Source organism: Uloborus diversus, chromosome 2, assembly GCF_026930045.1.
Source record: "Uloborus diversus isolate 005 chromosome 2, Udiv.v.3.1, whole genome shotgun sequence".
NCBI classification, from domain to species: Eukaryota; Metazoa; Arthropoda; class Arachnida; order Araneae; family Uloboridae; genus Uloborus; species Uloborus diversus.
Window position 1 is genome coordinate 127,292,242 of NC_072732.1, and position 72,089 is coordinate 127,364,330.

At 32.3% G+C, this 72,089-nt stretch overlaps 2 protein-coding genes across 3 annotated transcripts; one reads left to right on the forward strand and one right to left on the reverse strand.

Annotated features, from left to right (window-relative positions):
* The first annotated feature begins 9,404 nt into the window (after positions 1–9,404).
* On the forward strand, positions 9,405–33,138 carry LOC129216031 (uncharacterized). Its single transcript, XM_054850174.1, has 2 exons — positions 9,405–9,951; positions 28,760–33,138. Exons 1-2 carry the CDS (start codon positions 9,511–9,513, stop codon positions 28,904–28,906), a joined length of 588 nt encoding a protein of 195 aa, XP_054706149.1. The 5' UTR covers positions 9,405–9,510; the 3' UTR covers positions 28,907–33,138.
* Positions 33,139–35,618: 2,480 nt separating this feature from the next.
* LOC129217325 (uncharacterized) lies at positions 35,619–46,068 on the reverse strand. 2 transcript variants are annotated; one of them, XM_054851605.1, is made up of 2 exons: positions 45,938–46,068; positions 35,619–36,790 (listed from the first exon to the last, which is right to left on the reverse strand). In XM_054851605.1, exon 2 carries the CDS (start codon positions 36,699–36,701, stop codon positions 36,006–36,008), a length of 696 nt encoding a protein of 231 aa, XP_054707580.1. In that variant the 5' UTR covers positions 36,702–36,790; positions 45,938–46,068; the 3' UTR covers positions 35,619–36,005. The 2 variants fall into 2 exon arrangements, with proteins under 2 accessions (XP_054707580.1, XP_054707581.1); XM_054851606.1 differs by lacking the exon at positions 45,938–46,068 and adding an exon at positions 43,899–44,019.
* Between the last annotated feature and the right edge of the window lie 26,021 nt (positions 46,069–72,089).

Here is a 72,089-nt window from a genome sequence, read left to right on the forward strand (position 1 = left end):
GTGCATGTTTTATTCTGTATCTCACATAAATAGTGTAAAGTAGAAAAAAAAGTTATCTTCTGCATTAAAATAGCCTTATTTCATCTAAATAAAAGTGAATAGCTTTCAAACATTTTGATTTGTGTTTTAAATAGTTTCTTTATTTTTAGAAAATTCATAGCCACGAATTATTATCTTAAACTTTTATTATGAGCTAAAATATGCTTTGTTAAGGTTAACTTTGGCTAAGGAATCTGCTATTTAGGTTTTATATACATATATATACACTCCAAGAGCCAAAACATTATGACCACCCCTACATTTTGCAATGAACTCGCCTGGATGACGTGAAAGGCACGTGATCAGGTGGAAGTGGTATTTAAATACTGCTGGAGAATCTGAAGAATCATTCTTCCACTTACTTCTGTGTGTGATAGGAAAGGCTGTGGATCTAAGCGACTTTGATAGAAGGCAGATTGTAATGGCTCGAAGGCTCGGAACAAGTATTTCAGAAACTGCACGACTCGTGGGTTGTTCGCGACCTACAGTTGTTAATACTTAAGCAAAATGGATAAATGACAGTGAAACCAGCAGTAGACGACATGGTATTGGACGTCGACACGCTATCAAAGAAAAAGGTCGTCGGAGACTGTCTCGCATGGTGAAGCAAAACCGAAGTCGGACAGTGGCTCAGCTGACAGCCCAATACAATGCAGGGCCAAGTAGAATAGTAACGAAGCACACTGTTCAGCGGACACTGTTGGATATGGGGCTATGCAGCAAACGTCCCACTCGTGTGCCTTTGCTGACCAAGCAACACCGCCAACTGCACCTACGCTGGGCCCGGGAACATCGCGAATGGTCCATGGATCAGTGGGAGAGAGTTGCCTGGTCAGATGAATCACGTTTTGCCATGCATCACGGCGATGACCGTGTCAGGATACGCCGTCTTCCGGGCGAACAGTTGCTCCCTCAATGTACAGTAGGTCATACACAGGCCGGTGGTGGCTGTTTTATGCTTTGGGGGACGTTCTTTTGGGCGTCTCTGGGACCCATGGTTGTGATACAGCAGACCTTGAATGCCACAGGGTATCTGAACATCATTGCGGACCAGTATCACCCTTACATGGCCTCTGTTTTTCCAGCTGGAAATGGAATGTTCCAACAGGACAACGCCCCCTATCACGAGGCTAAAATTGTATTGGAGTGGTTCAAGGAACATGATGCTGAATTCCAATTAATGTCCTGGCCGCCTCACTCACCGGATCTCAATCCGATAGAACACATTTGGAATGTCATGAGATGGCAGCTCAGAGTTCAAAGACCACCAATTCGCAATATCTCGGAATAGCGTAACAATTGCTTAAACATCTAGTACAATCTGTCTCCGGCCATCTACCAAGGACTTGTGGCATCCATGCCAAGGCGGGTTGAAGCTGTGTTGCGCGCCAAAGGTGGGCCAACTCGTTATTGACAGGTGGTCATAATGTTTTGGCTCTTGAGTGTATATATATATATATAATATAAATGTATAAAACTTATTTATTTATGTTTTAAAATCCACTGTTGCATTGCTTAATTAGTATTCTAGCTTGTCCACACTAGTCCCGTGACGGGGCCAGTGTGGACAAAAATAACCTTTTTTGAAAAAAAAAAAAATTATTAAATAACTGCTCTGCCAAATGTTTTAATATATCAATTAAAATAAGTGCAAAAGTGCAAATTGTTGTAAAAAAATATCAGGTGTACTAAAAACAGTATTTAGTTTTTTTTTTTTTTTTTTTTTCAAAAATGCAAAATTTGTCCACACTAGCCCCCTTTTCTCCTATAATGAAAAATATTATTTTTAAAATAAATATATTTCATAGCCAACACTTACTTTTTTTTAGACGCTAAAAATACTTTCAGTTGTTTAATCATTTATTGCGGTTGCGTTAGTACGGTTATCAAAGTAATGAGTTTGAGAAATGAAAACGATTTTCTTTTTTCTTTTCCTTTCTTGCGTTTTTCTTTTTGAAGAACTACAGACTACAGATCCTCACACGAAATGAAACAACAAATACAAATAAATTTTGTATGGAGAATAAGTACTTTATCCGAATCAAAGAGAAATAAAACCACGTGTATAAGAAGAAAAAAAATATTTCCTGAGATTTATCTGGGATATATTTTCTGTGCAAAACTTTAAACAGCTTTTCGAAGCGAAACAAAGCAAGAGATAAGAGAGACTTTTTGTAAAACATAAATAGGATTATGAGGTTATCAGCTAAGTAAGTAAATAATCCTGTTCGAGATAAATATTTACTTAGATGATGGTTAGACGGAGATAATTTTTTAATTTAGTATGGATTTTGTTTTGCTTTACAAGTTGTTATTGCAGTTTTTTCCAAAAAGTTTGTCAAAATTACAATTATTGTTATTTTTGACAAAAAAAAGTTTGTCAAAATTATGTTTTGAAAATATCACGAGAAAGTATAATAATAACTATCGTGGTTGTTAGTCGTTGTTTTGGTGGAAATAGATAACCATGAAAAAAAAAATGAAATTGTCTCGATAGACTGAACTTGAATGCCACCACAATATCTACTTAGACATGATTGGTAAATAATGTTTTGTAATTCAAAATAAAATTTCATTTTTCCTTTCAAGTTTATTTTCACAGCTGTTTTCAATAAAATTTTCAAAGTCCTGTTCTGAAAATGTCATTAGAAATCAGTAGAACTATATTGTTTTTTGTCTTATGGTTGATAAGTGTGGAAAGAAAGCAGCATTTGCCTCGAGAGATTGGACTTCTTTTAATGCCATCGCCATGGGACCTTGCGATTAAAAAGCATTTAAAAAAATTTTAAAAAAATAGTCAGCCGTTAACCTAAGAGCAATTAAGATGTATGATACAGTTTTGAGCTGGTTAAATTGGCAAAAAGAATTAATGATATTTTACACAATGATGCATTCCACTTATCATTAAAAAAAAATCTACATCAGTACTTTCTATAAAATTAAGTCATGATTATTTAATATCCTAGCCTGTGGTTACTCATCTTATTATTATATTGGTTAAAATCGGCATTAGTAATTATTATTTTTTTTTTTTTCGGTGATGGAAAGGGGGATATTTCTTTCATCCTGCAGAAGTGCAGAAGTTTTTCCAGCGGATTTACCTGTTCACAGGAAAATAAAATTATTTTTAAAATTTTATTTATATTATTGCGTACAATGCATTTGCCAAGGGTATACGTTTTTGGAGGGACTGTATGAAAAAAGTGTATAAATGAAAAAACGTATAATAGGTATACGTTAATATATAAAAAACTCTGCAGTAGGGTGGTTCAAAAATACATATAAAGAAAATTTTCTCCTAGATACGGGGACACCCCTCAATATTTTTAGACTTGTGGATAGCAATATCCTGGAAGAATTTTAGTTTCCTATTTCAACTGAAAGAGGGTGCTCAACCCCCTCCCCAAACTTCAATAGTATGTGGAGGGGGGTTAAAAAAATACTTTGAACTGGAAAACCAATGCTACATATTATAATATACACTAGAAATATACATGTACATTGCAATAAAACATTTTTTTACAAAAAAAAAAAAAAAAAAAGCAGCTTGGGAAATTAAATATTTCTCAATTTGTGGCATTTTCTTTGATATGGCTGATGTTAAATTAAGGGGTCATTAAGCACCGTCTTAAAATTTGAGTAAGAAGCTAAGCCTTTTACAGCATAGTACTATTAGTAAGTGCTAAAAAAACAGGGGGTGTCCTGGACTTTAGTTAACAAAAAAAAAGGTTTTTTTGAACCACCCTACTCTGCAGGGACAAATTTAAGAAACGTATAATTGCTAAAAACGTGTAAAACAGAAACGTATAAACGGTGCTTCACTATTCATTAAATTGTGCTTGAATAATGTTTCAATACAGTAAGATTTTTTTAAAGAAAAAGTAGCATTTTGGAGTGTTAAAACATGTAATTTACTCGTAACACTTGTTTGTGAGAATGTTCTGCAGAATTCCTTTCCATTAGATCTTTTGTGCTAGGAAAAAAATAATTAAAAAACATAATTTTAAGTTTAAAAAGTTTTTCTTGCGCGTTTCATAAGAGGAAATTAAGTTTCTGGTTTCGTAATTTTACGCTTATTTTTTATCTGCGTTGTTGATAAAATACTTTCTTTCTCGTTCAGTGGAAGTGGTTACACTTCTTATGGCTTTAAACTGCAATTTTTAGTGTTATCAGATCGATTGTTAAGAAACAGAATAAGGAAGTATATCTTCTGATTTTTGTTTTAAAAAGAGAGAGATAAGCATAACTAATTTTAAACGCAATCAAAAGTGTTGTAAATAGTTTTGAAGTAGCAAACTATCTTTCTGGTTTCAGTCAGTAGTATGAATAAACGTCCTACAACCGGATTGCGAGCTTAAAAGCTGAAAGAAAGAATTAGCTGTTTTGTGAACTATATTTTGTTTAAATCAGAAAATGAAAGAAGAAAAATTATTTTGGAAAATCTACATTGAAAAAATTAAATTATAAAAGAAACGAAAACATGATTTCTTTGCACCACCATTATTGCAAAAGTGAGAAGAAAAAAAAAATTTTTGTCAAAATATGTGGTGTGAAAATATTGAAACAAATCAAAGCAAATAGAGATTGTTCTTAATTGTTAAGCAGAAAGCATCATTGGTGTAAGCCATTAGTATATATAAATGCAAGCAGAAGAATCTAAAGCAGTTCTTGCTTAGAAAAAAAAGAGGAGAGAGAGAGAAAGAGAAAGAAACAAATCAGAGAAATAATTATGAAGTAATAAATCTTTACTAATAATTAAGCTGAAAGTCTCTCTGTGATCTCTCTCTGTCTGTCAGGATCGCTGTGACGCGCATAGCGCCTAGACCATTCTGCCGATTTTCATGAAATTTCGCGCAAAGTTAGTTTGTAGCATGGGACTGCGCACCTCGAAGCGATTTTTCGAAAATTTTATGTGGTTCTTTTTCTATTCCAATTTTAAGAACATTTTCCCGAGCAAAATTATCATAAGATGGACGAGTAAATTACGAAATTATCATAACGTGGAACCGTAACATGGACACAAACCAATTGGCGAGAAAATTCACCATACATTATTTGTAAATATACAGGCGAACCAAAAGACCTTTTAATTTTCTGTTACGGGCAACGCCATGCGGATACCACTAGTAACAGGGCCGGATTTAGCTTTTGAACCACTCCGTGCAAAAGGGAAAAATTGCGCCCCTTTTGAACTGCATGTATAAAGAGCCCCCCCCCCCCCCCCCAACAAATGAAAAAAACACATGATCTTTTTTACATTTTTTGGCAAACACATAAAATGTGTCAAAGTAACTTGGCAATTAATGTAAATTGCAAATAACAATTTTCAAATCGGTTGACAGATTTGATTCTGGTGATTTCCAATTTTCCATTCATAAGACAGCGATCTGAGAGAGAGAGAGAGAGTAGATCTAACGTCTGGCTTAAATGGGAGTAAAAAAGCCAAACCCTGCGGCACGACAGTCCATGAGGGCCGAGGCCTACTGTGCCCAACTCAGTTTTCCTGACCAGGGGCTCTGGGTTGCAAGGCATACGACCCGGTTAGGTGGTCAGCCTAACGCGGAACCCCCAGTGTTTGGTTCCCAAGTGCACTTGGTACTCATTTTATTGACCCACTGAAGGGATGAACGGCTGAGTTCAACCATGCTCCACCCGGGAATAGAAATCCGGGCCTGTGGCGTGGGGGCGCGAAGCGCTACCACTGAGCCACTGGGCTTCTTAAGTGGGAGTCCTTACTACAATATGAGCTCACAAATCAGGGGACTTGTGTTATCTATGTGGAATCTAGAATTAGTAGAATCATGCTTATGTGTTACATGAATATTACTAATCCTTTTTCTATGTGCAAATAAATAAATAAAACAGTTTGAATTTTGAGATTTTGAAATCAGATTATGTTTTCTGCAATCACGAATTGCGATAGGACTCTACTCCTTGGGTTCTATTAATGGCTCTTATCGCAACAAAAATTAGAATTTAAGACTTTAAAATTCAAATGAATGCCAGGGGCTGGTTGTTATGTGCTGAATGTTGTGTGCTGAATACTTTTTTCGCGAAAAAAAGATTGTGTACAATCGAAGGTCGTTTCTAAATAATTCGATTCCGAGGCACGTGGACGCCTGCATTATAATAGAAAAATAAAATCAAGGGACGGGACGTCGTTCAACGGTCAAGTGAAAACAATAAGCAATTCGTGACTGCTCAAAAAAAAAAGCAATGTGAACATTGCGTCATGGGTAAATTTTGCGCCTGAAATGGGGGTTACACCCTGGAAAGTTTTCTGAATAGTAGCTCTGAAAACGCTATTTTAGACAATCTTTGATGATTTGATGATGGAAGAGAAGGATTGTTAAGGGGACCTTAGTTTGGAATTTTTCGAACTTGAGGCTCAAAACAAAATTTTAAACGATTTGAAATTTTAATTCTGTACACAAAATTTGAAAAAGAGAAGGGAAGAAGAGGTTGTCAAAGCTAGAGAGGAAAATTTTCCAAAAAAAAAAAAAAAAAATGCAGTTGTTAGCAATCTTTGTCTTTTTTTATTTATTTCTAATGGGACTGTGTTAGAGGCTTTGACTTTTGTAGACCTAGTGCGATCTCCCGATGTAGCATCCGTATCAGATTTAGGTACCTGGGATCTTACAATACGAAACTGAGCTGGGAATTTAATTTTCCCGAGAGTACTTCAAGCCAAACGAATAATCGAAGGATCTTTCACATGCCGCAAAATCATACGACCCGGGCGCTGTCTATTTTATTCATCTTGAAAATCCATCGATTAAAGCCAGGTTTGAACCTTTGTCTTCAGGCGTAAGATGCCAACGCCTAACCATTACACCACTCGGTCGGCAGGCAACACTTGTTAAAGTAAGGGAACGGAATGGGATCTGGGATCATCCCCCATACATTTTTCGTCCAAAATACGTAATTGTAAGTAATTGTAAGAGAAGGAATGGGATTGGAGAAATCTTCATTAGTAAATTGTCAGAAGTTTTAATTTCAAAAATCGCAGTTTTAGACGATCTTCGGGATGTTAAGATGAGGAGAATTTAGTGCCTCTCCCCTCGGAATTTTTCGAAATTGAAATCGTTTAAACAAAAGTCGACCTTTAAAGGTGGAAAGGGAAGGTTGTAAAAACTTCCGCGAAAACTTTTCAAAATTGAAATTATAATTACGCAAATTGTAAGCAATCTTTGATGACGTTAGAGTAAGGGGTAAGATTTGCGGAGACTTCCTCGGAAATTTTTCAAAATTAAAGTTTCGAAAACAACTTTAGACAATCTTTGATGATGTTATAGGGATCAGGTTTTAGGATTCTAGGGTTTCACCTAAGCCTGGGAACTCTTTCAGAATTACAGTCCTAAAACCGGAAATATTAAAACTTTTAATTTTCACCCTTACCTTGCATTTTAACATGTTTGAATTCAAACGCTTACAGCCCCAGAAGTATATTTTATTGATTTGGACGGAGGTGTTTTTATTTATTTATTATTTTATTTTATTTTTGACTTTTGTGTGATAACTATGGTCATTTTTCTACTATGTTTCATTTTAAATATCGTGTCTCATTAATCTCCTGCAGAGTTCTTGTTTTAACCTTCGTTTTTTCCCTTCAACCATTTAACAACTTCTAGAGCGACTTTTCATATCAATCGTTTAAATCTCACTTCTCTCTATCTCTCTCTACTTTGATTTATCCGTTTGAACCATATTTTAACGGCATATACATTTTTCAGCATTCAGCTTTGAGATTTTCATGGTAAGAAAAAAATGAAAGTAAGAAAAACAGAAACAGAAAAACATCAGCACCCCAGACGCTATACATTTTTTAGTCTAAAGCGTGCCATGAGTTTCCAAATTGCACTGAATACTGTAAGAGCATTTTTTTCGCGAGGCTTTAATTTTCGCAACCCCGTCATAATAAAAATTTTTAAACCTTAAAAAATCTTTTTACGTCGGATTTTTCAATTTTCGCTTCTGTTTGCAAAAAAAAAAAAAAAAAACACGCGAAATTTTGTTTTCCGATGGGAAATCACTGTAATCTTCCAAAAATTTCATAATTCGGGACATTTTGCCTGATGATTCTGAAAATTTGAAGACAAAATCTTTACTAATAATAAAGCTGAAAGTCTCTCTGTCTGGATATCCGGAGGATGTCTGGATGTCTGGATCTCTGTGACGCGCAAAGCGCCTAGACCATTCGGCCGATTTTCATGAAATTTGGCACAAAGTTAGTTTGAAGCATGGAGGTGTGCACCTCAAAGCGGTTTTTCGAAAATTCGATGTGGTCTTTTTCTATTCCAATTTTAAGAACAAAAATATCATAAGATGGACGAGTAAATTACGAAATTATCATAACGTGGAACCGTAACATGGACACAAGCCAATTGGCGAGATACTAAATTATAACGTGGAACCGAAACATGGGTGCAAGTTAAGTGGCGAGAAAATTCACCATACATTATTTGTAAATATACAGGCGAACCAAAAGACCTTTTAATTTTTCTATTACAGGCAAAGCCGTGCGGGTACCACTAGTTGAAATAATAAAATGCCTAAATGTAATTATTTACTAAAGATGTAAGCACATGTGTGAATATCCATAATTTATCATTCTGCAAAATTTAGATCTCCGTTCGGCAGAAAAGTTCTCTCCTCTTAAAAATTTAAGTTCGAGGCGCCCCTGCTGGTGTTGATCCTACTTATGACAAAATGATTTTAAAGTCTCTGTAATTAGTATAAAAGAACTAACACCTTTTACTTCAAACTTGTGCAGACTACGGTTATAGAATAGATAAAGGGATATCGCGATGCGCCCTCTTCATTTGTAGATGGTGCCAGTATTTTTTCCAGAGAATTTAGTTTTTTTTTCAGCAGCTCAGTTGCAAATATTTTTCACATTTTGATTTGGCAATTTTGCGCCCCTCAAAAATCTTTACTCCGTGCCTGGGCACGGACTGACGGAGTATTAGTCCGGCCCTGCTAGTAAATAAATAAATGGAAATAGTGAAAGAAAAAGAATGGAGACGAAAAAAGGAAGGTGTGTCAAACGTATGAGTCGGAAATACCTTTTCTTCATTTATTTTTTTTTCTCCCTCGACAAGAACATGAATTGTTCGTTCACGGTGTTTTAAAACTTTAAATAAGTTAACGAAATAAACGAAGGAAAAGAAGAGTTTGCAGCGATTGCTAAAAAAGCTCTTATTTTTATTCTAATTCTCGAGTACAAATGACCAGTTCACGTGAAAGAAACGATATAAGACAACCTTGCAACAGTTTTCCCACGAAGAACGAAGAAAAAACCTAACCGCAACTTTAGAACTCCGCTTCAACCCAAACAAACCACTGGCCGCAGATCGCTATCACTGCGATACACGGCGTGTTGATGAGAGAAGGAACAGATCAGCAGGCGATAGAAGGAAAAAATCATAACCGGTGCGGGTTGCGTGCGAGTGGCTACCAGAACATGCGACGATGGCGAACAACTACACGGACGACCCTCCGCCGCGGAAGCAGCAGACGACACTTAGCTCGACACTGGTGCGATGTGTCTGCATCACGGCCTCCTTCATCGTGACGGCCTGCGGACTGCTCGGCCTGGGGGTCACGTGTTTTGTGATTCGGCTATCGGATCCCTTAGCTGCACCATGCCCCTTCCACTTGACTATCACGGTCTTCGCCGTGGCCGCTCTCCTCTTCAGTTTGAGTTTTATCCTATTGCTACTCCTGTGCCGAAGGAGGAATCGCTTGAGGCACGGTGCCCTCTTGGAGGACTTGCCATCTTTGAAGAATAAAGAGCAAGAGCTCCAGAGTAATGGAGCTGGAGCTGTTAGTGAGGATAAAAAAGATCTCGAAGGGGCACCTGTGACTCCTACGTCGCAAAATAGCGGGGATGTATCCTTCGCGATGACACAGGTATTTAATCTTTTTTTTTTAAGTATAATTCTCCTCTATTTCATAGTTTTTTTGAACATGTGCTCTGAATTCCAACTGTATTACCACTTTTTTGATAAGAAAGAAAATGGCTTTAACCTCATTTTTCATAGCCAAATCATGGTTAGATCTTATCTCTCAGAACGTTTCAGTTTTCAATCAACTTAGCTTTTATGATCAGCCATATTTTTCTCTTAAACGTCAGCTTTTTTTACCATGAGTTTTTTACTTTCAACAGTTTTTTTTATAATTATTAATGTTTTTGGAAAAAATTATGAAAAATTATATTATTATTAATAGCCAAAGAAACATGTTTCAAAAATTTTATTTACGTATATATTTACATAAAATACTCTTAGTGAATGGCAGTTTCATATTATTAAAACAAAATATATGACTTGAATACATTGCTCTGTGTGTGAAAAAATATTTAAATTTCCTGCAAGCAAAGCATTTCACTTTTTCAGTGATAATACGGGATTTTTTTTTTTTTTGTAGAAACTTATTTGAAAAGTATTAAAATTTTTAATCTAAAAAAAGCACTAAAACTAACTAAAAATTTCTTTTTTTTCCCTTTGCCATCTCGACTACGCGATATTTATTTTAATCAAAGAAATGTTTTTCCCAAACGAATATAATGAAAAAAAAAATGTACATTAGACGCGTAATGTGAACTAGAGAAGAGAAAATGCGAAAAGGAAAAATAACAAAGTATCTAAAGCAGACTCACGTGAAAAAAGCGTGTTTTAGGCAGCTCATTTCGTCATTTTATAGTAGTACTTGTCTATAATTCGAGTTGCAAAATTATATAGATCGTCTCAATCAATGTGCCATCTTTATTTAAATCAAAAGTTACGTGAATTATAATTGTATACGGAAATACAATTTCTTTACGTTGACTGTGCCGATTATTGCAGCCGATATCAGTAATTAGATAGAGACATAAATTTAGCTTTATGACAGAAATAATAAATGAAGTATTAATCGTTGTCGGAAGACAATGTCTTGCAATTAGTGCTGCAAGAAGATGTTAATTATTGTTAATGATTCACCTACTTAATGTGTTTCTTTTTCTTGTCTTCTCTCTACCTCTTTAAACCGGTTTTGAGGCCTACTTTATTAACTCAAGTTTTGAGAAGAAGTATGGAAAAATATTTTATTTTCCCGAAAAACTTTGAACGTAGTTTAAATTATGTTTGTTTGAGACGAATTGAAAAAAAAGAATAAATAACTTTAATTTAAAAGCGTACTTCTTACTTAAAAGCTTACCTCTGCCACAATATGAAACCTCATTAATTTGCAGTGCATTTAAGAGTTTTTCTTTCGTTTTCCTCTTTTTGTCAACAGAATTCAATATCTTGAGAGAAATGTATAGTTTATGCAGTTAGAAACCAGGGTTTTAACTGTCGGATCATTGAGTATCAGTGGGAACTTTTAATGAAACTTTTAAGTTCGTTAAGTTTCTGTTATTTGACTTTCAAGTTCTAAATCGGAGAAGTTGAGCATGTGGAGACAATTTTCTATGATTCATGAAGAAAGCTTCCATTTTATACTGTTATTTATCCGTATTTTAACTGCACAAAATCATAAATGCTTCCAAATACAATGCCACACAGATATATTTTTAAAACCAGGTTACAAAAACAAAATATATCGAAACACATTTTTAAATGCATGGCACACCTAGTACAACGCTACCACATCTGCAAAAACTACTTTTCGAGATAAATCAATTTAAATGTAATGCGCCTTTAACACACTGACTGGTCTCAAAAATAAGGTTAATTTTTTTTTCGTTTGTGGCTGTCTTGCATTTTAATAGAACTAATAAAAATACACAAAGACATGTATATAACTCAAAATTGACAAATTTTGACTTGTGGCCGTGTTGTATTAGGGTTGCGATATGTACTGAAATCTGCTTTACCTATATTATTTTTTTAAACCTGTGTCTTAACTATACACAATCAGAATTGTGTTTGAGTAGAATTGCTTACGGATGTCTTGAACACTGGAAGGAGAAACAAAATTGCGTGCAACTTTTTTATGCATATTTGAAATCTGCATATTTTTAAAATTTTCAACTGCACGCAATCAGAAATTCCTGAAAATCGAACGCCTGGCAGATATTTTGAACCCTGGATGGAGCAACAAATAATATACTTTTTTTTTAAAAATGTATATTGAAATCTACTGCAGAGTGTTTTTACACATTTTTAGAACGATTTCGGGTTTATTTTTGAGCAATTACGACTGCTTATTGTTCTCATTTGACTGTTTTGATGTCCTTTGATTTTATTTTCCCACCGCCACCCTCTGCAGCATCACCGTCGACCGGGTCCTCACGATGCTGCTCCTATAGCGCAAGCCGTCTCCAGGTTGCATCCATGTCATACACACACGCGCATACATACACAACTACACACACACGCACGCACACATGCACAAACACACACATACACAAACAAATACACACAACTACCCACACATGCCTACACACATATACACATACCCCCCCAACCCACACACACATTCATATACACAACTACCCACACACTTATGCCAGCACACAGACACAAACACACATGCCTACACACACATACACATACCCCCTACACACAAACACTCATACTCCCCACACATAAACACACACGCCTACATACACACACTCGTGATTGCGAAAAACATAATTTGAATTCAAGATGTCAAAATTCAAATTAATTTTTTTTTTTAATTGCTGAATCTGATAACAATGCTTCTGGACTATAAGACCATATTGTGCTTTCCATGATGGAAGGGTTTTGCGTAGCATTTCTGTATATATCGCTTGCCATTCCTATTCCACAACTTTCCTAAGTCCGTCAATGGTAATGGACTTGCGTTTATAATGAGCTCTTTTAAGTAAACAAAAGCCGCAATAGCCAATTGGAGAATCATCGGAGGACTATGCAGGAATATGTTGAAAAAGTGTGTACGCAATACTAGTATCAAGTTTCATTTTTTCTAGGAATGCAGTGGTAGCTTCCGAAAGTCTAACTGGTGGTTATATCTTGGTGAAGTTTCACTTTGAAAATCGTTGGGATTAAAAAAATGGAACTTCTTCCTTAAATATCAGGCATAAAATATTCTCCTGATAGTATAATGAGTTGATTTTAATATTTGTTGCCCCTATTTTGAATTTTTAATTTCCCACTGTAAGAGAAACCTGCGATAATCATAAACAATTCTTAAATTTTCTTTACATTCTCGGAACCAAGGTTGGACCTTTTTTCCCCCTCCGCACTCGCGATATTAAGTAGACCTTCTTCTGTTACAATCATTTAGGTAAACCCATATTTTATCAAGGTTAACAATATGTTTCCATTCATCCCCCGCCAAGTAATTTTCGTACATTATCCTGCAATACGTCTTACGTTGAGTCACATGCCTAAGCAAAATACAGTGAACATGAACGTTTGTTAGCTTTTTTGAGTTGTAAATCTTGATTTATCATTTTATTTACTCTTGCTACAGTAGTGTGTAATGGGTTTAGAATCGATTTCTGCGTCGGTGAATTTTTCCTTGCTACTAGTTATTTCACTTTAAAAATTCTTGATACAATACGTGCATTCTTATGTATTCATTTAGATTCTTTCCTTGTAGAAGTGCCGATTGACGGGATTATTTTCCTTCCAGGTTAATGATATTGCTTATTTTACACTTAGAACATTTTATACCGTGCATTTCAGTTTCAAATTACGGAATAAAAATACTTTTAATTGGAAAGCGCAAAAACGTACCCTTCTATCCAAACCTAGTGTAACATGCGACATTTTGAGAGAATAAATAATGTGTAGCAGACGATAGTTATTATTTCCAATGAGAGAATAAATAAAGTAGCAGACGATAGTTATTATTTCTATTGAGAGAATAAATAATGTCGCAGACGATAGTTATTATTTCCAATGAGAGAAAAAAATAATGTAGCAGACGATAATTATTACTTCCAATAAGAAAATAAGTAATGTAGCAGCCAATAGTTATTATTTTCAATGTGAAAATAAATTATTATTTCCGATTGTTATTATTTCCGATTGTAAGACGTTGCCAACGTTTTCCTCATGAAAACATTTTCTTTTTGCAAATCCTTCACCGAAATCGCCCTAAAAGTTTGTAAACACCCTCTGTATTTCTATATTATATTTTATTCTATCTTGACTACACGCACCGATAAATATCGGCGAATGAGGTGCTGTGTGGATATTTTGACCATCGGATCAATGGAACAATATAATTACATCGATACATTTTTCTTTAATTTTTATTTGAGTCAGCTATTTTCATGTCGCTTTTATCCGAATCTCAACTAGACACAATCATAAATATCTGCAAGCATGCTATCATTAAGTCATGACACTTAACATGTGCATAAAAAAGAGAAATCTCTTCCTAATAATTCTCTTCAGCGCAGCAGTCAAGTAAATCCACTGTAATGCTTTTAAATGAAGGTGATTGAACTATTGTCAGTGAAAAAGAAACTTTCATGAAATGTTCCTTTTATCACAAGAGCATCTCCTTTCCCCCTTTTGATTGCTAGGTAAAGTTCAAATGGATTTGTTTTTTCTTTCATTGTTGCAAGGGGGAAATGCTCTTCGTGGTCTGCTTGTGACTCACCATCCGTGGGCGTTCCTGTGGCCTCCTGGTTGACCTGTTGATTCCGTTCCCTGAAGATGCTTAGCTCTTTGGATCTGTGATGATGTCATTTTTCTTGAATTTTCTACGAAGTTTTACGACTTTATAGAGCTTTAATCTCTTCATTCGGTGAGCTGGTTACGAATACGGGCTATGAAGGGTCGTTTGATTTGTAGAATGTTGAACTTCTTGGTAAGCAAGTATAAAAATAAATCTGGTTTAAACGTTCAGGGGGGGGGGGCTGTTATTTCTTTATCACCTTTTCTCGTAGCACTTAGCAAACAAAAGTTTTGTGTTTCCATAAAAAGAGCATTTGTATGCTATAAAGCGTAAATATTCGAATTTTAATCCGATATCTTAAATTCATGGAACTTCAATGTTTGTTCACTTATTGGCAAATTATTATTATTTTTAACTTCGGAATTGTTGTTATAACTATTAAAAATGTTTTCATTTTTCGATTAACACATAACTTTTAGTGATACGTAAAGGAACTGGCACATATCCTCCAATACTTACTGATTGAATATCCTTGAGTATTTGTTTCACTGATTTTAGTTTTTATTCTTTGACTTCCACTGAATAATATTGAGTGATTTTATTTTTTAAATTTTGCTTGACGTATTATACGTTTAATAGTGTTTCCTTGAGTATTTGTTTCTCTGATTTTAGTTTTTCTTTTATATTCTTTGGCTTCCACTGAATAATATTGAGTGATTTTCTTTTTTAAATTTTGCTTGACTTATTATACGTTTTACAGTGATCCCTTGAGTATTTGTTTCACTGATTTTAGTTTTTCTTTCATATTCTTCGGCATCCACTGAATAATATTGAGTGATTTTCCTTTTAAATTTCGCTTGACTTATTATACGTTTTATAGTGATTCCTTGAGCATTAGTTTCACTGATTTTAGTTTTTCTTTCTTATTCTTTAGCTTCTACTGAATAACATTGAGTGATTTTTTTTTTCTTTTTTAAATTTTTCTTGACTTATTATACGTTATTATTATTTACTTTTTCTACATTTCATTTAAATTTGTTATTCTTATGTTTTAATGAACATTTACGTTTGTTTATCAAGCTCCGTTGTAACACATATTTTGCATTACTTGAAAACATTTTCGTTTACCGCAAGTAAAAAACACGAGTTATAAAAGGCTTGCATTTTGAAAGATGAGAAACATAAATCTTTCAAAGCGGAACTTTACATACGATACTCTTCCTAGGCGAAGAACTTCTGTAAAACATTTTTGTCGTTTTTCTCTATTCGTTTCAGTTATTTGTATCAAATTTCATTTATATTCACTTTCACAGCTTGAGAGTATTAGGCAGTTTTAACTCTAGTACATTTGAACTTTCCTATACAATTAAAAATGAGAGGAACGAATTATAGGCTCACATTTTGACATGCTACATGTTAGATTCCGATTTGTGTTGCGTTGAATGTTTTTTTTTATTTTTTTTTAATACAATCGAGCATACGCTCTACGATTTCTTCCTTTTTTTTCTGGGATCAAGTTTTAATGGTAAATGTTTGTATTCAGCATCTTTTTAAAACAATTTGTTCTTTCTTTCTTTCTTTCTTTCTATTTTTTTATTTCCTTCATTCATTAGACGCATTTAAAATGCGTTAAAGTATGACACAAATTAAGCTGTACTGATCGTCTTAAAACTGAAATCTGAATATTCTACTGTTATTAATGTGAGACCCCTTTCTTAAGATATATTACAGCTGTTATTGCACCTGATGAAGTTTACTGATAATAATTTTGCTGTCTCCGTCAAGTAGGTGATAGTCGAAATGTATAGAACAGTTTTAATCGAACACGTTATAAATTTTCTTTAATTGTTTCTTATCGGTGTAACCTTTTAGTTTAAATTATTTTCAACTGTTATTGTCGTGTAAACTCCAGAATAAAACTTAAAAGATTTCCACGGGTTTAAAAGATGAGTAGACGTGTTTAAAATATACATGCGGAAGAGATGTGTTATGTTTTTAATTTTATTATACAACAGCAACAAAATTGTCCCATCTCACGTTTACGGCGGGGGGGGGGGGAGGGGGATGTGACATATCTTCAAAGATAAAATACGTACATAATTTTTTTAAAAAAGTCCACAACAATAAAAAGCATTTATGTGCTCACCGAATGAGCTACATTTTAGATAAAAAAATGCATTTTCTTTGAAGTTTTATGTCATTTTTCCCTTGTGGAATTCCAGTTTTTCATTCCTGTCAAAGATAGAATTTCCACTTATTCAGTATGATTCGTTTGGGCGCATCATGTGACTTCATATTTTCTTGAAAAAAATTATTAGCTTTTCATTTGTTGGCTTAAACTTTGCAAGCATTTCACTTTCCTTTTCGACAATAAAAGGTTAATAATGAGTTTATTTGAAAGGTTTTTAAATTCCTGTTCAGTAATCAGGTTTAAAAATTATGAACGCTTACTGTTATTCTTTTCAAGGAACGCTTTTCAGAGCTTTCTCTTCCTCTTTAGTTTTATAGTTCTTGATGACTTCTTTTTCTTTTTTTTATGCTTATAATTCTGTCCCTTTTATTAACTGTCCATCTAAAATCTTGTTACATGTCACTAGTGCAGACAATTTCTCTGGTGGCGATGTTAGGAAAAAAATTCTAACCACAGACTTAACAGCTTAATCAAAGGGGTTAGATTTAAATAGTTGTAAGATTTATAAGTCTTACTAACTTTTAGGTAAAATATTTGTCAAATTTTAACTTACGTGTTTTGTATTGCGCATTGTGGTCCGTGCAGTGTTCCCGTTAAAAAAAAAAAAAAGGAAGAAGAAGAAGAAAAAGGATCGTACAAATTAATATGTGAAGCGTTTTTGAATTCAAGCAAATTTAGTAGGGAAGGGAAGAATGTAGAAAAACAAAATTAAATGAACTTTAATATTATAGCTTTATTTTTTGAATTCTAACCGATTTTCATGCTCAAAAGTTTACGAATACTTTACGCAAGGTATTAAAATGATAAATTTTGTCAAAAAAACCCTTGGTGTTTATTAATTCTTTTGAAACAAGAAAAAGCTCGTTATTTGTTTTTGGAGTAATAGCTTAGAAAACCTCTCTAAAAAATGTGAGAAAACTATGGAATACTAGTTATTACAGCAATTCAGTATTTTTTATACTATTTTTTTAAAAATAAATGGTATGAACAATTTTTATACACTACTTATAAAGGCGTTGATTTTTTTTATCAATTACGGCGAATAAATTTCTAACGCTACATTCTGTATATAACTTAGTTTATTTTTAACTATTGAGAGGGTAAAAAAATTGTATTGAAAATGCTTGAACAAAGTTGAAAAAGTTTATACCTGAATTTTGAACCTTTGTACTTAAAAAAAAAATCGGTTGCATCTCTTCTTTCGCGTGGAGAAATGCTACCATCCAATCAATCAAGCTCCTCACTTTGTCAATGTTAAGTCCAAAGAAAAAATTTTGTTTATTCTCTTTTTTAAAAAAAAATTCCTGTTTCTTAAAACAAAAAGTTAAAATATGCTTAAGGTGTTGCAGTACCTCAAAAATGATCAAACGATCAAAAATATGTTTATTGCTTATTTCAAAGCTCAAAATTATTTCAAACACAGGGAAAAAGTTTCAACGCTTTAGTTCAAATATTTAAAAAAGTTATGAGTGGTTTTAGGTCATGCTCGTTATGTGTTCTTATGCAAAAGAAAAACTTAAAATTGCTTTTTTCTCAATGATATTTTTTTTTTTCTGTTTTCATGTTATTGGAATCCCTAAGGACTTTTTTTCTATTAAAGATACAGTTTTTAAAGCAACACTTTTTGCAATCCGGATAATATATTTAACACAACGGCATTGGATAGGCGTTTTATAAATTACTGAAATGTTTAGATCATGTTATATCTTTAAAAATGAAATTTTAAAAAAAAAATACGATTTTTTTACATAATTAATACCAGAAAATGTTTTAATAAATGTTTAAGCAAATTTAAAGTGCGTGCAAAAAAAAAAAAAAACAAAAGCCTTTGGGGATTTTAAAAAATTGAAATTATTTTAGTTTTTTTATTTCAAAAAATAAGCAATATTTTAAAATTTCGAAAATAAATTATTGATTGCCAAATAAGTATGCATGTCAAGGTTTCAAAGAATAACATTACTTTACTTAAATGTAATTTTTTTTTTTTTTTTTTTTTAAGGTAATGTGTGTGTGTTTTTGATTCTGAAGTTTATGTTCAGTGCTATTTAATTTTTGACCAAAAAAATTTGAACTTCTCAAAAAAGAAAAAATAAATAAATAAATTGCCAATGTTGAAATTTTTTGAATCTTTAAATAATACCCTTTACATGATCAAAAAAAAATATTTTTTTTTTTTTTTGCGTACGTTTTGCGTCAAAATCTCTTTCCAATACAGTTTGTTCGAAGATAACTCTCCTAATGCAATTTCGAACAGATTTCAAATATTATTGTGGGACCTGATAGTTAAGTTTTTTTCCCTCTGTTTAGAACTGTACAAAGTTGAGCAAAAAAGTGTTCAAATAAAGCAAAAACAAAAAGTTAGGGGAAGACGGTGTCCCTTCCCCAACAGCTTCGTAATTTTATCGTGAAGCCTTAGGATTGTCGCTTAGTAATAGGTTCCAAGTGTCTATTCAAAGTTTCAATATTGAAACTTCGAACAACAGCAACCATATGATTGGAGTACTTTTGCTTAGGCAACCTATATATTATTGGTTTTGTAACATTTTTACCAATATTTTTTTATATAACTTATGTGCGTGGAAACTCGATGAGGGTAAATTACTTATTTTTTGGGCACCTTTTAGACCCTGACAACCCTGGTTAGGGAACGAAAAAACGTAGGCAACCTTACTTTAACGTTTTTCTTTACAAATTTTAATCTTTATTTATGACAACAATTTTTCGAAGCTCGATGAGGACAAATTACTCATTTTTGGGGCACCTCTTAGCCCCTGGCAACCCTAGTTCACACGCAATGGATAGGCAACCCTACTTCAACGTTTTCTTTACAGTTTTTACTCTTCATTTATGACAATAATTTTTGGAAAACTCGATGAGGATAAATTATTCATTTTTGGGCACTTTTTAGCCTCCGGCAACCCTGCTTAGAGATCAGGAAAAGGTAGGCAACCTTACTTTAGCGCTTTATTTATAACTTTTACTCCTTATTTGTGCCAACAATTTCCAGAAACTCTATGAGAGGTAAATTATCTCCCTCATTGAAAACCTTTTATCCCCTGACAACCCTGATTAGGGAGCCGAAAAAAGTAGGCAACCTTAGTTTAGCTTTTTATTTCCATCTTTTACTCTTCGTTTATGATTAGGATTTTTGGAAACTCGATGAGGGTAAATTAGTCATTTTTAGGCACCTTTCAAACCCTGGCAACCCTGATTAGTTCACGTGAAAGAGGTAGAAATTTTTTACGTTATAATTACAACTTATACTCTTCACATATGGTAACAATTTTAAGAGACTCGATGAGGGTAGGTCAAGCCTAGTGGGATCTTATACCATAAGAGAGAAGTGTTATTTCCCGTTGCCCATGCCAAAGATTGAGCCCGAGTCGTCTGAGTGAAAGAAAGAGACCCTATCCACTAGACCAGTGATTCTCAACTGGTGGCCCGACGTAGTAAAATTTTGCCAGACCTCGGAGATTTTTACTTGTCCAAAATAAAAAAAATCTTATTCAAAAAATGAAAAAGCAATAATAATATCATATAGGACTTTTTTTTTGCGTGAGTTTTGTGATTAACTTTTCAAATTTTCCATGATTTTTCTCTAATGCTTCTTATTCTACAAAATTCTTATTCTACAATAATTAGCTATCTACAATGTTTATGTTTAAATGTTTAAGACATATCTTTAATATCAGTAAAGTTTTTTATTAATATATTTATTCATTATTATGTTATTTATTTATTTTGTAAAAAGAGAAAAAAAATCTCAGCGGCCCGCTAACTTTTCTCAAAATGGTTCGTCAGTCTAAAATTTATTTTATTTTTCTAACAAAGCATGGGAAAAGACGGAAGGAAGGGGTTTTTCTCTTATCCATTTTTTTTTTTTTTTTAACTTTCTGCGAGTCGAAAAATAATTTCCAAAAAAAAAAAAAAAAAAAAGAAAGAAAGAAAAAAAATGAAAAAGAAAAAAATATCAACGGTACGGGATTAAAAAAAAAAATATTGTCAGTGTCCGCGGATCAAAAATGGTTAGAAAACCCGCACTAAACTACATGAGAATAACAAATTGTAATTGGCAAAGATATATTTTTTCTTGTACAAATACAAATAATAAAAGTCTTCATTTATTTAAACTTTTAGGATCCGATAAATGGCGAATTCTGTTCTACATTTTTCGTTTTTGTGTGTGTGCGTGTATGTATCATCTGTCACTCTTCTAAAAAGTATTTGGAGCAGTACAGTCAAATGAGCAAATAGAATAACAAGATAACTACTTAAGAAACATGAGTACATTAATATTCAAAAGTCGGGCACGAAGAAAAAATTAAACATATGCTCCATAAAACTTCAACGAAAATACGTGTACATCTGTTTACATATATATCATTGAAAATAACCTAATTGGATGATACTACGGAATCGCGCGAACTTTCACCATCAAATTTTATTGTTTCAAATGAACCATAAATGTGTCTTTTAATTGATGCTATTGGCGCTTAAATGTCATTATTAGAGGGCTAGTAAAGCCATAAGAATTAAATAATTCAAATGGTTATATGACATTATTCTTTGCCCTGAGTTGAAGTTCACGTGTCATATGGCCAACTGATTCAACTGAAGGGCGGCGCAATTCTTTTTCTGCAATGTGAGGCTGTTCAAATAATGATTTGAAATATTATGACAGTCTTCCAGTCACGAAAGGAAGAAGTGCTGTTTTACATCGTCCGTTTTATTGGCAATAGGAAAACGCTCTTGATGCAATTATATTTTCTGAGAGAAAAACCTGATGTCACTTAGAATAGGTTAAAATTTTTTCGAAAACATATTACGTTCAAGTAGATCAGTGATTGTAATTCTAATCTAATCAGGAGTTGCTTCAGGGGCGAACTGGGTCCCGCAAGAAGGCGCCAACCTTGGCCTCCAAAGGACGCAAAAAAAAAAAAAAGGGGGGGGGGGGGGGAGGGGAGGAAAAAAAGAAAGACTGAAAGAAAGAGGGGAACCCCCCCCCCCCCCCCCCGATGGTACACATGTTTACGGTTTTAAAGAAAAGGAAAGAAAAGCGAAGTGAAGTCGCACAGGTTTTTTAGCTCAAAAAAAAAAAAAAAAAAAAGGAAAATTGCACCAAAAAATAAAATAATTTTTTTTTAAGTAAAAAAAAATGGTGTTCAGCCTTGAGAGCGCAAGGGAGCATAGGCGGGAGGGTGCATCGGCCCGCTAGCCGATTTGCCGGCGGGCCAGTCCGTCTCTGAATTGCTTATTATCCTCACCTGACCAAAGTTGATGTTGCTCTGAATATTCAGGTTACGATAACGATGTTTTTTTTTTACTGTTTAATTAGAGAGTGACATTTTCGTCGTCATAGTTATAAATCGTCTGCGGTTTCGTTTTATTCATATTTTTTTCCAAAGCGTATTTCAAGCAGACTTTACATTTAAAAGAAAAGTTTTTTGTGTAAAATTACGTATTTTCAGGAAAAAAAAAAACCAATATTGATGAACTTAAACAGCAAATTTTTATCTAAATACAAAGTTTTTAGATTACTAATTCTTATCATTTAAGATTGATAAGAAATAAAATTATTTACGTTATATACTGTAAATAATTTTTATTGTAAGTGGACTAGTGGATATCAGTCATAAACTCTTTCTCTTTATTACGGCATCCTAATCACTATTTCTTTTTTATGGATATGCCTCGTATTACCTGCTATAGAGCATATCACCAGTCATAATATGACGGGTGCAAACTTCTGACCATTTCCATTCCATTCTATTTGTAGAAAAAATAAACCCAACGAGTAGGGTCCTATCGCAATTCGTGATTGCGAAAAAAAAAAATTGAATTCGAGACCTCAAAATCCAAATGAATGCTGGATAGTAACCAATCATGTAAAAAAAAATCTTTGCTCAGGAAACCTCGACCAAAGAATTTTTTTTTTCTTTTTTATTTAGTTTTTTAATGAACTTTGATCTCTAGAGTTTAGCCTGAAAGATATAATAGTGCGTTGATTTGTTTATGTTACGTGAATTTACGAATTTTTGATGAAACTAAGATCAGACAAAAGTGCATACATCAGTTTCATTGTATGTCTCCGAACTTTTCTTATTTTATCATTCGGCACTGATTATTAAATTTATGCATTTTTACCAAGTCATTTTTCGGATTAACTTAATAAAATATGAAGTAATTTAAATTGTAATAAGGAAAAACCTATTTCAATGCAAATATTTTATATAAAATCTCTTATAAAGAATAAATTGTCAAAAAAGTAAGTTTTATTCGCTTTGGGTTTGTAGACAGTAAGGCTCTTATTGCATTGTCATTGCTCGAAATATTTTCTAAAAACTATTATTCGCTTGTTTTTGTTATTCATTCGCTCATGAAAATAGAATGGCCTTGATTGTCCAGATAACTTTCCGAAATGTTTGTTCCTCTGAGTAGTACCGACTGTTGAAAACAGAAAATGTTTGTATCAGATTCAGTTTTTCGACTCTAACGAGAAAATATTGCAAACTCGACGGTTTTGGGGAGTAAAAATTTTGTTGTCGTGAGCGCGGAATGGAAGCTTTTCTTACTGGAAAAACTATAGAAAGAAAGAAAAATTAAAACATTTCATAAATATGTTTCTTGAGCATAGAAATTTACATTTTAAAAGTATTTTTGGTCTTTTTAGTCGAAAACAGTACGTAAAAGGCGCGGCAAAAAAAAAGTTTTCTGCTGATTTTTACGTAAAAATGACCTACCGAAACCAAATATGAACACCATTTTTTCCCATCATGTCCCTCTTTTTGAAAACGACGCATGTTTATTTAATATTTACCATTTTTTAAAAATTTTTAGTTATCATAGTGCTTAATTTAGAAGCTAACATACATCTGCAAACGCTGACATCCCTAAAAACTAATAGATGAGTGCATTTCCTCCTGAAAACCGGAGGTTTGCCTTTCCATACAATCCGTGGTCAGTTAGCAGCGGCGGCGAATCGGGAGGGGGGGGGGGAGAGCGACCACCCCCTAACGTTTTTCATCATCAAAGATTGTCTCAACGTTAAGGTTTAAATTCCAAAACATTTTGGGTGAGGTTACGTCACCAAATACTGTTTAAAATTTCAGTTTTAAAACTTCAATTTTGAAATTTTTCTGGGAGAAAATCTCCGAGCTCCCCCCTTTCTTTAAATTCGAGGATGAACAAAATTTGCGTTATGAAGACTCCAGTTTGAGGGAAAAAAGTTCAAGAACCCCCCCTAGATAGGGTAAAACTGCGTTTTTAAGACTCTAATTTAGAAAAAAAAAAAATCCGGAAATCTTTTTCTGAAGTCCCCAAAGGAAGTTCAAGACTGAGTTCTTAGAATTTCATCAGTTCAAAAAGAAAAAAAAATACTGAGAGCACTTCTGAACACTATCGTTCCTCCTTCTGAAATAACGTTTTAAAGGACGTTCAAAAAATGTTTTAAACTTTGCAATATTTCTGGTAGAGAACCCTGAACCCCTTGCTTTAAGTTTACTAAAGATGGCTTTAATTTGCGTCTTTAAAACATCAGTTTAAGATTTTTTTCCATGAAGAGCCTTCTTTATCCCTACTACCCCCAAAGACAGTCCAAACTTCTTCGTTTTTATCATTATTATTATTAATTATACTTCATTAAAAAAAAAAAAAAACATTACGGGGACAACCTTGGAAACGCTTCTCCATTCCCCAAACGTTGACAAAACTCTACTGAAACGGCGTTTTTAAAACGACAATTTCAAAACATTTACGCAAGAGAACATTAACCCCCCCCCCCCTCAGTCACTCAAGATAGCCTGAAATAGTCTTTAACTTCCTAAAGAAAATGCCCTCGCACTTATAAGCCCCACTAGCCGCCTCTGTCAAGTCGTAACTGTTAACCTTCTTTTGAAAAGTGGAGATGTTTAAAGTTCAAAAATATGAACATTTTTATCAAGGAGGAAGACTTAGAGGTCTATTTCTACTAAGATATTTAAAAAGTCATTAGAAATAATCCTTTTCTTTCTTTCTTTCTTACTTTCTTTTCTTTTTCTTTTTTTTTTTTTTGTCAAAAAATTTTCATTGAATTTCCGGTAATCATGTTATCGGTCTCCATCCTACGAACCCCATATCCGATTTTTTTTTCTAGGGGTTAAATTCTTTTTAAAATCTTGAATGCGTCACAGATCTTCAGTAAAGAAACTTACCATATCATTTATATTTATTCAAGTTGCATTCTAAGTTATAATTCGATTAAAAAGAAAATTAAGTATGCTTATAACATAGCATTAATGTATCTTTATATGTCTGAGGATACACCGCTTCTATTGGTTATCACTTCTTATATTATCAAAAAGTGATAAACAATAGTTGCGGTGCACCCCCGGTTTCAACTTTTTACCTCCGTTGCCCCTCAGAAGAATGTTAAAAGTTAATATGTTAGTTTCTTTCCCTTTAAATAAAACGTTCAAAAACTGAAAAAAGAAAAAAAAAAGTAGCTAGCTATCTCCAAAATGTGGTGAAGGATGGGAAATGTGGTCGTATTTGGATTCAGGAAGTCATTTTGCGCAGGAATGAGCAGGTATAGTATCAGAAGCGTTTTTAGTGACACGCAGTGCAATTAAATGTTGCCATTGTGGAAACAAAGACTTTTTTTTTCATTTTAAAACTAAATTGCTTCTTCCTCCCCCCCCCCCTCTAATTTTTCCAGAATTTGAAATGCTTTATATCATGAAGCAAAGACTCGTTTTTGTTTTAAGTTATTTTACATCATGAGCTAGGATTTAAAACTTTTTAATCAAAAAATTTTCAAATCTTCTCATAAAGTGCAAAAAAAAAAAAAAAAAAAATAATAATAATAATAATTTCACTTGTGTTAACGATATTGATATTTGCCTTCATATTAAAATTTGCAATATTATTTGTGCCAAATAGATTCCAACTTTTAACAACATTTACACCAATTTTCTCAATTTTTTCTTCAGTTACTTTTCTAAACCCTCCAGTTTTTATTACATAATGTTGAAGTGTTAATGTGATAAAATTGTGAAGAGCTACGCAAAGTGGATAGGTCTCTTTTTCTTTTTTTAAAGGGCTCATTTAAAAAAAGCTTAGAAAAACAATTTGAATCTGAGCTTTGGAAAAGAAGACTGGGAAAGTTATTCTACTGCATTTTAAAATCAGAGGAAAATTAATATTAAATATTAAATTATGTGTCACAGAAAGCAATTGAGATTTCACACTAGAAATATTTCCGAACTAGAAGTAAACTTGTTCATTAAACCCTTTTAGGTGAACCACATTAATTCAGAGGTTTAACTTTCGACAAAAAACGTTAATAGAAGAAATTCATTGGGAAATTCAACACATTCTTCGATTGCTTTTTCATGAAGTACCTTTAAACAAATTTAAAAATAATATTACTTTAAGATCTACATTTCAAACGGGGTACTGGGGAGTACCGAAAAATCCTTAAAGTCTTAATGATTCTAAGAACTGACTTTGAAAACCACTGATTGCATCGTGTTAAGAGAAACGCTGGGAGATACAAAAAATATGTTCTGACCAGGACTGAGGAGTCGGAGTCGGAATGATTCAGAGGTAAAGGACTCGGAGTCGAGAACCGAAGATTTAAAATTCCAAGAGTCGGAGTCGGCCATCTTCCCTGAAGGTCCGAAACTCTGTACCAGTGCTTGTGGAGTCAGAGTCAGAGTTGGAGTCGGATTGATATTGGTGTAAAGGAGTAGAAGTCGGTCATTTTCTTTACGACTCCGCAGCTCTGGTTCTGACCCTGAATTTTTGTTTAGAGAAAGAATGTATAAAAAATGAATTGTTTCTAGCGTGAGAAACTTGCGATAGAGTCAGGTTTCTTACATAGATATGTTTTCATGTTTCTCGTCACTGCGTCTTGACCTTTTGGGTCAAGTAGAAGTAAAAAACATGACTTTCTCTCCAGTTGACTTCCGAAACGAAATTTTTTATGCGTTTTTTTTTTTATCTTTTTGAAAAATGAGTCTAAAAATTGAGGTAGAAACCATATGGGGTGTGAGTGCACATGTTAAATTGACATATATTGACTCCATTAATTTTCTCCTGTGGCGTAACGGAAGACTTCTCGTAAATTATAGAAAATGAATTACAAATTTCTTGATTAGCGGTATTGGAAAACCTTGACAAACTTTTAACGCTGTAACTTTGGCAAAATGTTGAGTCACATTGGCTCAAAATGATTTTTCCTTCGCTTGTATTGAAAGAAACTAAAGTATTTTGCGTCTTTTTTTTACACACTTTAGAAAACAACTTGTTTCATTTAGAAGTCCATCTTTGAGAATGTTGTTCAAGTTTACTTCATGGTTTTGTTAATGACTTCAAATTAATGTACTTAAATAAAGAAATAATGTGGTCTTATTTGAGGGCTTATCATAAGGATGGTTGGGTAAGGAGAGGGTTCAATTGCCCCTCCCACTCCTCCCATTGCTTTGATTGTTTTATGTACAAGTGGGTATGAGTTTTATGGTTTCCTGTAAAAGTCGCATTGAGTGTACGATCTCTGCCCTCCTCCTCTTGGAAAAATTCGAAATGACGGGCCTGTCATTCAATTAATAGAAAAATAGCACTGTGTGGCAAAAGACGCATTTTTGACGCAGTAATCTTGGAAATATGTAAACTCTATGCATTTCAATTCTCGTTCTACCTATCAAAAGGAAATACTTTTTTAAACATCATAAATTTAATATTTAGATGTTAAAGATTTTAATATATATTTTTTTCAGTACGCAAAATATCAACATGCGATTTGCGTTCTGTTCATTTGTTTTCTAATGTTTCAAAAGCAGTGGCGCACTAAAGGGGAGGGTCCAAGTTGTCCGGATCCCTCCCATCGCTCTTGAGGTTTTTTTTTTTTTTTTTTTTTTTTTTGATTGACAATATCCAATGTAAGTAGCACGCAAAATAATTCCAAGCAAACGTAACACTAATTTCAGATTTAATAAATGAAAAAAAAATATATATATATATTTTCTCTTTTTCTTCTCTTGCAAAATCGAACTGTATATGAATATAAATTGTTTTATAATGATGATTTTGCTTCAATATTTTTATTTTTATCTAGCGGTACCCTCACGGCTTTGCCCGTAGTAGAAAATTAAAAGGTCATTTGGTTCACCTGTATATTTACAAATAATGGATGATGAATTCTTCGCCAATCTGCTATGTTCATTCGCTCGCCCATGTTACGGTTCCACGTTATGATAATTTGGTAATTTACTCGCTCATGTGATGATAATTTGCTCGGTAAAATGTTCTTAAAATTAGAATAGAAAAAGAACAAAATCGAATTTTCGAAAAATCGCTTCGAGGTGCACACCCCATGCTACAAACTAATTCTGTGCCAAATTTCATGAAAATCTGTCGATCAATCTAGGCACTATGCGTGTCACAGAGATCCTGACAGACAGACAGAGATCCGGACAGAGAGAGAGATCCAGACAGAGGGACTTTCAGCTTTATATTAGTAGAGATTATGAGAAAAGTAAATACATTCATTCTTGTGCTTTCTTGTGATTTAATTAAGTGCTTGTTATTAATTAATCTATTTTATTAACTAATGCTAAGTAATTATTCAATATCAAAAATATTTTTTAAATGTTTTCTACAATCGGTAAAATTAAAAGAATATGTTTGGATGCGTGCTGGAGTATGGGAGTATATGAAAATGGTGTACATTCGATTCTGGACCTCCCCCCCCCCTTAAAATATTTCTGTGTGCGCCACTGTTAAAAAGGTTTAAATTTGTAAAAATGATCAAACACTTTTTCCTTGAAATAAATAGAAAGCTTTTAATTCTGCTTTAAATTATTTTTCCTGAATTAGTCAAGTTAAGAATCAAGGTTTTTATTCAACTTATTTGTCTTTATGTTAACACCTGAACTTTTTCATTCTTTTTAGAAATCGGCTGATGTTTCCCATTGGATCGAACAACAAAAACCTCCCGAAGAAGCAACAGAGGATTGTTTTCCATTGGAAATAGCAGATGGCGCTACGAGTCGAGAATCCGACCACGAGAGCTCTGAAGGCGAAATGACTTCATTATAGGCTAGAGGGTCGGCATTGAACTTATCATATTTTGCATCATCTTATCGAACATGCACGTTTTATTTTACTATGCAGTGAGTGAGTGATCAGTCTTCTTATCCGTAATGCAGAGTGTTCGAAGCCTTACACAAAATGAATATTTAAAAAAAAAAAAACATTACTTCCGATTTTAAAGCATAGTTCGTTTTTATTTTCATCCTTTACAAAAAAAAAAGTTTTCCCACTACACGTTAATACAGTATTACTTGTACACCTTTCGTAGTTCTGAAAAGATTGAAACGATGTTCAATTTCGAGCTAGGCACTAGCGCAGCCAGAATTCACCTCCTGGAGAGAGAGTTTTTTGGTTAGAGCAGTCCTTACATGGATACAAACTGCCATATCCTCATGTAAATAATAGCCAATGATCTAGTAACCCGCGTTTCAACAATGAAACTTGTGCCATGGCATGGTAATTTGATAATATGTTTTGGTAATGTTTAACATGCAGGAAAAGGCTTTATTGCGACAAGGCTGAACTCGATCCGGTAACTTAAGTGTTTTACTGGTAAAGCAGTCATTTTAGGGGAATGAAGAATCAAAAAAGTGGTTGAGAATTAACGCTATCCACTGGAGTTAGGGTTACAATTTCAACTATCAAATTATCACCAAACAGGCAATTGCTTCGTCCAAATGTAGAAGAATAAAAGCAATTTTCACCCGTCATTCCTGGACGGCTGACTTTCTAGTTGTAAAAGAATTGGCAATGTGCGTTAAAGCCAAAGCATCCGGGGGGCTAGCCCTTAAAACCCCCCATTTTATCTTCCACAGTCGAAATTTTCAGTTTTCAATGTTACCACCATCTACACATACCTTTAGCTGACATTAATAATGGCGGAAAAAACTTCATGCGATAAGGGTCAATTAATGCAAATCTTTATAAAACCTGTATTTTCTAACTTACTAGTTAGCTCTGAAATACAGTCATTGAGGGCAACTTTGATCCATACGGCTTTGCGCCGCTTCATATAGCCTTTTAGCATATTGTACTATAAGAAACTTTAAAAGGCCAATACTGCACTTTGCTGTCAATATTGTAATATTTGGTTTCTACTTTTTATTTTAAAAACTAGAAAATTACTATTGTATGACGGAGGTAGATTGCTTTTTTATCAGAGAGATTGCCCTTTAAATTTGACGTGTTCTAATAAATAAATGTACCTCAAAACCATACTAGCATAAGTGACATTTTCACTACTTTTCAGGAGAGCGTAAAAACGTTTGTTTACTACATACGAGCGCCGGGACTCACGGTCTTATAAAACTGGTCAGTAAATATAAAGTTTTTTTTTATTCTTTACAAAATTATGTTGTTGTAGCCCAGTGCGGAAAAGTAAACTATTCATACAGTCTGACCACCAATGAGATAGAAAGGCTCAAATCCAGTTTACAGGCGGAAATCGACACATGTATTAGTTTTGAGAAATGCTACCTTTGTAAAATGAAATTACCAAATTTTATCTGCTCCAACAATGAAACAATGTTTTCATGCTTATCATTTATAACCTAAGGTAGGGATTGGCGGACCTAAGTACCTCCATTTTGTCGAGAGTTTCATTGCTGGTGACGTCAGAGCGTTACTCGATCAGTGATTTTGGCTACTATATGTATGATGATAAGTTTACAACACACTACATGGTATCATCCAGTTATTCTGAAATAACTGTTTGGAAGCTACTCTGGGATGGGGATTTAAAGTCGTTGAAATGTTAGTCCTACATTGTGTTATTCCATGTCAATATTAAATTATTGAAAGCTTGTGATGCAATGACATAATAAGGGATGTTTTTAAACATTTAGAACTTGAATTTTCTGGTTCAAAGTTACACTACTTTTAACTAAACAATTTATTTTACAGCACATTTCCTATGTAATTCAAAGTTGCTTTGATAAGTAATATAACTTTCAATCGGGTCAATGTAATTTATTTTAAATGGTTCTTATATTTTTTTTTATCTTTATTTATTTTGAATGCCAATAGATGCATCACAATATTTAAATATGGGAGAGGTGAGGAAGTTAAAAAAATCAATAACGTGTAAATTCACCCTGCGTAGCTATTCTAATTCAACTCAATGGTTTGATTCAAAAAGGTAACCTCTCTTAAAAAGAAATATCTGAGTTATGAGAGTTTGGAAAACGTTGCCGGGCCTTACCTTTGCTATTTTATTTCGAGACGTAACTGTAATTAAAGTGTATTTAATTAAAACAATTTTCGACTCATTATTCTATCAAAAAATAATAAATTAAAACTAAGAGTTGTTCTCTTCTCTTAAGAGAAGGATGAGATCAAAAATAGAGATGTTACCTTTTCGAAGAAACTGTTTCAGCTAAAGTTCTACTACAGTGGTTCATTACCAACTGTTTCTCTTTACATTCGGAAGTCAGCAGTTCTGATAACAAAGATTACGGATAAGAAGACTTCCATTGTTTAATAGTTCCGATTCATTTCATTCATGAATACAAATGTTTCCGCTAGATTGGGCTACATAAACAATTGAAGAGTGCAGGGAAGAAAGGCTAAAAGACTTTTTTTTCGAGTTCAGTTTACTATGACAGCACTGACTGTTTGTACAGTTAATTTTGTTGCTTTATTTTAGCAGGTAAGAAAGGAGCAGGATCGGGGCAAAAAATCACCCAAACGTTTACTGTACCAGTGAAGAAATGCTGACGTTTTACACTTTTAAAAGTGAGTTTCTCGAAAACTGGAAATATTACAAGCATATGCTGACAGTTCTGTTATGTTATCCACATGCTACAGTCACGACATTGCAATGTTCGCATCTGTCTGGAATAGTCAGTTGATTTTTATAGACTGACTAGCAAACATACCCAGCGTTGCCTGGGTCAGTAATAATATTAAGAAACAGTTTATACCGTATTACCCAGCATTATCCGGCATACCGGAAAAATCGAGGTTAGGAGAAAAAAAGGGCTGTAAAAATATGTTTAGCTTAAAAATAATATAAGTTCTGTACATATCTTATTAGTATTAATGAACAGTTTAATTTGTGTAAAAATATTAACTACAATGTCATTTGTTATTTTAACAAGAAAAATATTATTAAATAACGAATACTTTTATAAAAAAACATAAATTAAAACTAAGCAAACATTTAAGCAGTAAGTAACCGCCCCTAAGCCTATGCTAAAGAATTTACCAGAGCTATTCAATAAATAAAAATTAAACACACCTCTCTAAAAGGAACCTAAAATAATTTATTTAAAAATATTATGAACGAATCGCAGTAACAATGACTGCTTCTGAATTGATTACTTGATTGGATTATAAAAAAATCCATCAATAATGACCTACCATAAATAACAAGCACATATTACATGCAATACCCAATCGGAACTGAATGGGGACATTTGCTTTCGTTTTTTTGTAAAATAAACTTCGAAAAAATTCGAATTTCCCGAGCATGCTGGTCAACCTCGATATACTATGATACATATATATGATATATATAGTAAAAAATTACACACCCTTATCCAAATCGATGTTTTCCGTTAAATAAGAAAATCGAGAAAAAATCAATAAAAAATAATTGAAAGCATTAATTTATAAATTAGTTAATTTTTAAAACATTCAGGTAATAAATGCTAAAAAACTTACCGCCTGCATCCGGGTTAGAAACCGAGACCCTCGTGTTGTTGGTCCAGCACTTTTCCCACTGAGCTATTCGGGCAACAAACGCTCGAGCTATTGATGCAAGAAAAAATGCATCATGATTATTATTGATTCAATTTCAATTTATTTTTGGTCCAATCCTATTAGTCTTAGCGTGATGTTATATAGCCTATAGCCTTTCGTAATACATGGACTATTCAACATAAAAAGAATTTTTGAATTCGAACCAGTATTTCCTGAGATTAACACGTTCGAACAAACTCTTTAGCTTTATATTATTAGTATAGATAGGTGAGACTATAAGAATGAGAAACTGCAGTCTCTGATTGTATGACTATTCCAGACTGAAGAGTTCATAACCGGGCTGTCGGCGTATGATTATACTTCTGCCCTAGACTTGGCTTGAGAGCCTCAAATTATAGCTTACTATTGGACTGATGAACATTTTACTTTTCTTCGCTGTGGTCTTCCATTGTTTTGTTCATATTGATATCCGTTTGAAAGAGAATTTTGTGCAATTTTTATTGTGATGTCATTGCATTAAAATCGAATTATTTTCCTATTGACTATTTTTATTACTTAATCATAATATACAATTTTGCCAAGGTCATATACAGATATGATTACGCCCCTGCAAGGGTATTTCGCACTTTGAAAGTCAAAAATGCGCCTCAAAAATGCAGTCGAGCGTATTTTCCTGCTTTGTACAATCTTAGATAAAATTTAGCATAGTCGTAAAATAGACAAAAAAAAAAGAAAGAAAGAAAGGAAGAAAGAAATGTGAATTTTGAACTTACTACATTTGAATTCCTTTTATTAAAAAATCTGGTTGTCAAACATATTAATGGTTTAAAAAAGCAAAATTCTTAAAAGTTAGTTTTTTATAAAATTGACTGTCTTGATTGTATGGTCTTGACTGTCTTCGCACATTTCACTCCTCTAAAAATGACAAGGAGTATTTTCCTGCCTTGAAAGAACTCTACTCACCGATAAAATGCTATACATTTTATCGGTCGTCATATTTTACACAATAGCTAGAGTAAAATACTTCTTTAAAAAAAAAAAACTTTCAAAATTGTTCACGTGACTTCCGTTTTCCCTTATCCAAGCACAGAGTATCATTTATTAAAAACTACTGGCGTTGGAAATCATTGATAACCATCAATTCCTTAAAAAAATCTTTTCCTCTGGCTTAAAATGTTGCATTGCTGAATAATTTTTGTTCTAATTACCAGTTCTGATAGAGAGAGATATCATAGTGTTTAACCCTACTATGCAAGGTGAGAATTAAATGAATCACACCATATTTTACTTAACAATCAAAACGTCACAAAGATGGTTTTGTGCGAAAACTATTATCTTTGCAAATCCATATGACTTATTGTCCTCAGTATTTGCTACAACTTCATTAGTACCAAATTCAGTAGAAAATGGTGTGATTCATTTATAACTTACGGCATGGAAAACCAATCTTGATCAAAAATACAAAATTTACTCACTGTGGTGTCACTTTTCTATGAGTGTGTCTCGGTTGATTTTTGATCAACAAAACTCTCTACCGAAAATATTAAAATTTAATACCATCTACTTTAATTAAAACGCCATTGATACAGAGTATCGATTAATTATGCGTTGGTCAAATACTTGCACGATATTTTTTTCTGACTCTTTTCCAAAGAATAAAGTTTCAAAAATAATGAATAGTTAAATATTAATATATTCTGCAACGAAGGGAATGAGCATAGAAATGCGAGTGATATTTCCAAAGGTACTCTCACTTGCTTGGGATAAATTTCCAGGAAATAGGGAATATTTCGATAACTGGATTTTTGGTAATTTTTGTTCACCAAAGACAAAGAGCAAATGCATTTCGGCACTTCTGATAATGCTGGAGTAAATCGGTTATTTCCCAAAATTTGGCGATCGCACTAAAAGTCCAACCATCAAAATATTCCCCAAAACTAGAACACAAAGTTGACTGAATCTATTGTCGAGTGAGAATTTGTTAGGGTGTAATTGGTGTACTTCATTTTTACACTCATACTGACTTCATTTCAGTTTAGTGAATTATTCTACAAAGATGCTTTTAGAATGAACAAGAGAGAGGAAAATTATCATTTCCATCTGAAATGAAAATGTCCTAAAACAATGTCAGACTAAAAGCGCAATGAAAAAAAAGTTTTTTAATCTTAGAAACAACATTAAAAATAATTTTGAATAATAAAACTGTTATTAAAAAATCGCTCCAAATTTAGCTTTTAAAGTTATTTGATCTTAAAAAGATATACCTCGCTTTCATGTTTCTCTCTTTTTCCCGCATGTTTCCGTTATGCAGACGAATAAATGAGAAATTAAAGCATCACCTTTGTCAAAAATATCAGCACCCTCGCTCTGTTTTTCTACTATTATTATTCTAATTATGTAAAATGTCATCAATGACAATAATGATTTTAAAAAGATAAGCGCAACTAAACAAAAATATGTAACGTCACTGAGTTAAATAATTATATAAAACTTGCCTCGCATTTCAAACCACAGGTAAAGCTTCAAATTTTGATCAAAGCAAAGAAGTTCTTAGAAAAGGAATTACACGAAAGGTCTTTCAGAAAACGCTAAAAAGTTTCACATAATACTAAAAAACACAAAAAAAGTTGTTCCTTAGTTACAAAACTTCTTTTCTCTGTAACGACATCGATTTTGTTTCAAAGGTAAAAATCTTAAGTTTCTCAATATTTCATTTATGCTGTTGTATCTGCTAAAGTAAATATCTTAAAACACATTTGTCTCGGAGATCGGTGGCACACCAGGTTTTTTTTTTTTTTTTTTTTTTCACTCGATCATTCAGCAAATCATTTCAGTGGTATTTATGAAGTGACATATGCTACATGCTATCAATCACTATAAATCAAATTTTTCACATTGTGCCATTCAAAGAGTAATATTACAAGACTTTGCTGTCAAGAATTTCAGTGCTTCAAAATGATTTATAGACTTTTATTGGTATTTAAAAGAACTATTTTTAAGGTACACATTTAAAAAAAAATAATAATAAATGAATTAAAATGTCAAACATTTCTAAATGTGCAAATATTAAATGAACTTTGAACTTAAAGCCTACCCAAAGAGTAGACAGCCTACCCTTTCTCTTTGTCAGCAGGATATTTTATCCTAGTGCTTCAAATACTTAGTTTTAAAGCTCAACATTTATGTATTAAAAATTATATTCAATTTTATATAGTTAATATGAATTTAAAATTTAAAAAAACAACTAAGACTTAAAAAAAATGAAAATTATAATCTAAAAAGCAATTAACATTCCATCTCCATTTTTAATGTCGTCTTATAAGCTTCCTAACTCTACTATTGGTAATAAAACAAATAGTTCCAAACTCAATTGCAAACCTTAGCCGCAAATTGTGCTCCAGAATCAAGAATCGCATTCAGGTGCATCTATATCCGGGTTAAATGGTGGTTGATCTCTAATGAGACTGGCAGAAGCCGGTCTGATTTTCCCTCCTCTAGAAGTTCCAGCGAGAGAAAAATCTGGAGTCGGCGCATTGGGAATATTCCACAATTGTTTGCTGAAGGAAAATGGAATGGGAGCTGAATTAGGGTGGTGGCCAATTGGAATAGGATTAGCAGGTGTCAAATAAAAAGGTCCTCCCCCCCAAACAGGCATGGCCATCGAATTCAAAGAAGCATTTGGACGTACCATTCTTGAATTATGATAAGCTTCCCTCGTGACAATCACACATAATGCTACATTTATCACAAGAAGAAAACATCCCGCTGTTAGCAGCAGTGGACCTATGAGTTTGAAGTCTCCATCAAGAGCAGTGTGAATATCTTCCTTTCGTACCGGTTGGATGGTAATCTCATCGTCTTCCAACGAATCAGTTGAAGATTTTCTCACGTATCGTAAGGGCTGCGGTGGAAAGGAAATAGCTGTTGTTGCTGTTCCTGATATGAGAAGTACGAAAACAACAATGGTGCAAGCAACCAAAAGAGCTAAGCGGAAGAAAGCGGGATTTGTCTTGGAGAGAAATGAATAGCTTGATGGTGTAGGAGTCTGTTCGTTGTCAGGTTCTTTTTCAAAAAAATTCCCACAAGGTATACCAACCATTGATGAAACATATCACGTTCAGGGTAGCGTTCTAGGCAGCTAATGTAGGCTGGATAATGTGATGACTCAGCCACATCTTATCCCTGGAGCTGAAAATATGAATAGAGATTGATATGAGTCTAATGAAATGGAGGAAGATAAATTACACTGGGATTGAACAGCTACTACAATATTTAGGACTCCGGAAGATCAACCATTTTTCTTTCTACAAAATTCGTTACACATTTCTAAGGATTGACAATATTGCTCAAAAAGGCACTTATGACAAAAATTAGTAGAAAAAAAGAACTTTCAAGGGACGTAGACACATATCTAGGAAGAATTCGAAAGTTTTTTTTTTTTTCATAATTTAACTTTTATCTCAAAAGATATTCAGTTTCATTTACGTACTTTAAAATAGCGTACACCGAACAGAAATAATGCACGAAAAAACATTTTTATTCATTTACTTTTCAGTGAAATTAAACTGACGACGTACATTGAGACCACCAAAGACTTAGAAGGAAATTAAAAAAAAAAAAAAAAAAAAACATTTTTCTTGTCTTATAAAACGCTGGCATGCTTTAGTAATTTTTCCTAAAGTAACAGTTAAAAATATTTTATTTTTATTGAAAAAATAATTTATACAAGTTTGATAAATTTTAAAAAAGGAACCAAAAAACCTTATAATATTTATATTTTTATTGAAAAATTTTATTTTAAAAATATTTATATTTTATTGAAAAATTAACTAATTGAAGTATGATAAAGTTTAAAATAAAACCTTAAGTTTTCCTCTCTCCTTCTTTCTCTCCATCACACATTATGTATGTGAGTAGATGAAACCCTAAGAGCTTATTACTCTTCTTTTGCATACTTATTCTTTTCTATATTAGTTTGTTGTAAAAAATGATTAAGATTATCATTGCTACTAAGAGTAACGTTATACAACTTCTGGAGTAAATCGTGCTGAATTAAAAAAAAAAAATGTTGCAGGAAACTTTTAGGCTACTTGTTTTAAGTTGCACCAGCGTTAAAACTACTTCAAAAACTAAGGTGAAATTCAAAGCGCATGCGTGATCAGAATCGGCGCTGAGATTTTTGGAATTTACTCAAGCGCGTCAGATGAACATAGAAGGGATGCCTTTCGAGTACCTTCACCAAATTTAAGCTCTTCATTTAGGGCCCTATCTTTTCACCCCTCTTAATAATCGTCAGATGTAAGGCTATAATGACTGGAGCACCAAGCTGTATGCATTCTGTATAAAAATCTGACACGAACGAGTATTTCAATATGCCGTTTTTTGGAGGGAGGGGGGCATTTTAAAAATTTTGCTGCGAGCTTGCGTCACTTCCGAAATGTCAGTCTTTTAAAATAGAGCTTTTTTAGGTTCACTTAACAAAATCTCTAATTATTTGACACGCTTGAAAAAAAAATTCTAATTCTGGATGGCCATCCTCCACCAGGCAAGTCGGCAGATAAACATACCTTTAGTATCAGAGACACGTTGGAGCATCTAAACTATCAATATCTGACATACTCAATTATTTCCATTTATTTATTAATTTTTTACCTTTTTGTAAATCTGTAGACGCATTTCCCACCACTGAAAGGGGAACATTATATGGCATTTTCTTTTTCTTATACCCTACACTACAAAATCTAATGCGTCCCCACAACGCTCGAGTAAATTACTATTTAGCATCATGGACTAGTATCTCATTGTGCTGTAAAAATGTCTTGTCTGTAATTGAAATAAATTTAAAATTGGTGCAAATTTGATTGCCGTACATTGGTTGTGAGATAGCATGAACTTGATAAATATTAAGTAATCGAATGATTGAAAACAAAAAAAAAAAAATTTTTTTGCAATCAAGTAGAAAGTATTTTATTAAAATTTAATATTATATATTTTTTACTTTTCCATATACATAGGACAAAGTAAACAATTTTCATTCTTTTTTAAAGTACAAATTTACTGCCAAAAATGAAAAATAGTATTTAAATGCAAGATTTATAAAAATTTCCTTTTTCTTTCTTTATATACTGTCATTTTGAAAACAAATAAACAATTCGTTCATTTTGAAAAAGATATGTTATCTCAACTCTTATTTTGTACCACATTACACCTTCTATCACATTTCCTTCAAAAGCAAAACCCTTAGACTAAAAAACAACATAGATACTGTTTTATTAATAATTTATTGATTCAGCATTATTCTTCAGTTCTAATTAAAACTAATTATTCTTCATACAAAGCCTCCATACCGATAATGATTTGCCTGTTGACGACAAGCTTAATTCGCTCATTCTAAATTTTTGCTTAAGTTTACTTTTTCTCTACTTGCTGTAATTTCCTGCTCTGCAGTAATCAATTGCACTGGCTTTTCTCATGGCATGTCTTAAACTTTATTTTCTTAGAAATTTTGTTAATAAGAGAGCTTGGAAGTGAAGTATGCTGAAAAAGGTTCTTAACTTTTATTAGTAAACTCTTATTAGTACGGAAAATTCTTATTTCATTTGGTATCCACTTCTTGTTTTGCTGTTTCTTATATTCAATAACAGTTTCTCTTCATTGGAATTCAGACTTTTTATTTAAAACTTATTTTTAGTTTCTTCAGATTCCACAGGATATAGTAGTCTTGTTTCGACAGAAACCATCTTTCAAAAATTTCAGTTCTTGGAATTCGTTTTTAAAAGTCAAACATATTGTGCAACAGGTTTTGTATACGATGACTTAGAAATTATTTAAAAAAATCTTTTACACCATGTTCACTTAAAAACTGTTATTTTGCTCATAAAAACAGCTATGTGCGCAGAACGGATTTTTAACGTGCTTTAACTTTTTTTAAGTGCTTGCTGTTTTAGAAGCTTGTAAAATGTCGATAGTTTGTAAAGGCATTGCGCTGTTGTTTAAAATATTTGAAATAAATTCTTCTGATAAACGTTACAGAATGTATAAAATAGGTCCTGAGACATTCGTTAAGGCCCACATAACGTCGGATATTCTACAACGATTCGGGAAACTTTAGGCAATTGTATATTTCGGTTAAACCCATACTCTGAAATAGTGAAATTTAACCTTTTCACTATTGAGGGCCACTTGGTTGATACCCTTTTGAATCCTAAGGAGACCACAAGCGATATAAATAAAATTTTCAAGGCATTTATATTAGGGGAAATGAATTAAGTCAAAAAGTTATCTTTAAGACATTTAATTACAACTATTAAAACGATACAGATTAATTTTCACTGGCTGTTCACCGACCACAAGAAACTTGCTCGTAGACTACGGGTTGAAAAACACTGCTTTAAAATGGACATTTGTTCATACGGACGTGACGAAATACATGTCAGAATTCATTCAAGAATTACAACTTCTACGGAAATTTTGCCTGAAACTTGAGTGAAAACCTTTTTGTGAATAAAATTCTTCCTTCACTTTGTCGCATTTTATAACCTATGAAAGAAACGTCCCATTATGCTTAAGACAGTTGAATATTATTTTGAAATGGTCGAACTGCTTTTGAATCTATTCTAATAAATGTACAATAAAAGGTCCCAGTGAATCCTTACTTTTAAAGAACATTATGCTTAAGACAGTTGAATATTATTTTGAAACGGTCGAACTGCTTTTAAATCTATTCTAATAAATGTACAATAAAAGGTCCCAGTGAATCCTTACTTTTGAACAATGAACCGGGACATTTATTAAGTTCCATTATTATAATTAACTAATTCATTTATTCAATTTTAAAACTTGTTTGTTTATTTATTTTTGAACTTATTATTTTATTTTTAAACTTATTTCATTATTTTATTTTTAGACTTATTTATTCATTTGAATTTGTTGACTTATTTCTTCATTTATTTGTTAATAAAAGACAGAAGCAATTTTGGAAATTAAAAATCTTTACTTTATTTCTCGTAAAATAAATTTATTCTAATTTTCCTAAAAAGAGCAATCGATTTCTTCCAATTTGGCATGCTGAATCACTGAAAAACAAAAATTTCTAAATAAAAATACAGACGTGCGAGATTTTAAGATATCTGATAAAAATGGGTCTAAATCAATTTAAAGCAGGATGGCGGAGGTGGCATCGGACTGATTTTGGAGTAAAGGATTCAATGGCTCTAAAATTCCAGGAGTGGGAATCGAAGTCACTCATTTTCTAACCGAATCCAGTCCCAATTCAAAGTGCTAACAGCGGGGCCCCCGACCTAAGGCCCGCGAACAATTTTTGTGTGGCATGCAGGACGTTTATGAACTGAAAAAAACATCTGTGACGCTTGATAATATATTTTCTTTCAAGTATTGTTTAGGAAAACTATGCCCAGAAAACCTCAAGAACCACCGCTCAGCATTTAATTCAAAAAAAATTGGTAGATTTATGGGGGGGGGGGGGGGGGGCTCGAGGGATAGTGATGGCACTAACTAGGTTATCTGAACTGAAACATTATTGGATTATTGGCCCGCCTCTCCTCTAAAACTTTACAGCGCCGCCCTTGAGCGAAAAAAGTTGAAGAATCCTGCTTAGCAGACGAGAAAACGTAAAACGTGTTTTCGTGCCGTGATACTCTGAAAGCGGCAAAGCCAAATTTACAGGATTATGTTCAGTGCTCTGCGGGTTTGTTCTGATGCGTCTTCTGTAATTTATTGCATTCAAAGAATGCGTTCTCTTCTGAGTCAGAAAAGAAATAGGAAATTAAGAAATAAAAATGAGCTGAATAATTCTGTACGTGCTAAAGCTTTTTTGTGAAGCTTTTCCTAGTCTGAAAAGGAGGAAACTAAGAATTAAAAATGAACTAAAAGACTCTGTATGTGCTAAAGCTTTAAAGCTTTTACATGAAACTATAGGGCATCTCTGGTTAGCTGAGCTATGACTTTGAATATGTTTACATGTTTTAGGGGAGCTTAGTGAAAAATAGAAGCGTTATTGGCTCGGATTTTAGTTGGAATATATTTGAAAAACTACTAAGAAAGTTTCTCAACTCAACTTAGCGCCAATCATCCCTCCCTATTTTCCGAATCAGAGGTAAACATTGTCAGAGTTCGAGCTCAACTTCTCAGAGCCTCACAATACATAGTTATTAAAAAGTGTAACATTTCAGTTTAATAATATTTGGAATCCTATAGAGCAGAGGTGTTTAACCTTTTTCTTTTTACTTGATGGCGCACCTCTTACTTTGATGAAACTCGTGGACCAGAACACATAAACAATTAAAATGTATTAAAATATTTTTTATAGATAACGTAGAAATTTATAGAAATTACAAACTACGAATTGTCGTTATCCTTACTACGTGCTTTATTTAATTAATCCGAAGTTTTCATCTGTTTTTTAGAAACGAATTTCTTTCAGTAGTAATACAGAGTAAATAATATCTATTGTTTCGGAAGGTTCCAGAAGATGTTTTTCGATTCATAACATTGAATATAACAGTGGACCATTTGTGTAAGCTTCGCGTGTTACATAAAGCTCGCGGGCCGTAGATTGGGTACCACCTGCTATGGAGTATTTTATTCGTTAATCAGAAATACCAAAAAATTTTATTTCAACAAAACGCAAAAATTAAACTCAAAATAAAAACTTGGCAGCACAGTTGCGAATTTTTATATTGCATATGGGCAAAATATGAGCAAAATTATTTCTGAAATAATCAGTGAAGGTCTCATATGCAACATTAAAAACTACATTAAATAAATCTGAAAATATGACTTTTTTAGCATTAGCGTGTAAGTTTAAACTTCAGCATCATTTTACTAAAACACATAACTGATGATGTATGAAAGTTCAACATGTGAAATTGAGAAAAGTTGAATGAAAAGCAACAAGTTAGGCAAAAGCAACTAGTTACGTACACCATACTTTTTTAAGCAATAACGTTTTATACCACACAAAAAAGAAATGTAGATGTTATTATTCAACACTAAAATATCTTCACGAAAGAATTGGCCCAAACAAAGAAAATAAATGCTTAATATTTTTAAGCGTGTTAAAATAATTTAACATCACAAATATCAAATTACACGTAGTGAAATTGAAATGATGTAGATGTTTTTAAGTAATTAAGAATAAATATAAATCATTATGATAATAAACTTGGATTAAACAATACAGTGTTAATTAAATCAAGTTATTAATACCGGATTTATTAAACTAAGCTTTTTTCGGAAAAATATGTTATTTAAACTTTTAAAGCACTTGATTCCTTTTTCGAGAAGTGAATATTAATAAGTTTCCTATTAATTAAAGATTGATACATGAGAAATTTAAATATGTACTTCCTAATGTGTATTTAATTCAGCTACTGTCTGTACATCATATTAAAAACAATTATTAAAATTTCTTACTGCAGAAACATCACAAAACTTTCAAAAACAAAACCTGTCACGTAGTGCAAATATCGCGTGATGCAAAAGATGAAAGTACTTGTGTTTAATATCAAAGTTTTTGGTTTTTAAAAACGTAGCATTTATGTTTCTACCTACTTATTTTTATACTATTTTCGAACATTATTGTTTTACATTTAGATGCAGCTGGTAAAAAAATCAAAAACCATAAAAATTGTGATGGTAACTGTATTTCCTTTTTCGATTCCAAACAGAGTGAAAACTTAGAGGCTACACTTGAGGTAGCTAATTTGTTTTGTGCAATTTATGAGAAACTTTTTCAAAGTAAGACACCTTTTACACGAGTAACAAAATGTTATTATCATAAATTACTCTCACTCATACTTTATCTTTCAGAGATCTTTTTTTTTCTTATTTTTCGGGATAACACTTCTACAGAAAAATACAATAAAAAATATAAAGCAATAAAAGCTTAACATAAACTAAATTTATGGGAAAATAAACATTTGAAACAGTTGGCCGAACTACAGTTGTCATTACAAAACCATTTTTACACTAAGCATTTCTCTAAAATAACTGTTTTAGATTAGTAGCAAAGATTAATTAGACTAACAAAAAAAGCAAATAAATATAAAACTCATTTTTCAGTTTCATCCTGAGATTTTATTTCGTATTGCTGACGAAGAGAAAATAAAAACCCAATTTAAACGCATTAGTTCTGCTAGACACTTAACTAGCAGTATATTAGATGGTACAGGGCTAAAAAAGCTTTTTATTGTGAATAAGAATAAAAAAATTTCATTTTACTATCCTTTTTTCTGTTGTGTTTTGCAACGGAGAAAACAGTTAAACTCTATTTTACCTGAATGCAGAATGACAGGAAAATCTTGAAGGCATCTTAAGAAATATTTTTCTTGTGGGTTTTTTAAGTCAGACTCTATTCGTGATCTTTTCCTTCTGAAAATTTTCCACTCGGAAATCCGTTACCAGACCTGTTTCACTCAACGGTAAAATTCACTCCACTGATTTCCCTGATAAAAGTTTTCATGGCTGGGTTCCCCATCTCATGCATATCGGTCAAGGTTTGTTGCTAGGAGACGGTGAGACTTCAAGTCCATAAAAAAAGAAACAAGGCAAGGCTCGGAGTTACTTTTAATTTTGGCTAAGGTGTATATATTTACATCGATCAAATATGATCAATGTCTCTTTTTCCGTAAGTCTTTTTTTTTTTTTTTTTTGACAAAAAGAGCTTTTGTAAGGCAGTTTTAATTTCTTTAAAATAAGCACAGCAGAACAAATTTTGAATGGGGTGAAAATAAAGGACATATCAAGTAGAATTTTTCTAAAAATAAACAAATAAAAATAAAAAGAATTGTGTTTTCTAAAGACATACGATAGAAGTGAAACCTTTATGTATATTTTTTACTTTTTTACGCTATGAACGAAAGCAATACTTAACTATTTAATTGTTAATGTAAAGACTGAACCTAATCAATGTGGATTACGATGATACTTTTAAACTGATTACGCTTTAAACTTGAGAGTTGAATCAAGGAAACCTGCATTATTGAAAAGCTTAAATCTACAAATATATGCCAGCTTATGTTTAGCTTTGAAATGAATTTGCTAACTGTTAACAAAACTAACTTTATACTAATTATTTATTAATTATTAATTATTAATTATTTTTTTACTATTTTTCGAATCAATTGAAAAGCGGAAATATTTTTAACTTTATAACTACTATTACTTTTCATGCTTTTGGCAACAATCAAAGAAAAACTACGTCACTTCCGTTACACAAAAAGTTTTCCGATCAGGATTTCGAAACATAAAAAGTTTCACTTGAAAAAAAAATCTTTCTTTGAAAACGCTTTACGGTTAGTTTATGAATCAGTCTTTCAAAATATTTTCTGATGAATATGAAAACATCTTCTTTTGTAATAATAAAAAGAAACGATAAAGGTTTCGCAGTTCCATTTAAGGGTGCAAAACTTGACAATGGTTTTTAAACCAATTTCAAATGAAGTTAATTAAATGAAGGGCAGTAAAATTGCATTTTTTCTGAAAATGAAAAAAAGCGTTTTTTTTTTCATTGAAAATGTTTTATCATTGGGTCATAAATCAGTTTTTAAAAATATTTTCTAATGAACATAAAAAGTTCTTCAACTGCAATATAAAAAGAAAGATAAAAGTTTCGAAGTTCACTTTAATGAGTACAAAGCTTGACCACACTTTTCAATAAATCAGAAACAAAACTCGAAGAATTGCATGCTAAATAAATCAAATATTGTAGCTGAAAACATATAGGTGTTTCTTTTAATTCAAAAAAAAGACTCATTGTTTCTTTAAGCAAATATTTCTTAAAAGCTATAAGCGGAGTTAAAGAAGAATTGAAAGCATGTATTGAACAGTTTGTTACAGTTTCGAGAGACTACAGTCCTGCCATTGTTTCTATAACTATAACTCTCTATATTATTATTATTATTATTATCATTATTATTATTATTATTATTATTATTATTATTATTATTATTATTATTATTATTATTATTATTATTATTATTATTAAGATAATGATTTATAATGGAAAAGACTGCTGGATATGTCAGAAAAAATGGAGCGTTGTATTTTATAATTGTCGTTTTATTATTGTCGAACATTCATCCCTTCTACATTACAAAGTCTGAATATTTTTAGAAATGCAGTACCACCTGTTTACATAAACTAAAGAGTGCTTATATCCTAAAAAGCAAGCAGCTTAAAATTTAAATTGAGCTTGGAACATTTAACATTTTTTCCCTAGCACTAAAATAGGCCTACAGAAACAGCATATTCAGATTTTATTACAAGCATAAAATTAACGACACCTAAAAACAGATAATACAAAAAACAATCTACCTGTTTTGTGAGTTAGAGAATTTATTTCTCGTATGCAGCTCATTCAATACAGAAAAGTGGGGTAAATATGAAACATAATTCACTGGACGAAGCAGCTCCGCAGATGCACCAGACAATACTCTGTATTTGTGTTTCCTGAATTGATTGAAGGGACACAACGGCGGAGGTATCCATGCAACAGAAAATATTAGTGATCAATAGCCTCCTATATTTTCACCTACGTCACCGGTGATGCGTGTATCTATCCAAGGTCAGTTCTCTATTTTCCATCCCAGCGGAGATTTTTTCTTTCTCTTTTTTTTTCTCTCGCTCCAATGAAAGTGTTATTTTCAATTCAGAGTTGTGAAGAAGTGCTTCGTAGTTAACGCTGTGTTCTCACTTTATCCGGGAAGTAGAGGAATATGATGTCTTGATGTGTATAGAGTAAAAAGTAAAAACATTATCATACATTTTTCGCCTATTAATATTTTTATGTTATGTAGTAGTTCACAGATCCTTCAAAACACAACAAACATACTTTTTTCCTTCACCCTATCTCTCTCTTTCTTTTACTTCACCCTATTATCATCATTATCATCACCATCATCATCATTATCATCACCATCTTCATCATTATCACGACCACCACCACCACCACCATCATCATCATCATCATTGTTGTTGTTGTTCATTAATTTATTATTTTTCAAAAAAAAAAACCTAATTATTATTTTTACATGTACAAACTGACTTCGAAAAAAAATTTTGGAAAAAAAAAATAGAACCGACTTCAAAATTGCTCTAAAAAGTGAAAAATAATTTTATTCTTTAAACACCATCGATAATACTTTTAAACATAATTTTTGAAGTTGGTACAAAAACAAAAAGTAAAATCCAGTGTAACCATGCTTCATTCATATTTGTTTCAGAAAATCATCCTAGGTTAGGAACGAAACATTTATATCGTTACTCAAATATCTGTTAACAATACATAATGTATTTGGTAGTGAAGAAACTGGGTCTGGTTAAATTTATAATTGTAGTTGAGTTATGGCTGTGAATGATTTTATCTATCGTTTTTGTGCCAACTACAAAAATTATATTTAAAAGTATTATCGATGGTGTTTGAAGAATAAAATTATTTTTCACTTTTTAGAGCAATTTTAAAGTCGGTTCTTTTTTTTTTTCACAATTTTTTTATTTCATTCTTTTCAGAGTAAATGTATTTGCGAAACATTAAGAAGTTAAGTTACCATAACGAAACTTCACCTTATTTTTTTCATAAAAATGCTCCATACTAAAAAAAAAAAAAAAAAATGAAAACACGCCTTAAACTTTAAACGATTGACACTAAAAATTTATCTTTGTTCCTCCCTGGAATTCATTTGTGTGTTAATTTAATTATAACCATATAAATATTACGTTTTCCCTAACTAATTTACATTTCACAGCATATATCCTTTTTATGCAATCCTGTATCTCCTTACTTAGCCCAGATCAACTGTTATTGGCATAGATGATAACGATAAAAATACTACTATAGTTGAAGCAAACCTAACCCAGTAGCATTGTGAAGGCTACGCAGATCCTAATCACTGCATAAGCCTCGCTTCCACGTTAGGTTTACCCCCACTATAGAGCAATGACACTGAAGAAACTTGATATGCTTGCTTCAGAGAAGCCTTCATTCAAAATTATCACTACAATTACTATTAATGTTACTGTTGTATGGCACCAAACTTTTGAAACAATGGGTTTTATATTTAATCATTTAATAGGGAAATTGCATGAAATTTACTGTTTTTTGACCATATTTTTTTTCTAAAGAACAAATATAGCCAAACAAAGTAATGGGACCTAAGTTGAGCCGTCCCCTATCCATTAAAAAAAGAATCATCAAAATCGGTTCTCTAGGTGAGACGCTGTGAGTGGACAAACAAAAAAAAAAACATACATACGGTATGAACTGATAACCGCCTCCTTTTTGAAGTCGGTTAAAAAAGAAGACTTATTTTACTAGATTTTTTATTCAAAATAGCAAATTGAACAAAACGTAGGATACTTTTAACTGTGCAAAACATTAAAAATGAAAACCATTGTTAGATTTTGTAGGAATATTTATTCGTTAGATAAGTTCTGCGGTAAAAATATTCTTTTTTAACGCTGATACATACCTACAATTTTTGCAGTCATTTCAGCAACGAATTACAAGTTTCTTTCTTTAATAATCTCAGTCTTTTTTTTAAAGAAAAGTAAAAAATGAAGAAAAACAAGATTCTTGTCACTGATAGTATGTTTATAGTTTTTCATCTATAATAAAATACATTTCTCACATTTTACCTACTTCGGTGAAGTAATAAATTAAACTTTCTTATCCTTGATATTCACCTTTTTTCTTCAAAATAACAATTTTTTTACGTTAACAGATTTATTTTGGTATTTAAAAATAATGTTAAGCGATGTTAAATAACATGATCGTATAATCATCCTAATATTATCGAAGTAATTTTGAAGTTCGAAACATTTGCTTTTTCTGCGAAAGAGGTTTTTTGCATTGATTGTTTTTCAACAAAGACCCACATATTTGCTTATAAGTTTTAAGCTGCATAATTTTTTCTGCATAGCAAGCCGCTGAATTTCTTCTAGCCATTCAAAGCTAATTTTTAAATAATTCCACCACTTCCACTAATATTAATAATAATAATAGTAATGAACATTATAACAACAATAATGATAATAATAATATTAATGATAATAATAATGATAATGATGATAACAGTTCTCATAATGATGACGATGATAAAATAACAATGAATAATAATAAGATAAATAGTGATAACAATAACAATAACGACATTGATGATATAATAATAATAATAATAATAATAATAATAATAATAATAATAATAATAATAATAATAATAATAATAATAACTGTCATTATATTATTATTATTACAAAATCACAATTATTATCATCGTAATTATGGGAATAATAACGATGATAACAATGATGATGATGATAACAATAATTAAAATAATAATAATTTTTATTATTTTTACTGTTGTTACCATTGTTGTTTTATTATTATTATTGTTATTACATTATTATTGTTGTTGTTATTGCTGATATTATTATTTATTGTTATGACTGCAAATTGTTGTTGTTATTACTGCTATTTTTATTATTATTACTTTTTTATATCAGTTATAATACAACAACAACAACAACAACAATAATAATAATAATAATAATAATAATAATAATAATAATAATAATAATAATAATAATAATAATAATAATAATAATAATAATAATATTAATAGTAATAGTAATAGTAATAATAATAATAATAATAAACATAAAATAATAAGATAAGCAAATGTGGTATCTTCGATGATCTTCCAAGCAAACAAAAGCTTCATCTGAAATTGATGAATATTTTAGAACTATTAGAAGGCACAGTCTGAATAACAATTGCGCATCTTCTCCAAAATGCTACTTTTATTTTGCATACATTTAAATTTTAATGTCACGAACATTTATTCTCTATTATTTATGCTCATCATCATTCTTGTTATTTCCCTTTTCAAGCTTTATTGTGTCTTTTTTTAATTTTACTTCGGCTTCTAGCATGTATGTATTTATTCATTGATTTGTTTTTTATGTTTACCGATCTTTTTTATTAGAAAATAAACCAATTGTCTGCTGTTCTGAAAACGAAAATTAAATTTTTCTCCATACGAAGGCAAGTGAAATAAAAATGTAAAAGATACTAAAACTTTGTGTATTTTTGCTATTGAGAATGGACTGGACCTAGGTGGTCACACAAAACCCCACGACATTCCCTTCTGATCAGTCGCATCATATATTTCGCTTCAATGTTTTCCCAAGGTTCCTTTTTTATGAGTTTATAATTATTTATAGGGTAACGACACCAGAAACAGACATGCTTAAGACATCGCTCTCATGTTAACTCTATTTTCTGAACCGTTTCATGTATTTAGACTTTTAAAACTATTTTTCTCTCATGCAACTAGATCTCATGTAACGTTTGGCTGCTTCTGGATCCTCTGAATCAGTTAATTCTATTTTTATTTGCTCAATTTAAGAAAATGGTCCGACTCCCAGACACAGACACCGGAAAATCTGATAACACCAAGAAACAGATAGGATGAGGAAAGAATGAGCATTGGACAAAATTCCCATTTCTCTTCAAAATGTGCAAAAGTAATTTATGTTTAGAACTAAAGCCTTAGTAAATTAAAATGTATATGAAACAACAGTTGACCTCGTGGTGGCTGTTCATAACCTTCCACACTGCCTTTTAAATACCAACTGGCTCAAAAATTCACTCTCATAACACTAGATGATAGCACCGTATTCTAGGGCCGCCGCAACGTCAGTTTATCCGCCTAAAATTCTTACTATTTAAATTCAAACTTAAGATTATCTGTTACTGGTGCCGTTACCCTATATCAGTTAGGTTATGTATTAATAACTCTGATGTATTGCCACAGAAAAAGCGTTTTTTTTTTCTAGGTTTTTAAAATTAAAAGAAAATAAGGGGCTGAGGGCAGGATAGAGATTGAGAACTTGAAACTAATTTATAGAAATTTAACTTTTAAAACGAAATGGCGTCATGTTCACACTTCATCTGAAAATAAAAATTAACATATCGAAAAGGATACAAGAGAAGTAAAGTACATTCTGTTTCCTGAAATACTGTAAACGAAAAATATAACATCTGATACCACTTTGTTGAGGATAAAAAATATCATTAAATGATTGAAACTATACTTACATATAAAAGAGTAGCAAAATAAGTTATCTAAAAGACCGTTGCTATAATCTTGTAAATATTAATTTTTTCTTTCTTCTTTTTTCTTTCACAAAAACCGTCTTTTGTAACTACTTCTCGAAAGATATTAAGATTTGATCTCTAAACTATCTATTTTATCATTGAAAAAGCAACAAAAAAGAACTAAAAGTAAGATAAATAAATACATTTGTGCTGAACAGTAAAGTAAGAAAAAACAACGTCAAAAAAGCACAAATTGCAGATTATAGCAAAATTTTACTGTAATTTATGCTTTTTTGACGTTGTTTTTTCTTACTTAACTAAAAGTACTTAAACGGCTTTTCCATATTTCGTGCTAAATTTGGAAAAAAAAATATTTTTTAGAATTAAAACGGTTTATAAGGATAAAGGATTGTTTTAATCAAGAGAGAAGAGAAGTAGTTTATCTTGAGTTGCCGTTTTTCTCTGACAAATATTCATTTTTCTTCTTTTTTGCTTTTAACTTTGCGAAAGTTATTTTTTGTAACTACTTCTCCAAACACATTAGGATTTGGGCTCTGAAACTACCCATCTCTTAATTTTAAGATCCAATCCTTTTATCTCAAAAAGAAAATAAAAGTACCTAAGCTGCTTTTCCATGTTTCGTGCGAAATTTGAAAAGGACATCACGCAAGCTACTAATCATCTGCAGAGATTAATTTCCTGTTAACCTTGCTTTTATTTTATATTGAAGGACATGTCCTGCTGAACATAGGAAATAAACATGAACGCAAATCCTTGAAGATAGAAATAAGAATCATTAGTTCAAGAATAATGACACAGATTTCTTTGGTTAGGACAATAACGACGAAAAGTTGTGACTGATAAAAGAGGAGTAAATTCAGTTTATAAACTATTCATAGCTATGAATTATTCCTAGAATATTTTAACGTATTGTTTTACATCTTGACGGTTAGTTAAAATTCCTTCCATTATTTTTCTTTCTTATAATTATTTTTCATTGGCAGTACAAAATGATAGAAAAATGAATTTAATAATGTAGGAATTTATTGAAAAGCAAATGTCATGAAAAATTCTGTTTCTTTTCCGTTATATTTCTTACAATCAAAGAACAAAAAATCTATTTTTCAACTCCAAAGAACTGTAACATCTTTGAAACTGCATAAACAGTACAAGCAAAAAAGATCGATTTTCATGTATCGATTAATTCAATATGCATCTCTCCAAATACTTTGAAAATTATAAACCTTTTTCTTTTCTTTAAGTGTTAAACGAATTACATAAGAAAAACTCTTGGACTTTGTCTTCATAGACATAGAAGGTTTATGGTTCTTTTTTAATTTATAAAAAATATGAGAAATTCAATTTTACAAATCTTTTGCACCGCAATTTTGCTTTCTATTTTTACAAAAATGTATAATCAGACAAAAATGATTCAATTTTGAACTGTTGTCCAACATAAACTTATTCATAACTCTGTAACAAAAACTTCCAGGAGATGCATGCATGTATATTTTATTTAAAGTTATCTTTATGGGATTTGAAAGAATACATTAAAAGTTTAATGAAGAATTTTTTTTAACTACGAAGTAGTTTTGAACTTATTAATTTTGAAATTTAACACTTTCAAAAGCACTTTCCAAAAAAGAGCATGTAATTATTTCATTCATTGACTACAGAATGCAACAAACAGGAGGAAATGTTTCAAGTCGGAGTAATGATCAACTTTTGAGTAAGAGTTGTAGCAGTAAAACTCTGAGACAACGAAATGAAAAGTAAAAAATATCAACTACGTATGACTAAATGCCAAACAATGCTTATTAACACTAGTTACAATAAATTATTTACCTTTTCACTAATTAAACGGTAATATATACCAAGTTTCACCCAAAGTGATTAATCTTTCCTTCATTGATAATAAAACAATGCTTTTCATTTTAATCTTCATCACAAAAGAAAAGAAAAGATTAATAACATCAAAAGGTATGGAAAAATGCCTCATTTTTGAGATTAAACTTGAAAGGTTAAGAGGGACTTTCTCTTAAAAAGAGTCGTAAAGGTATGGAACGGAACGATCATTACGTCATCAGAAGCTTTAAAAAGTTTTATTATTTGCTAGAATGATTGATGAGTTAAAATGCAGTTTTAAATGTTTTCTACATGTAGTTTAATTTTATTTTAATAATTTATTCTACTGAAGGAAATTTATTGATTGAATATGATATTATTTTTGCTTCATCTCACGTAAATTATTGTCTTGAAACACGACAGTAATTCTTGTAAAACTGCAAAAGCGTATATAAATTAATTACGTTTTTTAAAGACTAGTTGATGAGTAAAATTTTTTATTTATAAATCTAAAATAAAATATTGAAAATTTAATAAATGAAATAATGAATTTAAAATAGTTTCATGCAAGTTACACATCAAAATTTCTCGATTAGTTTATCTCATGATATGCAGAAAACATTTTACTAAAGGACGTAACATGTGGCATTGAAATCTCAAACCAAAAAAATAGAAGAAAGAAAAGAAAGAAAAATGAAAAAAAAAAAAAAAAACGTAGAAATGAAAAATACTAAAAAAAAAAACGAAAACGAAAAAGTCCAATAATTTTTCTAATTTTCAGTAATTGGTTCAGTGTTTGCAAGATAATATTAAGCTTTTTCAAAAAACACATATAATTGTACTAAGTACATTTAAACAAGCACCAAGCGCAATGAATTCTGAATTGAGATATTTTGTAATAGCTAGAAATTGACTAGTGACAAAAATCTTTCATTTCCGTACACTAAAAATGAGTTGTATTCAATTCTTCTGATGCACATTTTTGTAAGTGATATTGAGTGCAATAGCTTTGAACATCAGATAACATGCTATGTTATCTGTCACACTTAACATCCAGACAAAAAAAAAAATCTGAAATAAAATTATTACAGCAGTCCTACAGTGAAATGTTTACCAAGATATTATGATTCCAATCACGGTTTACCAAGATATATATATATATATATATATATATATATATATATATATATATATATATATATATATATATATATATATATATATATATATATATATATATATATATATATATATATATAGATTTAAATTTCATGCAATCTTGAAAACACTCACGGGTATTTTATAGGTTGTCTTTATCAATTCAGTTGAGAACATTTACAGACAAAACTGTTGAAATGTGTTTCCCACTCTTATGCTTATAACTAAGACTTCAAACTTTTTCAAACTTGGTTCAAACTTTTAAATTTACCCTGTGCTAGAACTTAACACAAAACAAAGAGAGAAAAAACTAGAATTATTATTTAAGTTTATTACCCAGTGCATTAGCAAAAAGTAATTGACAACTGATTAAAAAACTAGTTTAAAATCGATTTCAGCTTACTAAAGGATAGTAATTCTGATCCAATTTGGCATTTGGAAAAACTGCACATTTTTAATCGAACTCATTAGAAACAAATACTTTGCTCTAGTATCGTATATGGAAACCTCTGCGTTGGAGTAACATAAGAGTATTGTGTATTGTTTTCAGTCGATGCTATTAAAAATTCAGCGATTGAGGAAGAAAATTTACACTAAAAGTCCTACAGGTAGGTTCTTCATACTACTTTACAAAGCTTGAAATGCAAGATGGACATTGATAACAATAATCAATTTTTACGATGACTTTGATTTTTGGCGCCTGGTTAGTAAGATTCAGCAACAATACTGCTTGAGCAAAACATATTCATAATCAGTTGTAGGTAAATGCTGCCATCTTTCATAGATATATGCAATTTTGGGAGATTTCGACACTAGTTAATGGAGGGATTTCAATACGGGACGTTTTCCTAAATTTGTATGTTTCAAGTAATACATGAACAAGCACATGCAACTTATTTACTTTATATAATGTTATTATTACTAAGATAATTTTTCATATGTTTGTCCTTCGCTGTGGTTTTCTAGTGGCCTACGCGTACTTATCACGCAAAGGAACAGCGTTATTTTTCTTGGCGGGAATAATTTTCCTGATGTTCTGACGTTCAGGTTTCATATCAACATCATAAGATTTTCGACCCACGGTCCGTAGGGCTCTATAAACTACACGAGACAACTACGCGACGAAGCATTGACACGTTGGCTGCTGAGCAGAAGTTGGTGAACTGGGTTTGGGACAGTAATAGGTGCTTCAATGAGACAATGAAAAAAAAAACAGTTAAACACCGTCTGCGTATTAAAAAAAATGCTCACAGTTACGAGGGAAAATGTATTATTGTATTTTTAGTGAGTGTTTATTCCATTATTCATTTTTAAATCCATTGTTGAATTTTCTTGCAAAATCCATTGTTTTAAATTTCCTTGAGAGGCCAATCGAGATTTCACTAGACGTTAAATCGCGGATATCAAATTTACCACAGCAACTGCGCTTGAGCGTGGACTTGGCTCATCTCAAAAATCTTGCTTAAATTAAATACACACATTTTATCGGTTAACAAATCGCTGCAAAACACTGATATCCGCACTCATATTTCATACATTTTAAAATACATAATGCGTTATGTTTGTGCTAAATTCCTTAATTCAGAACATAAGCAAATCAATAAATATTGAAGTGCTATTTTTCGCTTTAAATTATAAAGTATAAATTACATGTATCATATTCATATGTTCATAGTTTCATATAATATATCACGCATCGCTGTGAAAATATTCTAATTATTTCCTCCAGTTTCACCGACATTTAAAATTTCTCCCCCCCCCCCCCCATCCCACTCAAATCACTCAAATATATTAAAAGGTATGATTGAAACTGAAAAACAGGGGAGACACTAATCGCATTCATTAATTCGTGCTCTGCTTAAATATAAATAAACAACATGGACTCTTAAAGTCCGTGTGCAAGCGCAGTTGCTGTGGCAAATTTGTGATGATTTAACGTCTAGTAGAGATTTCCTGCAGTTAAAGTATGAGTGGACATTAAGGTTTTATGCTTTTGTTCCATTTATATGATTCATGGTATTATTAAGCCAAACCGAATTTTCAATCTGAAACTGTAATGTATGATTAAATATTTTTCCAGAAAAATAAATGATTACATTTTCAAATGTTGACTAATAATTCATAATTTTCCCTAAAGGTGTCGATGTGTCCTTAAAACATAATAAACATTCAATTGGATGGAATTCCATTTATGCTAAGACAATGAATTAAAAGGTTAAAAAATATATTTTGCATCTGCATTAAACGTTGAAAAATGGGCACATAATTTATAAAGTTTCTAATTAATTTGCCTTTCAATAATAATAAAACTCTATTTATAACAATTTTATTTTTCAGGAATCAATCAAGATTGGACTTTAGTAATCATTCTACTGTATATTCTTCGGTTAATTTATATAGTTACATTTTTGGATCGGATACTTTATCCTGTGGTTATAAAAATCTATCGACAATCTTCCTAGTATTACAAAAATAAAATACTTCTCATTACACTAAAAGCAGTTTTTCATCAAAACATTTTCATCACGAATAATGACGCATGTAACTATTGTGGTATTTTTGAGCTCCACTTAGTAATGAGTTTTTTCAAATGCTGATCTTTTTCCTAGGTCATAGAAAGTTACTGTGATAAATGTAACCTGATGGTGTCTTATGATTTAAAAAATGATTTCATAGAAGCAGCCATCTTATTATTTTATTAATTGCTTATCCATTCATTGAAGAAAAATCTGAGTTATGAATTGTAACGGTAGAGACGATTTAAGTGTTTAGAAAATGTTGCTGCATGTCCAAGTAAAAGGGTAAGTTAAAGGCAATTGCTAAGGTATTCAATCAAACGAGCTGATGTGTGCATCACATGACTTCCTTTTACGCCAATTTACTGATAATAGCGCCTTGGAGTAATCAAGGAAACAATAAATATTTTCACCCATACTTTCTTGCAACCGAAGCAAAAAAAACGTTTTACACGGATTTATTTCCCCGTTATTGGCAATTTTAATGTGATTCAGTGGTTAACTCTTTAAATATCACCAACATTGGCCGAATTAAAACCAGATTTAAAAATTTAAAAAAAGAAAAAAATCATCAAATTTTTGACAAGTTGGAGACAAAACTTGCCGGCCAAAAGCTTGGCGATATATCGTCAAGTGTTTGACAATTTATAACACCACTTGAGTTAGCATTGAAATTAAAAATGATTTCCCCTCAAAAAAGTGTAAAAGACCCCTTTAGGATCATCCGAATGCAACCAAAAGAACAGGTGCACAACTAGACTCCACTAGGAGTCTATGTACCAAATTTCAACTTTCTAGAACAAACTGTTTTTGAGTTATGCGAGATACATACGCACATACGCATATACGTACATACACACAAACGCACATACACTCTAAGACAAAAAAAAAAAGTTGCACCAGGAAGGTGTGGACCGATGTGAATGAAATTTGGAGGGATGGTTCTTCTGCCTAAGATATGCAAATGATTAAATTTCCAGGTTAGGGTTGCGCATGCAACGCGCGCAGGGAGGCCCTATGCACAGCGCAAGACCAGCTATATAAGGACGTCCAGTAGAGCAGCAATTTTAATTTAACTCAATCTGATTTGTTAGTTACGTCGTTTAACATTGGATTATGCCTCGAAATAAAGTTCGCAAGCAATTTACGCAACCAGAAGTGTTCGAAAGGGGTCGCATAATTGGCCTCCGAGAAGCTGGATGGTCATTTCGACGGATAGCACAGCACGTTGGTTGCACTGATGTTACTGTTGCACGCATTTGGCGGCAGTGGACTCAACAAGGCACATATCAGCGTCAACCAGGCTCAGGGAGGCCGAGACAAACCGTACCGAGGGAGGACCGGAGGCTCGTAAGGCAAGCTCGTAACGATCCAACCAGCACAGTTGCAGACATCCAACGGGCTGTGGGACCTTCCATCAATCAGCCAATAAGTGGTCGCACCATTTGCCGACGGCTGCACGACGTGGGACTGCGCTCACTTAGACCGTTACGACGACTGCCATTAACAGCATTGCATCGTCGGAAAAGATTGGAATGGTGCCGTACAAGACGGACATGGAGCGTCGAATGGTATCGTGTAGTCTTCACTGACGAGTCCCGCTTCTGTCTTGGTGGAGACGACAATAGAATCCGCGTGTGGAGGCAACGTGGTCAGCGCCAAGATTTACGGTTTATGGTACAGCGTCATACGTCCACGAGACCTGGTGTCATGGTGTGGGGCGCAATTGCATATGATGCAAAATCACCTCTAGTGTTCATTAACGGTGCTTTGACCGGCCAACGTTACGTTCAAGAGATCCTGCAGCCAGTTGCTTTGCCATTCCTGAGCACCCGTGTTCGGCCGCTATTCCAACAAGACAACGCTCGACCCCATATTGCTGCCGTCTCTAGAGCTTGTCTTCAAGGACTAGACAGCATGGAGTGGTCGGCATATTCACCAGACCTGTCCCCAATCGAGAATGTGTGGGATGCCATGGGACGAGATGTCAACACTCCACCCGTACCTCGAAATCTGCCGGAACTCCGTAACAAAGTTAAAGCAGCATGGGATAGACTACCACAGGACTTCATTAAGAACCTGTACGATTCGTTACCAAGACGATTAGCATGTTGTATTCGGAATAATGGCGGCCATACCCCATACTGAATGTTACCCATTTTGTGTATGTTGTTCAATAAATTTTGCTTATATCGTTCTCATTTTCTAATCATTTACTCTTCCATATACACTTGACATACCTTCCAAATGTCATTGTATTCTAAGACTTCCTTCATGGTGCAACTTTTTTTTTGTCTTAGAGTGTACATACGTACATACATACGTCACGAGAAAATTCTTTGTAATTAACTCGGAAATTTTCAAAATGAGTATTTCAGGTGTCTTTACGTTCATAGGCATATATCCACGGATAGTCGGGTCGAAAAGAAAACTCAACGTTCATTCCGGGGTGAGCAAAATGGAAATAAGGGCCTATTTTTGAGTGATTGTTTTTTTCGAGAATACAATACTTCCTTTTTAGCCTACTTTCCCAGTAAAAGTCAGAAAAAGAAGAAAAAAGCATGAAAGAAGGCTTAATGCATCTTAAAAATATCGCGAAAAACAAAAAAAAGTCAAAAATAAATAAAATAATTAAATAAATATCGAAAAATTAAAAATTGGAAAGTAGAGTATTGAGATGGGAAAAAATGTCTGTCGGTCTGTCTGTCTATCCCCCCCCCCCCCCTAATAACGTTTGAATGAATAGTTCGATTTGAACGAACTTTTTTTTTCGAAAGATCACGGCAGGAACACCTCATTCCCATATTTCACTTTTTGATTTGAACTATTTTTTGTTCAGTTTTGAACAGTTCAAAAAAACATTAGCGCCTATGGGGAAATTCAGGGCAATTCCGAACTGTATGGCGAATTTGCTTCAAACAAACTTTGTAGGAAACTTTGTTTTTGATGAAAAACTTGTATATAAAATATCTTTTTGATTTGATCAATTTTCCGTTCAATTTTGAACAGTTCAAATCCCTTAACATTAGTGCCTACGGGGAAACTGAAAGTCAATGTAGATTCCGTACTTGAAGGCGGATTTTTTTCAAACAAATTTTGTTGGAAATAGCTCTTGACGCCAAACTCCAGACTCCGACTCCGAGAATTTAGAGGCACCTGACTCCGAATCCGACTCCTGTGCCCGATAATTTATCGGACTCCGATTCCCCGACTTCGACTCTGACTTCGTAGCTTTGGCAAAATTTTGTACACGGAGGACAAATGACTGACTCCGATTCCTGGATATTCGTCTCCGACTACTTTATCCCAAAATGAGATTGACTCCGACTCCGACTCCGCAGCTATAGTTTTAACTGTGAGATAATTAATGTTGATATGACTTGTTTTTATTTTCACGCTAAAGTTTTAATTTAGGTATTCAGTTTTCGACGAATAAACTCAAAGTCATTTATATTTCTACATAAAGCTATGCGCAGACGATTTTATTTCTTTTTATTTATTTATTTACTTATTTATTTTCGACAATGAAAAGTATTCGCAACTCCAACGAACTATAGGGAGCACTGCAGTCACTGTCTAATGGCCGACTTAAAAACTAAAACAAACGCATGTGGTAACGAAGAAAATGCTAAAAGTGTTGTGATTTTTGTTCGTATGTATGATTTTTTCGCTTTATTCATTTGAAAAGATTTTTCAATGTCTTTTGGTTATTCTGACCCATATAGAAAGAGATTTGAAACCAAAAAGTATTACGAAAGTAAACAATTAATGCAGAACACACAGTAAGTTGTTCTGAAGCAGCCATTTTCACGATGTTGAATTCGGAATTCATAAATTTTTGGTTCGCTTCGAACGGCATTTTCATTTTGTACCGTTTTTTCTATACATTAGTACATATTAAGTTCAGTTTCGTGATATTTCCGGCATTTGTTGACATTTTTGTCACATAGTGCACATACGTGGCAGACTGTCAAGAGTAACGTTTAACACTAGATAATTTATTTCTATGACTATATGATTGGATATCCAAAGAAATCATGCCTTTAATTCATTCGTCATGGAAATGATTTACCTGATATGCGAAATCTTGTCGAAATACATTATTCTTTCACACAATTTTAAAACCATAACCCTATAAACAGATTTTGGCGAACTTTTATTTTTTATTGTTCAAATTCTTAACGTTCTTTCTGGATTTTTCAATCTGTTCTGCGATAAATATTTTCAAGAAAATTTATTTGCATACTGTCTATTTCAGTAGGATACTGTAGTAACAAAGATTATTTAAATCGTTTATGTGGAATTAGGTTAAGGAAAAGTGTCCAGTCAATGTTGTTAAGTTCGTTTTTTTTTTTCATCGAATTGAAAAACTGATATTTATTCAAATTCACTCAGAACAAAATAAATAAAATGTGTACTCACAGTTTATATATGGTGGTAGTTTTCTTTTCAGTTGATTGACCATTATTTCTTTTTACTTATCGAATTCTGTAATCTTACTATCATTTTATTCCACTCATGATAAAAATTAAAAATGGTTTAACTAAAAACGCGAAATCTCGCCAAGGCTACTTTGCTCGCACAATACTAAAACTATAACCCTAAACAAATTTGGCGAAACCTTTCAGCTGAGAATAAAAGGAATAAAGTAAATTCTTTCTCGGTTAAACATTTTTCATTTTGTTCTACGATAATAAATTCAAGAAAATATTTTGCATACTGTCCATTCCAACTAAATTCTGCTGTAAAATATGATTAGTTAAATTAATTTAAGATTTAAAAAAACTCATATTCTTACAAATTCATACAAAACAATAAAAAATTTTACCTGGTATAACGTTATCCAATTTTGTTAATCCAGAGTTTTCTTGTTTACGCTTCCACCATTTAATACTTTTTTGAAAGAAATAAGAAAAACTAACATTATTTTGAGAAGCTCCAGAATACTACTAAGGGACGAATTAATTTCTGTAGCTGAAAGCAAACTAAGACACATCGATTGCGTTAATAAATACTCAGAACAAACTGCCTGTGTTTACGTCAACAGACACACGTGGAACGCAACGTGGCAATGTTTTAGTTTCATCGGCAGTTTTGTAAATCACCGCAAGGTAGCGTATTCGAGCGCTGGAGTTCCGAATTTCTTTAAGTGGATATTTTATTGTTTTTATTTATTTTGGTAAGTGCATTAATTCATTTAAAAAATATTTTTGGCAACAGGGGAAAAAGAAACGATATTTTTTGATATGATATATTTATTTTAATGTGCTTATGAATTTTAATTATTATTTTTTCGTTTTGAAAGCTGTTAAAGATTTTTTTTAATGGAAAAAAGTGTATAACTGCTTTGTTTAAAAGTTGCTGCTATTTTATTTGTTCGATAGTTTTTTTTTTTTTTACGCATCTAATTTTTTTTAGATGAGTGAGGAATATTTTATTCCTAGAAATTAGCTTAAAATATTTAAAAAATATGTTTGAAACAATTTGCGATTTTAGCTATTTTTGAGAATATTGATCAGGTACTAGAAAGTAGTATGGGTATACGGGAAAGTAGACTCGTATACATTTAGACGGAACTTCTTGTTTTTAAAAAGGAAATGAAAAGTCGTGTTCCAGCGATTGAAAAGAATCATGTACTTAAATATCAGTATTAAAATGATATTTTTAATTTTCGTCTGAAGTAAACTGTGAAATACTTTGTTACTGAACACTTACGGATAATGAAGACATCGTAAGACAAGAATCTTAAAAATAAAGAGGTTTATTGAGTCCCTTTTTTTTCGCAAGCAAGAGTTTGGAAACTCGCGTAAGAAATATATGTTCGCGTTTGTAAAATGGCTCTCAAAGGCACTTAAACCTGCCTCGAGCTAATGGAAACATTTAAAATTTTTGATCTTTTACAAAAATTGTCTATAGTGTCCTACTGTATTTCATAGTGTTTTGTCTTTGTCGGTATTACTTGAAAAATATATTATTTTCTTCATTTCAAGCAGCATGAACTTCTTAGTTTTCTAAAGAAAATTCAAGCCGCTATTTCACTTCTCGCTCGATTACCACGGTTGCAAATTTCAAAGCTTTATTCAGGAAAGTGACGAACGAATATGAGAGAGGAAATAAAAACACAAATAAATACAGATTTCTTCTATGACACATAAAAAGCCTTAAATAAAATGACTCAAAACAATCTACAAGTTTGAAAATACGGGTATGTAAATACAGCTAAGAGCAATGAACAATGAACTCTTGTATAGCAATGATTTAGTACTAATAACTGTTCTTGACTGCACTGTCAAGCATTGATTATAAAAACTTTCTATTTATCCCTCTACACTCTTGAAAATTCAGGAAACTTTTATGGTAAATGTTACTGTAAAATGGAGTGTTTACAGTACAGAAAAAAACCACAGAAAATTGTACCGAGAAAAATAAACGATTGCAGTGCCAATTTATAATACACCACGTGACTTACAGTGCGAAGTACCGAGCACCGTACTTTCCCTCAGTCGATGTGTCCCAACCGGTATGGTGCTCAGCAAAGTCGCCTTCCAATATGAATTCCGGGTTCAAACCTGCAGCTTGCATGATGTGTTTTTAATCTCTCGTTCGCTCTAACGTAAAGTTCTACAGTAAATAAAATAGGATTTTAAGGTAAAAAATACTGACAACATGGATGCCAGTAACTTTTACCAGTAGAGATTTCTGATGCAATTTTTTCTTAATTTTCAATTTCTAAATTATCACTACAGCCTAGTCATTCACGTTGAATATTGCTGCACTGTTCAACTACTACATTAGAAAATACGAGCTAGAATAGTATGTGAGCAACACTGGTTGCTTGAGTTATGTTTTGTTGAACCATTTTGATATTTACTTAATACAAATTTTTGTGCAGGAGGAAGAAACTTGCTTTGGTTGAATATTGTTTAGCCATTCTTCTTTAGTAAATACAAATTTTCATCGTGCATGAGCAATAAACTTGCTTTGACTGAATATTGTTCATCCATTCTGCTTTCGTAAATACAAATTTTCATCATGCATGCGCAATCTACTAGTTTTAAATGAATATTGTTTAACAATGCTCCTTAAGTAAATACAAATATTCATTAAATGCATAGTTGAACAATGTTAAATACAGTTCTGCTGGTGAGTGGTAAATTCCATAGTTCAGATACAATATATATTCTTCAGCTCAACATTGCTAAATCAAATTGTTTCGGTAAAAACACAAAAGACTTTTAGTTTACATTTTCAATGCGCAATTTTTCTTCAAATAAGCATAAAATCAGTCGAAAAGTTAGAAAAACAAATTTAATGCGGTATTGAAGTTTTCTTAGTTATCAATACAGTCGTAGTCGTTCGAGTTGAACATTGCTGCACTATTGAGCTGCTACATTAGTAAATATATACTTGAATAGTTTATGAACAACATAATTGTTTTAGTTAAATATTGTTGAACCATTTTGATATGTACTAAATACCAATTTTCATTACACATGAGCAATATACTTGCTTTATTTGAATATTGTTTAGCCATTCTGGTTCAGTAAATACAAATTTTCATAGTATGTAAAAAGCATAGTTGAACAATGTTAAATACAGTTCTGCTGGTGAGTGGTAAATTCCATAGTTCAGATACAATATATATTCTTCAGCTCAACATTGCTAAATCAAATTGTTTCGGTAAAAATACAAAAGAGTTTTTGTTTACATTTTCAATACGTAATTGTTCTTCAAACAAGCATAAATTCCGTCGAAAAGTCAGAACACAAATTTAATGGGAAAGAGAAAAAGAATTTTGTAAAGGATTACTGCTTCCTGAAATTCAAAACATGATGCCATGTATAAAAAATCTTGTGCACAAATATGTCAATAAACTCTTGCATTTTTGTGTTTCTACCATTTTATAAAAACGTTCCATGTAATAAAAATGTATCCAAGTGATATTCAAGCATTTGAAAGTTCTGAAAAATCGTATTGATTTGATTATAAGAAAACATATTACGATTAAATTGGTTTTCTCTGCTCATCACTTTCTATATTGTGTTTTACACTTTTATTAGAGCGTAACTACGATACAAAAATGGAAAAACAATAACGTTGGCATATAAAACTTTTAGAATGAAGACTCAAAATTTATCTTTTTATAATAAATTGTTTTTGTATAGAAATGATGGTGGAAGGTAGTGATAGTGTGGATCAGTTATTGACAATATATGACCAGCAGCCCCACGGAGAAAATGTTAAGGGCCCAGTAAGCAATTTTTATTTATGACTATCAATAGATATTCTTAGTTGATAAACTAGGATGCTTTCAATATCAAGAAAACCATTAGATGGCTTAAGTCATATTGTTATATCTTTATTGTATTACTCAATCCGTATTACATTTATTTTTTCTGTGTTCTATTGCGAAATCTGAAGTAGAAATGACATGACCCACTAGCACAAACTTCTTGTGAAAGAAATATTTAGTAATGACCCACTAAAAAAAACTTTGCATATCACTGGTATAGATGCTGATATAGTTCCGTTCTGTATTAAAACACGAAGTCCATATACAATGCATGAAAACATTGTTTTACAAAATTTCATAAAAGGCAGTAACTTTTAACCGTTGAATCATTCATTCTGCATGAAACTAGTTAGTGTGAATTTTAATCGTGTTCAAAGAAATATATTATCAATATAAATTGTCGATTACTTCTATTAAACAATACATATTTTCTTTCTTTTTTTTTTTTTTCAAGAAAAAATAAAGTGCACTAATTTCAGGAATACGTAAATTGAACGGAACCGATTAACCGATCAAGCAATTATCCTAAACGTGAACTACATAAAAGAAAAATAGTTTGTGTTTTGTTCATTACTATTTATACCTTCATCCCTATAAATATAATAGCCAAATCGTAACGCTCCTGATGTCATCGACAGTAAACTCGCTCCATGGCATGATAATTTGACAATATGTTTTGGTAATTTCAAAACGTTGGGAAAGGCTGTAACTGGATCCAGTAACTTAACTGTTTTACTAGTAAGACTGTCATTTCAGGGGAATGAAGAAACTAAACCAATGACCGCTATCTACTGGAGTTTAGTGTTAGCCCACTGGAGTTAGAGTTAAAATTTCAACCATCAAAATATCACCAAAGAGGCAATGGTTTTGTTCAAATGTAGAAGCAATTTTCACTCGTCATATCTTGACGGGCAATTTTCTAGTTAGTGAAATAAAGAGGGTAAGAAATTGGTTTCAATTAACGTTACTCGGAACAAAAAAAGAAATGTGTGAAAACTTTAAAATTTACCTAACTTAACATTTACAAGATAGCAAAAAAAAAAAAAAAACTGTTAAAACCATTTTTACGAGACATTGCCTTTAAGGCCGAAGCAAGTTATTTCATTTAACTATTCACCATACTGATTGACGCAATCGAATATTGTTTAAAAGAAAAAGTATAGTTTATGTCTATTTGTTGAAACTTCTGCTGTTTACAAAGTCAAGTCCTCAAAGAAATGGTCAATTGCTCTTAACGTTAATAAAAATGTTAGTTCTTTGTTTCAGATGAGATGAATTACTTTTCTATCGTTATCTAGAGTCACAGCGTTTTTAAGATTCACCTGGCACTGGCCTAAAATTTTGAATCGGCAAGAATTGTTTTCACAGAAATATGATTGCATAATCATTTTCAGCATGACATCATAAATTCTAAGCACAAAATGTGGCTCATCTTTAAGTCTAAAAAAAGATTAATCTCTTCCACTCTCCCTTCTGGCTGATATCTTTACACGCGATTAAAACAATCAATAAAAAGTTTCTTCCTGAAGAATCTTCTGAAAGTTTCTGCTGCTCCAAACCGTGGAACTTCTTCTGGGCGGAAATGAATGAGCTCGAAGCTAAACGTGTAAGTGTAAATTAATCAGTTTCAGAGCGTTAACTTAACAGGTAGCGATGGAGTTGATGAGAAAAAAATAGGAAAAAAAAGGCGGAGTAACTCAAGAATTATTTCACAAGGAACAATAAATGTTTCCAAACAATCTGTTAAGTTCTGCTTTCTGTCATTATCATGAATTAAGAAATATTTTAGTTTGATTATTAATCAATTTTGCTCTAATAATGTACTTTTTCTTCAAAGCTCATTATAATGTTGGTACTATTAGTTTCGGTCTCAATATTTTTGCGAGCTGTCACAACAATAATATGCTTATATAAATTAAAACTTTTAATAACGAGACACACTATTTTTGCGTTCATTATTGCTCTTGGCCGCCTGTTGTAAAATAGAAGAGAATGAGGTGCAATTGGTGAAAATTTATCCTTCGCTCTCGAAGTACGAAACCTGATTCTTTAACCACTATGCCAAAAGGTACATCAAGGCATGGTAGCTAAAGCTGAATTGTGCGCAATGAATTGTCTGTCAAAAACACTTCCCCATCAAGTGAATGAGCGTAAGCAAGAGAACGATTTGGAATCGTATGGGCATCATTGCCATGTTAGGGATTAGCTCAATGCAAGCCTGACGAAGGTCATCCGTATGACGTTAATTCCGCCATGGTCACAAAATCTTGCGAGTTCATATTCCAAATCAATACGTCATGGAGTGCTGTATCAGGGGTTGCTTGACTCCTGGTCTGGATCGAACAGAGCTACGCTGTCTTCATGGATATATATGATTGGTTAAACCACGCCTTATGGAACGTACGGGGTATCCTTTAAGTGTAATATAGCGTTGAGAACTAGCAAACGTGAGGGACGAATTCTGAATACTACAGAGAGTTAGAGACGCAATGTGGTCGTAATGAAATCTTCGTGCTGCAGTTCATAGTTGAGGAGCCCATGATGCTAAAAGTTGATTTACTCGAGCGTCGTGGGGACCTATTAGAATTTGCAGTTTAGGAAATAAGAAGAAAATGTTTTCTAATGTTCCCCCCTTTAGCGGTGGGGAAAATGCCTACTTATATTCATAAATGAAAAAAAAAAACAGTTAGATGGATTTACTTGAGCACATCAGATATTGATAATCTTGATGCTTCAACTTGTCTGGGAACCAGAAGTATGTTGATCTGCCGATTTGCGTGGTGGGGGGGGGGGCTGTCTAGACGGGTAGAAAATATTTAAAAAACCTTTTTCGTTCGCGTCAGATATTCAACAGGGATATTAAGTGAACTTTAAAAATGCTAGCATTCAAAAAACTGACGTTTTGGAAGTGACTCAAACTCATAGTAAATTTTTGAAAATGGGGGAAAAAAATCGAGATATTCAAACTTTCAGGCGTGTCAGATTTTTATACAGAAGGTTCGGCTTAATGTTCCAGTCATGGTAACCTATAATCTGACGATTATTTAAAGGGGTATTATTAATCTGAAAAAAAATCTCGCACGTCAACTAACCAATGAAGTATTTCGTTTCAGCTGTCTGTTCACCCGCCTCCTATCGGTGGTCAAGATTTACTGGACCGTAGCGTTGTGATGAGCTGTAATCGCTTACGGCGCATGTGCACGCTGTAAATTTCATAGACAATTTTTTTTACTTCGGCTTGTAAAAATCGGCAGATTATATTTTTTGGTGATTCTTCTATTTTTTTTCAACTTTGTAACCCCAATCAGAATTATTATAACATAGTTCTTAATCCAAGCATGGCGCCATCGGTTGAGTTTCTTGGTCAACAGTGTGACATATGGTTGTTGTCTGGTTGCACGTTGATACTGGCAATAGAAATGCTAGAAATGCAAGAAAAAGTATTCGGTCACATCTTTCGTAACATGATAACACCACTATGGAACCACTATGCCAAAAGTTGTTTCAAGGACAGAGACCAATAGAGTAATATTTCGTTGAATTTTCTATCACTCTGTTTTACAACCAAATTCAAAACTACTTCCAACGTAATTCGCAATTTGCGCTACATTAAATGCAAAACCTGCTCCAATACATAGCACTATGTCTAGTACTAACAAGAATCTCAAATCAAGCATTCAGATTGATATCACAGGCTGTTGTAATGCACTACATTTAACCTCACAGTAATGGATAACCGATATCATCTGTTTTATTTTTATCTTTTACATAGCTTTTATACATATTGCCAAGCCCAAGCAGTCTGAAAAATTCTAGATAATACTATGTAAGTTTGGCTAATAAGGCTTTACAGCCTCCTCATGTTGTCGATGCATATTGTTTTTGTAGTCAAATATTAAAAAATCGTGCATTCAGCAATGAATATAGTTGCGAATTCTCTTGCTTGTAAAATTAACATAAAGCAAATGAATTCCTTAAACGTTCTTAACCAGCATAGTGTAAATGTAGAAAAAACAACCTGATCTTAATATACTACTTTCTAGGTAAGTAACAGAAGTTTCGATTTTATTTATGCTAAATTTGTCATAAAGCCCCAGTTAGGTTAATTATTTCTACGATAACTTGTTACTCATATAAGAGGAATTATTTACACTTGGTTCTAAGTAGTTGTGTAACTTAAGGGCGATTTAAACAAGCCTGAAAAAAATAACAAGAATTTATCCCGAAATTTAACAAGCTTTCATTCCCTGTGCATTAACGTCACTTTTAAGGCAAAGAAATAACTAAAATTCAACACAATGTTTCACAATTTGTCCGTTGAAAACGTTTTAAATTTATCCTTCTTTTAAATCAAATCCATTTTTGTCTGTGTTTAGTTTTGTCGGATACCATTTCACTAATAATTCACCTCTTTTGCATTGAAAAAGGGGTTCTTTGGAAAATCGAGGCGTCTAAATGCAAAACTTGTAATTTGTGCTTTGTAAAATTTTCCATTTGTGTGATTAAGATCTACAAGGAGTGTAATTTTCGATAAGATATAGCGTTGCTAATGTTTTTAAAAGACTTCACAAAAGGAACTTAAGTATTCGTCGGAGACTTTTTATGTATGTTCTCCGATTCCTCGAAAACGCCTGGACCTATTTAAAAAAATTAATTTTTTGTTTGATAGGGTATACTTTCCAGATGGTCCCTTGGTAATTGAGTCAGGGTCAGTTGAGGGGTTCCGGAGAAGTCTAAGAAACTTGAAATTTCATACGTTGTGGTTACGTAGATCGTTTTACGTCAGTGAGTAAAGCTTTACGATATGTCGCAGGTCACGTGGTTTTGCAGTAAACGGTGCATTTTTATTATTACTGTTATTATTAGTACTGCTATTATTTTACATTACTCTAAACTAAACAGAAATGTCACCAAATCCTAATTTGAATGGCAAAAATCAAGTACTCAGTGAAACCAATCTTTGCTTACATCGAATTATTCATTTAGAAGTTGATGAAAGAGAGTGGACAGAGTAGACTAACCAGCAGGTCGTGAAACAATTTTCCCTTGGCTCAAGATTCGACTTTAGGTTTTTGTTTTGTTTTAAAAATTGTAATTTTTTTTTTTTTTTTTTTTTTTTTTTGCGATTGATAATGCAGATTAGTTGCTTACTTACTCCTGTTTGTGCAATAATTAATTTTCGTAAGATTTGATATTTGTAATTTTACTTCACTTTCCTTTCTTTTGCTGAGAAGAACCATAAGAAAGTGAACAGCAGATTAATTAACTTTCGTTTGATGTTGTAAAAGAAGTCAATAAAATAGAAATTCAGTTTGTAAAAAGCGCACATCTTTCTTTTCGGCCAACTAATGTTCATGTACGCTATTTATCCAATCACTGAGGAGTAGCTCTCCAACTGAGCAGTCTAGAAGTGACGTTTTATCTAATTATCTGCGTGAAGATAAATTTCGGAACTAATGCAAGAGATTCTTGTTGCAAAAGAACAAATTTAATTTATGAGAGACCAATCTAAAAGACCACGTGTGCTCGACTTCAAAATTTAGAGCCCTTTGGGTGAAAATTGTACAGGATGTTTATAAAGTCTTGCTTTGATTAAAATTAAAAAAAAAGAAGAATATGCATGTATATATATATATATATATATATATATATATATATATATTCTCGCCAATTTTCTATGTTCATCTGCTCGCCCACGTTATGGTAATTTACTCGACCACGTTATGCTAATTTATTCGTCCATGTTATAATAATTTTCTCGATAAAATGTTCTTAAAATTGAAATTGAAAAGGAACAAAATCGAATTTTTGAAAAATCGCTTCAAGGTGCTCCCTCCTTTGCTACGAACTAAATCTGTGCCAAATTTCAGGAAGATCGGTCGAACGGTCTAGGCGCTATGTGTGTAAAAGACATCCTGACATACAGAGATCCAGATATCCAGAGATCCCGACATACAGACTTTCAGCTTTATTATGAATAAAGATAAAGAAGTTATATTTTTCAGAAAAAATATTTTCTTTTTTAATTAATGAGCAAACGCAAACATGGTATGTTTTCTCTACATCAGAATTCATTAAAGTTTGAGATGTGATTCTAGTCAGGTAAACATACGTTTACTTTTTCAAGATTAAAAATAATGTTTAAGATTTAATGAAAATTTGTGTAGATCCCCAAAATACAAGATTAACTCTGTGCATTAATTATATTTCTGTGCAAATCTGGAAATTTTGTTTCATTACACAAAGTCTTTCCGTATTAAAAAACAGAAAATAATTGTATGAAAGTCGATTTTCATTTATTTTTCCTCTACTTATTTATTTATTTTTTCTTGACTGAGTTACATCAATGCACAATCTTCAGAAAACTTAAATGTTATGATTACTACAAAATAAATTTATATGCAAACGCAATCCTAAAGAGTTTTGGTTTTTTCGCTCCATCAATTCAGTTTATTTTAAATGAGAGAAAATTTATTGTTAAATTATTCCCCCATAAGAAAAAAGAAGAAACTTTGTATTTTTTAATGTTATTACATCGAACAAAATTTACATCGTATTAAAGACAGTGGATCGGATGAACTAATATGAATTATAGAAATAAACAAAATAAATATTACAGAGTTGTTTTCGACTGGGACACAACGGATCCGGATAACTTTGAATATCAAATTTATTTTTTTTTTGTAACTGAAGTAAATAAATATTTAGGAGTTAAATATTCGCTAAATAATTTCTAAAATCAATAGAAAGTGATTGCGATGAAAATGCATTTCAGTTTACACCCAATCTTGTTTTTATGCGGTAGATAGGAACCGCATAAAAAAAATCGTTCGAAAGTTCACGAGTAGCTATAAACTAGTTTTCGCAACACAGTTAAAAATATTTTTTATGCAGTCCCTATCCACCGCATAAAAGAAGTCCCACGCAGAAAATAACTCTAAAGCTTACAAAATAACTAGGAATTGCTTGTCTTTAAACATAATCAAAATAAACCAAATGACGGTATCTTTGCCGAATCGTCAGACAAAATTTCCCGAAGAAGGAAACTTTTGGGAGGTCACAGTGACCTCCCTTTGGTGTGCCCTTGTCATCACTTGAAGATACTACCTTGTATTCATTTTTAAAATAATTTCGTCAATTGAGTCTCAATCAGATTGAAATTTTCATATACCTTATTAAAAAAAATTCGCACAAAAAATTTCACAAAAAAAAAAAACCTCACACCAAAAATAACCACACAAAAACTGGCTTGAGTGTTTTTGAAAACACAAAACGTTAGGTTAGTTGCACATTTTTTTTTTTTTAAATTTCAGAAAAGTGTTAACAATTTTTTTTTTCATTACTGTTTCAGAAAAGAATCTTTGAAAGTATTTACTCTAATTTTTCTCCCAGTATGATATCCCCCCCCCCCAAAAAAAAAAGTTACTATTCAAAAGTTTTCCTCTATTCAGAAAAGTCAATAATAACTAACCCTTCGTCCTGAGCAGTAGACTTTCTTTTTGTGATAAAACTTGGTGGTTAATTCTCTTTAAGCGAAACTGATTTCTCGTATAGCAT

What these genes read in the sequence shown, in the direction of transcription:
- LOC129217325 (XM_054851605.1), bottom strand. Translation starts at nt 36,701, where the DNA reads ATGGTTGGTATACCTTGTGGGAATTTTTTTGAAAAAGAACCTGACAAC.
- LOC129216031 (XM_054850174.1), top strand. Translation starts at nt 9,511, where the DNA reads ATGGCGAACAACTACACGGACGACCCTCCGCCGCGGAAGCAGCAGACG. An exon ending in TATCCTTCGCGATGACACAG is followed by an intron (nt 9,952 to 28,759) that starts GTATTTAATCTT and finishes CATTCTTTTTAG; the next exon opens with AAATCGGCTGATGTTTCCCA.